The sequence below is a fragment of the Macrobrachium rosenbergii genome, chromosome 20 (assembly GCF_040412425.1).
Source record: "Macrobrachium rosenbergii isolate ZJJX-2024 chromosome 20, ASM4041242v1, whole genome shotgun sequence".
Classification (NCBI taxonomy): Eukaryota; Metazoa; Arthropoda; class Malacostraca; order Decapoda; family Palaemonidae; genus Macrobrachium; species Macrobrachium rosenbergii.
The window spans coordinates 24,689,508-24,750,455 of record NC_089760.1 but is presented as its reverse complement, the minus strand read 5'-3'; the positions used below and the strand labels follow the sequence as shown (position 1 = coordinate 24,750,455).

The window sequence follows — 60,948 nt, the reverse complement described above, 5'->3', positions numbered from 1 at the left end:
GGACCTGAACTACACTAAAGAAGTTTACAGGTCTGTAAATATTTTATGTTCATGATTATGGAAGATTACACTGAGACCCAAGCAATGAACTCTTCTATTAGAAAATTAATGGAAAGCTTTAATAATTACAAGCATGTGCTACATAAGATGTTTAACTTGTCAGTGGATGTGCCAACAAATTTCAAGATTTACAAGTACATCACTACTGTTCATAAAACCATCAGTTTTCATTTTAATAAATAAAGTTAATGCTTCATCATCCCAGTGTAAAATCAATAAAATACTAAAATGCTGCATGTCTGCAGAGTATAATAAATGGCTGTGACATCATGTTCAAACATACCTTGTGACTGATTGTGTTATACGTACTTGTATTTCCATTTCCCCTTAAAAATATATGTTTTCAATGCCTCTAATTATCACATTCTAAGCAGCCTATTATCACATGATATATGATTCTTCTTCATACACCATCATTCATTACCTTTACATCCTTTAGAAATACAAGACCTAAACTCTATGATTGAGTTAGATTATTTGGTTACACATTCTGTAAGATTAACAAAGCTACCATGAATATGGAATGCTACAAGATAAATTCTTATGGAGTATGATTATAAAGTTCTTATGGAGTAAGATTTTCTTCGGTAAAATTCATTCAGATTTATGACAATGCTGAAAGAACAGTATTGCATGCTACTTCAGCCAGTGTTCTCAAGTTCTTTTTATTACATACTGTATAAATATCATATGCTTATGAATCACAACTGAAATATAAATACCTAAATAGCTGACAGACAGACATTTCCCTTACAAGGCTCTACCTTCACAATTGCAATTTTTTCTGTTTCTTTTCTAGTTCATACACATCATTGCAATGACAATTACAAAAATAACTGGACATACCACAGACACTCACTACTTTATATGTGTTATAACTGCTACTTTTTTAAAAGATAATCACAACTAGAGTTCAAAGCATCAGCAAAATGATCCTAGGATATGTATCTTTTAACAGTTACACATAGAAAACAAAAGGAATATGCATGGAAAAATGATACTTATAATGAAGTACAAGGCAGCTGAAATACTAAGCATGAGTTTCACATATTGTTTCCAAACCTTATAACTGAAGGTATTAAACTTACATGATAAATATATAAATTTTGTATGCAGTCACCATAACACCCAAGGCTTCAAAATGTATGCACCATACATATACAATCGTTCTCAGAGTCACAATAAAATTCTTAATGATTATCTACCAAAAAATATTTTCATTTTTGATTATGGGTGCACATTTTTTTTACTGATTTGCAAGGCAAAATATATATGAAAATTTTGCTTTAAACTACACTCCTAAATATCTCAAATACAGCATGCTTCAAGTAATGAAAGGTTTTGTCTAAAGGATATTTACAATCTAATAACTGTAAGGTAATCCCTTCCTTTTGCTAAATCTACACTAAACATTCCATCGGCCAAACAATGAATACACCTTGCAGATTCAATACAATCGTGCTTAAGGAAACCTTTTCACAATCATATTACTGTTTTCTTTATAAATCTGCACCACTACATATATAAATTCAATAAATCTACCCCTTCTTTTTCATAAAAAAGTAATTATTTCAAGCTTAAAATCCAGCTCTAAAAGATAATTAAACCTAAAAATTGAGTGTTATTATGTAATGGATATGTCCTTAAAAAATACAGCATAAACATCTGATGCTTGCTATTCTATATAAAAAAAAAAAAAGAAACTGATGACTGCTATTCCAGTATATAAAACTAATTTACCATTTTTGGTGACTAAATTACTTTCCAGTTAAATAAATTGTATGAAACAAGCTGACAAGCAGCATTCAAGGCTTGGTTACTGAATAAATTGTTTCACGTACATGAAAACATGCTTTAAAAACTTCAAACTCTGTTGTGTTTCAGACAAAAAAAAGCAACTCTTATGTTTCATTTTATATCTCAGAAACTTGCAGCCCTAAATTTTTTATGTTGATGAAATACATAAAATAACAAGCAGTGGTCTGATTAAAATACCTAATGATAATGACAAAAAACATTAAGCTGACCTGGGCTAAATGTATTAATTCATGATAAATGATGTAAAAATTCACTGAATACTGATATATGACAGGAGATACTGATATACTTGGAATTAAAACTTGTGTTATGACAATGAATGACCAACTGACTTAAATTACTGTACTATGTCAAGAATATTTTTTATTTGATATCGATTACAAATGTTGGCATCCCAGTTAAGGTAAAACAATATAGACCTAGAATACAGTTCTTTGAGTAAAATTTTCTGAGCCCAAAATCTTGTAATTAGTCACTAACCCACATTTAGGTGATGTTCCACTTCATTGCTTCCCAAGTCCAGCTTAGAAAATTAATGTCATTACTGATTATTACTTTTCTTTCATTAAACACAACAGCTGCCACAGTGCATCAACTTTTTGGTTTACTTTTTCAACTTTGAATGATTCCTCTCTCTCCGAGGGGCATAGAATTACAAACAAACATTTTGCCATTTTTCCAAGAATGGCATAGTCACTAGACTGGTTGAGCAGGTAGTGCTGGATTAAGGATGTAGTTTTAAGAGTTTTTGGGGCCATTCAGCAGGTGGGGGGGTCATTGACCTTGATTGGTCAGTTGTTCATTGTTCTACGGCAGTCTTGCTCTATGAAAGTTACATTGCTGCAAACCAGAGGAGCTTCTCATCAGAACTATTATTAAGTGCTTCAACTAGACTACATTCAAGGGTGTACTGCTAATTATCCCTTCAGGAAGCAATTACCCAGTTGGCTTGGTTCTGAGGGCACTGGTGGTGACTGTAATAACTTAGGAATTTTGCACAAAAGGTATTCATATGTTATATTAGGAGGTATATTTCTTGGATGAAAGAAGGAAGTTTATATTTTTTAAATTTCTTAGATGATAGATGAAAGTAGGAAGTTTATATTTTTTATATAAAAAGCATCACTATGGTCTTGAGTTGTCAGCTGTTTGGATAGTAGTCCAGGATACTGATGGCAGAGATGAGGCAGTATTGTGGTTATTCAAGAAGTGCCTCAAGATGGCCCCGTCATGAACACGACATGGTATCCGCTTAGAAAGACTCATCTTAGTCTTTCCTCTGTAAGTACTTGAGCCTTCTTCAGAAGGTCTTTCACTGAATGGGCTGGGTAGATCCTCATCAACCTCACTTTTTCTTTTTATGAATGATAAAGTACAGCATTGAATTGACAGTTTTTCAGGTTAGATATATCCTTAAGGGACCATTCCATATCCTGGATCTTTGTATTCATTTTGGTACACTAACAATGTTAATTCCTTAATATGTTATATCTAAGGGAATGGGGGGAATCACTGTAACTTTTAACATATTGCCATTTATTTATCAGCATTTGTGGGGAGTGCTTTACTTTCTCATGGGCAGCCTACTATGTGAAAGAAACTGATAATGCCCTTCTGATATGTAAGCCAATGACTGACCATTTGTAAAGACTTGGCCATTAGGTATGGCCATTTAAGCAGAGCAATGCTGGTTTATGTCTGGTAATTACGATTTAGTGTACCCGAGTACACTACATTTACTGAACACAAAAATGAAGTCTTGCTTGGCACCTACACAAAGATGTTGATATATTATTCATACACAATGATACTTATGTGAAGAGGAAGAGGAAATACATATGTGGGGGAAAGTGAGAAGACTCGCTGGTTGACAAAGCTTACATAAAAACTGGCAAAGAGACAACTGAGAGGAGAGTACACTGCTACACTATCTGTGTATGTGTGCTCCATGTGAGTGATGTAATGGGTCTTCAAGGTACACATTTCTAGGTTTTGGGCACTAACAAAGAAGTGCATAACATAATCACAAAAAGCTTTAACAGAGGATACAAGGATGCAGTCCCACCCCACCTCTAGTGAGGATGACATGTCTAAAATATAAAATCTATAAACACATTGGGAAATTATGTTCACTCATGTCATCTAAGAACCTGAAAAGCTATTAACCTGTATATATATCATTCAAACGGAAAAATGGAAAGCCTCCTGATAAGGAGCAACCCACAGCCCTGGTGCACACCCCTCAGGGAAAAATAATATGGTCAAACACATCACATGCCCCATCCAGGGATGCCTTGCCTCCTTAAGGAGATACCCCAGTAGGATGCACAAGTGCCTAGCCATCCTTGAAAAGACCCTTCAGGTTGCAATTATGTAACTTTCATGAAGCAATACCACCTCAGAGCAATGGTCACTGATCAATCCAGGTAAATGACTCAGGCAGCACATGAAACTTGTTAACTGTATTCTTATGAGAACTTCAGGTTGCAATTATGTAACTTTCATGAAGCAATACCACCTCAGAGCAATGGTCAACTGAGCAATCCAGGTAAATGACTCAGGCAGCACATGAAACTTGTTTACTATATTCTTATGAGAACTCCAAGAACCACCTCCATATTACAGTATCTGCTAACCACGGTAGTGACGTCATTATGTTTTTTGTTCATTCTTTGTAATTTCACAAGAAAATACAACTGAAATATCCTTAACCTACAGAAGAAGTAACTGAACAGGACAAATATGCTGTAGGCTATGCCCCTCAGAGGGAAATCTTCAAATAAAGTGAAAGATAAAATATAAATTAGCCCCACTAAGGCATCAACTATATTCCGTGAAACCAGGCTGGAGAGTCTCATACCAAAAGCTTATTATCAATATATTATCAAGTACTTTAATCAGACCATATACTACTCATAATTCTTAGCTTTTACTGGGTGGCCTCTGTAAAAAGCAAATGATACACCAAAGTTGCTCACTCTACATGAAGATAAAATGACGTTTTTATTTTTTGGTTACCTTCAAAATATGAAAAATGCTTTCTCTGCAGCTCAAAAAATTTATATTTGTTGAGCTGATGAAATCCATTTCTTGTTGGTAATATTGTGGGTCAATAAATGTACAGTATATAAACACATTGATATCCTATTCATAAAATAGTAATGTACTGCAGTGTATACACACATTTTACTTGCCATCTACAGATATAATACATATTTATAAGCACACATAAAAATTTCACAATACGTAAAAAGTGTGTTTATATATCTATTAGTATAAAAAGCTGTAAGATGACAATAATACATATGATACTTTTGTCAAGGTAGTGAAGAGTTAACATTATTTCATGACATCCTTTCAATTACCATACGGTACAACTTTCATTTCTATTTTCAAATCTATAAGCATCTTAGCTTATCAATAGCACAATGGCAAAGAGTTAATGCTACTGTGTCTAAAATACAAGTGAGTACAAATACAAAGACACTATATATCTGAATCACAAAAGACAAGGTGGTGATAGTTCATGCCGTTTGAATCTGAATCATGTTTAATGTTTGGTACTCACCTTAAGTTGTCAGTGTAAATATCTGCATCATGAGTACGAAGAGGCAAAAGCTGTGACACTGAGACCCCTTTTTGACATAAATAGTCTGTTTGATACAATCACTGGGGTTCATCAACAAACATATAATATAGCACTAAGCATGACACTGATGGTGAAAGTTGCATCAGCTTTCACAGCCCTGGTGATGAAATGGAGCTGTCACTTCCCATGCCCCTTTTGCAAAAGTAAATAAATACATTACTAGTGTATGACCCCATACATAACTGTACATTAAAACACTAGTAAACACTGTAATAAAAAAAACACCATGAAAGAACGACATTTTACTTCTGCTCACTCTCATCACGCAGTAAAAAAAAATTAGAGCTAATATGTTCTTTGTATTTATTTACATCTTGTTACTGGAAAAATGCTATAAAGAATGGATGTATAAGCCAAAAAAAATATCATGAGATGTCACTACCCTACCATCTGAAGGAAACTGAAAGTCATTAAAATTACTGTAATGTTAGAAAAAGAGTTTATGCTATACAACAGCTCGCTGTAGTTGCAAACAAAGCACCAACGTATAGAATTACAACTTTGTATGTAGGTGTATTCCACTGGGAAACACATCTCATAAAATGGGTATATTACTTTCATGATGGAAGGATAGCTGTTACTCCCAATAACATAAATTTGTGACTACAAAAACACTTATTTACTGTTAATTAATTTGCAGTCATTGTCATAATTCACAATACAATTTCATATATTCCATTTCAAGATGGAAGAGTTGGTTAATAAACTGACACTGAGAAAACTATGCAAAACTAAGAAAATTCCAAATCCAAAATGCCAAAAAGTTCCTACACCTTGACATTATCTTTGGATAATATATAAAGCTCTGCAATATTTCAACCATTAGCAGCCTAAACAATGCTCAACATTAGATGTAAGAGAGAGACAATTTCTACAGAGAAAAACCTTAACCATCAAGACTTTGAGCATTAGATGCAATGCTTTTGTGAAATTCAAGGCCCTGAAGAAAATGCTATCTGTCTGAGATTTATGGAACATAAACATATCATTACCTATTTTCTAAAGAAGGAGAAAAGCACATACATATTAAGCTTCACTTTCAGGATCTTCTTCTTTACCAGGTTCTTGTGAGCTATGAACTGGTGTAGGTCCTCGACTACCTGACGATAGGGAAGGTGTTCTTGGAGCAGAACCAGGTATTTCTCCATCTAAGATCAAGAATTGCCCATCTGAGCTTACTTGTGGGGGTCCATCTTTATCTGGTAATTGCGCTATGTTATCCAGCAGTAGTTTCTGTAAATGACAACAGATTAACAAGAGAAACACATTATGAATTTCACATGCAACGGGGGTCTTGAAAGAAGAAAAAATAAAAAATTAATTTTTAAAGTAATTTGAATTTTTCCTAACATACAAACCTGAGGTCTTTAGATATGGGATTTACTTTCAGTGCAAGCTGGAGCCAGCCATTTAAGCCATTTAACTTAAAACATGGTGGATATTGACAGCTGGCTACTGACCGGAGGGGAGGAATCCCTCCCATCCAGATGGTACGCATTCACTTTACCTTTTGGCCCAAGAAGCAGAATGAAGGGTGGCTAGAGGTGGGCCATTTCTATAAAGACCTCAGGTTTTTATGTTAGGAAAAATATAAATTACTTTGAAAATTTGTCATTTCTTCCTACACATATATAAACCCTTGGTCTTTACACATGGGAGACTTACTCCTTGGTGGGAGTATTCTGAGCCTCTTTCCTGGTCATATAAGATCAAAGGAAGGAGACCCATGCCTCTGATCTATTGAACATGTGTGATGTTCAACTACCAGACTTCTGGGCCTTTCAAGCCTACAGACTTGGAAAAGGTAAAATATATGAACAATAATTTGTCAAACTAACATGTTAAGAAAATTATTAAGCTTAAGAAGTGCCATGTAATGCTATTTGCAAACCCCTCAAGATAAGAGCAGTATGCTGATTTTCTAGAGTAATATTTGTAGGCGCTGAAAAACAGTCACCCAGCCAATGACAAAATATCTTTGTTCAAAATCATTTTGCCACCAATGCTGAGCATTCATGCTGCACATCTTGAATTCTGATAGGTTAATGAAACCTGCTCATGTGTGATCACTTAAGTGTATGATTTTTTTTTAGGATATTTCCTCTATAAGATCAGACATCTAAGATGATTTTCAATGCAATACTTACTATGGTGTCAGTCAGTGTTCAGCAATTAAAGTGAGGATGCATATCATACTATCAATACCATTTTGAATAATTTCCTTGCATCTTTAGACAACTAAATGAGTTGTGAATCTTCAAGTAAATCTCAACAATTGTATTGTGATTTTTAGAGTAAATGAGTATAACTGCATGACTGTATTCAACTGTTTAAATGACGATCTTTGATAACACACCCACCAAGTATGGTGCACTTGTGTGTGAGATAAAGTTTCTGAGTCTAAAAAGGTGAGCTGAAGATGGACAGTGTGCCAAAGCAATGATGGAAAATGTGTAAAACTACGGTATCTTGTGGATGGTCAGAATGTCTCTTCTTTTACTGCTATAAGGAGTACCAAGACACTCAACCCAGCTACAGACAAGAAGACAGTGACATTCTGATTCATCAGGGTCCAGTCTGATAATGAAAAATGCCTTATCTTTGTTGACTGGTCTTAGAAATTGAACCAAAGGTCCTAATTACAATGGGACATCTGCTGAAAGTCATGGTAAGTACAAGGCCTTAAAGTAGAGAGGCAATATTTGCTTTTAAAAAACAACAAAAGAACTGCTAGTGCTAATGCAAAGGATGGCAAAATGTTACAAGATCCTCATGCAACAGTTGTAAGTCTTGAAAAGTCTGTACCAGTTTGATAGATTACTCAGAGATTCCAAGGGCATCTTTAAGAAATCTGGAAATCCTACTTTAAGACATGGAAGATAACAGATTTCAACATTAACTACAGAGCATGGATGGCTATGTTTTGCCACCCATTAGGCATAAGATACCAAAGAGGTTCCTCCTTGCAATAACACTCTTTGCCATCCCATGAACATGGACAACTACATGACAATATCATATCATTTTGCCTCCACCCCTACTAAAAGGTCAAGTTCTATACGTATAGAAAAATATTTGTTATATTTTCTGACTTTAAATAAGATTACAATTTTCTTTTGTTGCAATGTCCTGCTTCTATAATAACATGAAAAACTAAACTAAAGTTAAGTTTAAAATATCAATTATTATAGTGTCCTCCTTCAAATATAATTATTAAAAGTAAAATTTGTTGAGATAGCCAACTTCTGCAATAAATTGCAAAATATCTCTAAAGTTAAAAATTTACATTCTCTCCATGAACCTGGTGAAGCTGCAACTGCCATCCCCACCATACACCTCAGAAAGGAATTGGTCTCTCATACTTCATGAAAAAGGATTTGATGCAAGCCACCAGAAACATGCAGCGGAAGATCTGGTTTCCAAAGAAGGGGAAGAAGCTTTCAAGGTGTTGAACATCATGTCTTCAAGCCATTCTGGCAAATTTTTAGGATATCACTCATTTTATGAAGGAAGTCAATCCTAACAATTCACGAAGCAACAATACTGTAATTCTCGAGGCCTGTTACTATCTAGCATTTTTCCTAATCCACTTTCTCCTCTGCTGCACACAGAAATTTTTGTAAACCCTTGACATCGTAAAAACTGATGTCCATTGTCTCTACATAAATCACTACTAGGAGTAGCTGCCTCTCACCTACTATCCAACCAGTTAGAGTTGCCCACAAACCCTGGTAGTCTTCCCAGCAACTTCTTGTCACTGGAGCCAATAGCTCTAACTGATAATAACAAATAGTCTCATCACACTCAGGGGGAAAGGTAGAGGAAGAAACTGTTGATAGTCCCATCTGGATTGGGGCATTATTATGAAAAGTACTGGATATGTTTAATTATTATCACTTTATATCTAATTTTTTCGCATATATTTTGTTTGCTATTTCATGTGAGACAGAGGAAATTCCATCATGCTTGGGGCCTATAAAAAAAATTGGTGTAACATCTGTTTTTACCAAAGAAAAATAATTTTATGTTCAATATTTTCCTTCATGATTGATCCTCATGGGATTCAACCAAATTTTATAAACAAACCCAACTTTACCAGTTTTATTTTTTTTTTAATCAAAATGAAATGCTGCAGTAGGCTGGTAATACCTAGATCTTTCAAACATACACCCATCAAATCAGTGCATTTGACACTTGTCTCCTTCCTTAAATTTTTTGCATATGCATTTAACAATCTCTTTACTGTATCTGATAGCTCATTCATGGATGTGTAAAAGGAAAAAAAAATTTTGTAACAAAAACATTGTTTCTCTTGGACACACCAAGTTCACTTTACTTTTGCGTCCATGACAGACTTTCAAAGAAAAAAATATCTGACTTTACAAAACAAAATATAAAAAGAATACTTCTGTACATGAGAAATATATCTCATATTTTTATTTCAAGTATATAATACTTACCGTTTCCTGCTTTCTCTTTTTTTCCATGGTCTTTTTCTCTATTAGTTTATTGTATGCCATCTTTGCGGCAACACCAAGAGCTGTACATATGTCTGTTCCATTGCTGTCTGCTTCAAACACATAGCAAGAGTATCGGGGATTATCTGCACCTTCACTATCACTTTGACGAACAATGTAACCAACTAATCTGCAAACCAAATTGAATAAATATAATATCTGCCCAAAATCTAGTACAAGAATACCAACACATCATCCAGCACAATTAAGTTTAAAAATTAAATGTAAATCCTGATATGCATGAATAAAGGGACCTGGAAATACAGTTTACATCAAAATGCTATTATGTACAGGGGTTTTATTTTTTGAGATATTCCAACATCACAAGATCAAAATACAATACTTTACTCAAAAGACTAACCTACAAATTAAATCTTGAATTGGTAATAAACTGTGTTCTCCTTAGTAAACAGTCATATAAACCAAACATTCAAATGCAATAAAAATACTTAAAAGAAATATACTGTGCATCCACCTAAATTCTTGGTTTGCACTGAAATTTGCCTCACTAGCATTCAGCATCACACATGTATCTGTAATGAAGCTTAACTGCCATATATGGTGACTATTATAAAATCTTGATATGATGCAAAGACACATCCTTGGCATTTCTGAGTTGGACTGCATTTGATGTACAGTCACGTCATAACAGTCTCAGAGGGTTAATTGTTATTCATGTGAGGGATTAAGTTTCATCTTTTATAAATAGATAAAGCTGTCTTCTTCATATGTAACATTTTCTTCAATGCTTGCCATTTAATTTACAAAGCACAGAAATTTAATTGTACTTAAGATGAATATATCTGAAATTTATAAACTTTACTTCATATACTGCTGGCAAATTTGCTAAGAAGACAAGTGCACTGTATAGTGGTGTGAACTATGGAGACACGGCAGCCAGCTCTACTACAGTAAAAAGAAATTTAGAGCCACCAAAATATACTTAAAATAATGCTCCTGATGACATTATGTGATGTATGTATAGTATACACTAAGAGTGCAGATAAGTGGATACTTAGATGTTATATATCACCAAAAGAGGAAGGAATTCCAGAACTAAAAGGGTTAAAAAATACTCATAGGAGCATGAGTCTTGAAATGGGGAAACAAATCCACGTTATGTTTAAGTGCATATATTAAAAATAAATCTCTACAGACAGCTTTCGGGAATCTGTTTGATTCCCTTTTACAATCTCTTAATTTGATCTTTTAAATGAGACAAGCAATCCATTTCCTCACTAATTTCAAGTATTCACAAAGTTCCATGTGAGAGCTGTAAAGCAATGTTGTCCCCTCCATGTGTGTAAATGAGGATCCAAAAATTAAAAAATACTCCTAGTACCATGAGTCTTAAAACTGAAAAGGGGAATCAAATAGATTTCCAAAAGCTCTCTGTGCAGATTTATTTTCAAATAATATATATATAACCATACATAACTGTGCATTTGTTTCTCCCCTAAAAGGATTACTATTACTGATATGGAATGAATTAAAAGATCTAGGTTGGTCAAGAATAAGTTAGCTTGAGCTTCAAGAGTAAGGATTAATGCTAAAGATATAATGGATTTGAAAATTTTATGTGAGTATTTTACACTATTCTTCATTGTCATCAGTGACATTCTAAACCACATGATGTTAATACATGGTGTACAAGACAACCTTTGGTTTTTCAGGTGGTTTTCATAAGTTAATTCCATCTTATGCACCACCAAAAGCAATAAATAAGTTCTTCAGTTTCTTGTACAGAATCTGCTTTATGGTTTTCTTTAAAAAAAAAAAAAAAAAAAGATAAAGTATCATACCAAAACGTGCGGTTAAATATATGTATTGTGACATACTTTCTGTTTTCGTTATGCGTTGCCCAGTAAGCTACATCACTAAGACTGTGTCGAAGACGCATAGTATGAGTGGCTGCATCCGTGAGGATTAGATGGGCATCGGTGGTAGACAGTTTCAGTTCGTTTGTGGAGAAAACATTGTGGATGGCACGTGCTGCTAGGATTCTCCTCATTACCTCACAGATCACACTCTGACCTGTATAAAGAATAATAGATGATACAATACATGCATGACTGTGAAAAAATCAACAAATTTTTTCAATTAAAAATAATTAACCAACATTACCAAATATGAAAACAAGTACTGTACATGTCACTCTAAAAAATCAGAATGTTGTTGCCACATACAACAGCACTATAAATTTTAGACTCCAAAATTATTTATTCCCACGAATCAGAATGCTGATATTCACCAGATATTCCTATTTACATTACATCCCTTAAAAATATAAAATACCATGCACTGACATTCCTATACACAGTAAAAGAAGAAAACTTTTAAGCATCAAAAAGTTGATCTGAACTAAAGACATTGATATACTGTACATGGTGCTGTAAATTATCTGTACTTTTATTAGATAAAAAATACAGACAGAATTTCTAAACTACAGCATATAAAATGAGATAACACTTCTATTTCTACAAGTACATAAAACCATCTCATATGCAATGAATAGAAACTGAGTAAAAATAATAGTTACTGAATGGGAAAGGAGCATACAGAGTAAGACTTATAAATTAAGTGAAAGCTGTTCAACAAAAGAAGCTAAAAATGATTTAATTGATAATTACAAAAGATAAAATGTTTGGATACAAGATAAAATACAGGACACTTAACACATAAAACAATTTATTAACAAACAGCTAAAGATTGGGACATGAAAATATTTCCATGTGTGTATTAAGTGAAAACACTCAATATAATACAATTGTTCCCTCTTCTTAGCACATCAGAAATTATAACACACCTCCATTGTTCATACAGGAAATATTAAAGGCATCATAATAATAATTACCATGGATGATCTACCATGTGGGAAATTTATTCAAATCACTTGCCATTCAATCAACTTTATAAGGTAATATCGTTACAAATCTACGCATCATGTGTTCTATTATATATCATCCTCTCAACTAATTCATCAGGAAGTTAGCTATTATCTCAACGCTCATCAAAATAAACTGTAACATGTTAACCATATTACGAAACAGTTATACAGTACACAAATTAGCGAAGTAAAATACCTCATATCAATGTTCTGTGAAAAATTTTAATTTTACAGCTCTCGATGTGAAATGAATTCTCTCCTTTTCTTGTCTTGAGCACATTCTGCATTAATGCCCATTTGTTCTAGGTTCCCTTACAAGCCCCTCCCCATAACCCTTTAGGCCCTATGGTCACTGGTTTCATCCTGCATCCTCCACATCTATTACTAACAGTTCCTCCTCCCTTCCTACACAGAAAGAACACCTAAGAAACAAATCTTACTGCAAAGGCCATAATGCTTTTACATGGTACCTTGTAAAGACTGCAGTAAAGTTTACTGGTACATTACAGATTGGTCACTAACAACATACATAAAACATAAACAGTACAAGGTGTCAGATGTTTCTATTCCTTCAATGAACTCCTTTGCAAAACTGTTAACAATACCATAAAATGGCATAAAGCACAAAAAATTAGATGTTTACTGCAACTATCTCACGAATTTCTTATTTTCATAATTTCAACTGGTCCATAATAAAATTTAAATTGCATTAGTCCTTCAGAACTCTGTCTTGAATACACTGTGTTTCTTGGCTTCTGTTTCCTTTCGGTACACCAATTTACTGATGATGGCTTTCCTTTTGTCAGTTTAACTGATTTTAATATAATTAACTGAATCAAAATTCTTGTACCATTGCATAGTACTTAATTTCTTTGTTTTTGCGTTTACGTTTATTTATTAGAAAAAATAGCATCTTTTTTATGCAATTTGTATGAACAAACTACATTAGTGTTATCTACACCACAGAGATGAAAGTCTAAAACTGTCTATGACTACATACTAATGCCTTCTGAGCACTCACATCTGTGTGGCAGTTGTAGGTAGTGAAATACATTAGTGGTACTGTATCAAACTGTTTCTCTGTAATGGCTAATGTAAACTGACCTAACAATGATGAAGGTAATGAGGTCATAAGTCATATGGTAAGGAAGATATCAAAGGCATTTCCTGCTTAGCTGCAATACTAAGGCCTACTGTTAGGGTCTTGTGGTATAGCAAGCCTAGAGAGTATAAGGTCCAAATCCTTAACATATTATTCTAAATAATTACCAACAGAATCACATTCTTAGTTTTGCTTGTTTTACTACATAAAAAGTGATCTACAGTAATTGGCCCAAGAAGTGCTATTATATGAACCAAACTATCAGGGAAGATGTCTCTTCTTACAAAACTTTAAATATCTCTTATGAAAGTTCTGAACTTTTGGAACATTTCTGAATGTTCCAAAGAATTTTGTTCATCAGCAGAGCTACTCATTATATAAGATTTTATAATGCTAAAATTCATGCTTTCTACTTAATAGAATATGAAATTTACAAGCAAAATTAATTATACATGTACAAATTATTCTGCAATGAATACCATTTCTGAATTAATTTTTTTCCACGAACTTGAGAAACTAAACACCTTGCATTCAATAGTCAGGCAATCAAATGTTGAATGACTATAGCACTGACTGATGCCTCAGACCATGCTCATTGTTAATATTGATCACCTGAGAGCATGATAAAATTTGCTGATGCTATTTTCCTTTCCATTACTTATATCATTGTGAATATTCATTGTTCATGCTATTTTTTCTTTTCATAACGTACATCAATGCAGAAAACTTATAAAAGAAATAAGATTGTTATCAATTTTCTTGGCTTCAGTGTGAAATGTCAATTCATGGTTGTAACTATGCCTATAAAAAAATTCTCATTGACACTGACTTACTAAATTTTATATGAAACAAATTTCTGCCCTTTTGCCTATAAGGAATGTTAAGTGTAACTAGGCCAACGTGTTCTATTCAGATTCTTCTTATGCACTAGTGATCTCAAAATTTATTCTATATGTGAACACTACAATTCAAATCAAACCCTTCTAACTTGAACCATATCATTCTGTTTGTTGCCTGCTTGCCTATCCTGTTTATAGCCATGTAATCACTTTTTCTAAGAAAAATGATACGAAAAATGCAAATATTTCTGCAAGTCCTTAGATAAAAAGCAGAGCTATTTACATTATTTAGTATTTACTTTTCCTATATTAGTTTTATCCTCACCAAATTGAAAATAAATGTGACGTTTCATGAGTGACTGCATGGAATCATGTGCCTGCTTTTTTCTACAAATACCTGTATACCAGATTTACACACACAATTGCCAATGCTACTGTTTTTATTCTCTAGATCCAGATTTCCTCTTGGGATGGGGGAATCAGACCTGGCAGTATCCAGGAGCAAAAAACAATCAATCATTATAATGGAAAGAACCACAATCTGATTTTGTTGCTTGGTGCATGTGCAGGTGATGCCTTTGCATTAAAAAAAGGTGGCAGCTCAGAGCACCATCAAATAAGCTATGCTTGCACTATATTTAGTAAAACTTGAATTAAGCCACTATGCCAAGTACTCATACCTCTTGCAGTGAACAATCACAGCCAAGTCTTGCCCTCATCAATAATTAATCATATGGCCTCTGGATGACCTCATTCACTTAGGAGATGCTATTCCAAGATTGAAACATACAAACATTACAGACTTCCATCCTCCTCTAAAAATAGGCAGATAAACATGTCTTTACTGAACTCTTCAACAATGAGTGACAGGCTTAAAAAAAAAAAGGGCTCTGACCTCATCACTAATGCCTAGGATTTGCTTCAAGGCTATTACAATTAAAATGGAAAATAAACACTCAAAACCCACATGGAAATCTTGCTTTAAAGTGTGCCTTGCATGGTGCACTTTAAACACCTCTACATGCTTTTTACTGTGTTTCTTCAGCCCCAAATATTTTGCTTCTTGTCTTCTAATTTTCATCTGTTCCCTTTGGTCCCTAATCATTTAGCCGTCTAACTTCTTTAACTTTACCTCTTCAATTTTCAATTTTCTTTTAACCCACAAGGTGCTGCGCGCCACTATAATCAACGCTTTATATGTTGCGCTAGGACAATGACAATATTATCGACGCTTTATTTTCAAATATGGCGGTAAATTTATTCCCTCCTCCTATCTCTGTTTCAGTGACGTCAACAGTCTCCTCAGCCATTCAGCTCACTCTTGAACATAAAAGATGCCAGATTTCTCTTAATCATAGGCATAAAAATGGCAAAATTGCAAACCTTCTGTCAGCCCAGGGGGCGGGACCAGGAAGGCTTTTGTATCCTGAAGTTGAGCAACGGTTGAAGATTTTTACAAATGTTTATTTTGTAAATTTTGGAAATAATGGCCTTTGACGATGATGCTTATTCACCTTCATCAAATAGTGATATCGAGATAGATAATTACAATGACAGTGACAATAATAATATTGGTTTTAAAGTTAGTATGCATATATGACAGTTAATAAACACATATATACACCCCTTTAATCAATAATGTTGTATATTTTTTGTACTTTTCAGATGTTTCTTGAATAGCTAAAGAGTAATATTGCCATGAAAAAATTTGAAACTGTCTCATAAAATACTGCACTGAGCAAGAAAATATTGGTTCCATTACTGAAGTTGCAAATGCATAATATTGCTGTCGTCATTAAATGGCATCCCCTTAGCATCTCTTGGGTCAAGAACAAATCCTTTAGGTATGCCCTAAGCAAGTCTGGAAATGTGATTCCGTGATCCTATTTAATTACTTTATAGTAATAATAACCAACACAAGGCTAGACCTAAAAACAAATCTTAGGAATCTTGACCCCCATTACTATGTAATTTTCTGTCAGGGTTTGGAAAGAAATTTTGGAAGAAGACTAAGGATCACACCAATATAATCTCACTTCCTATAAGGAATATTCCCAAGACTCAGGAATTTATTATATGATTGGACCACATACAAAATGAAATTAAAAATCCACTGATGGAACAACTATTCTGTAAACATACAGATAAAAACAAAAATTAACTTAATGTGAAATAAAGAATGAAACAAGATTACCAACTCCTTGGCAGGTACAGAAAGCCAGGTGGGCTGAATAAACACAGGCCAAGCAGAAACTTATGGCACTACGTGTGTTTGTCTGCATGAGAAGCGATACCTCACTCAATTTGGCTGCTTCACTCCCCAGCTGACCACAAATAATCAAGTACATGCAGGGTGAGTTCTGGAACTTCTTTAAATATTTCATATGACTAAATGGATATTCAGTCAGAAAACTTAAACCAGGGAAATTCCACATATCTAACACAAACAGTAGCACCTATAATTCCAGGAATCAGAATAAGAAACAGCAAGCAATTAAGGATTGATAAGCCTTGATTTTTGGAAGTTGCTCTCATAGAGCAAGTAAATCACTAACAAATACCATATGCAAATATACTCCCCTAAACCATATATCTGAAGCAGTAGTTCTATCTAACCATTTTCTTTAAAAAAAATTTTATAACACCTAGTAGAAAGCTACAGAAAATCTGAGAAAAACCAAAAGCTAAAGCACTTCAACATTAATTTCTGTTACATTATATCTTTCATAAATATAACACACATTACCATTAAATTACTCTGATATAACTCAAAGTATAAAACACTTAAACACTTAACATGCTAACTACTTGGCAACATTTACAAATGCTGGGGTGGTTCTAGAATGTCAACATCAGGTACACTGGCAACACTACTGATTGCTGATTCAAATTCAGTAGAAAAGCTGCAAAGGCTTCTACAACAGGTGAAAAAGTCAGTGATAAAAGAGAACCAAGTATAAATGTGGGGTATGCTAGTGAAAAAACTGCCATGAACAAATTAGATGTCAAATGTTGGTAGGAAAAATAATGAAATGAGTGGATCAATTTTGCTTCCTAGTTAGGTGGGGAACACTGTATGTCCAATGTAACATGGAAATCAAGGGTGTGAACTGGAAGCTGAGAGCATGTAACTCACTGGAACAGAATGGAATAAAACTTACTCTATGGGAAAAGCACAAATTTGGTAAATTTTGTTGTGAGGATGTAAAACAGATAATTATGAAGATGATCAAAAAGACTGAAAGCTGCAGATATGTGGATAAAGTTCAGCTTACTTTGGGTGGAGAGTAACAAGTGAAAAAATTTTAGGATGAGTCAACAAAAAGGGAAATCCCGAAAACCTCAATAGTATAAAGTTTATACACAATATAAAGTTTATACACAAATGTTATGTCTGGCAGAAAAAAATTAAAGGGAGGAGGGTAAGAAGGAGACAGAAAAGTGCAAGGATAGAATACTGGAAGTGATAGAGAGAGAGAATTGCCTCAGAACTGATGCAGACAGCAAGATAGAATAAAATGGAAGAACAAGAAGAGCATCATTTCAATATCAGTCCTACAATATACACAATGCATGATCAAAATGGTGACTTTACCATCAGGCATATAGAAGTATGCTCTGTCAATATGCTACGCTGACAGCTTTCTATCTTCTGATAGTCCCAAGTCACATATTGTGATTTCATGGGTGTAATTCTTACATTCTGTTAAGACTACTTACAACAGTAGTGATTAATCTGTCAACCACTGCTGGCAAATTGAGTCCTTTGTAAAATAAATGCTTGTACTTGTGTATGACAAAGTAATATGTACATAAAATATATTAATTTACAAGAATTACAAGATTTCTTAGATAATTCTATCTTAAAATATATGCATTCTCCAACAACAATCACGAAGCATCTACATATACATGCGTTTTTAAAAATTTTTCATGAAATCATTCACCTACAGTATTCAAAAGCATAATTAAAAAATATACACACTAAATCATTAAATTTTTAGTACAGTACAAGAATTACAAAAATCAGTTTGATCAATTAGTTTTCATTCTTTTCTATCATTACACATCAGAAAGATGCACAATGACCTTTATCATATAAGTCAAACACTGCTGTAAAATGCAAAATACATGCATTCAGTGAGTTCAACATACAACTTCAATGCTTGTGTGAACATTCTACAGTATGGCATGTGAGATTCAATACCAGTTATGTAAGTAAACAGGCAGTAGCAATTGTTAAAGAAATGGTTAGATGAGGCTATTTAACAATTATTCTTATATCTTCTCTTTACCTTACCAAAATCTGTTTAAACATATTAACCTTTGGATTACTTATGACTCTTTGAAGTCATCCCAAAATCTACCCCGAGTCATTTATGATACTTTGATGGATTATTTTTGCAGATTTTCAACTCATCACCTTGACCTTTTTTTTAGCATACAACAATACTAATGTAGTAAAATTCTGTTTAAAATTACATGAGCATCAGTATCATAGCATGAACAGTAACATCATAAATAGCAAAGTAAAACATCAATTATCATAACTCTGCCTCTGGGATAGACAGGATTCACAAAAGCTTATTCAATGAAAAGGTTAACTCTAAGAACAATAAAATACAGTATTATCTAGTACTTCAACTTTCATCATATCTATTTCACTACAGAAATTCAAAACTAGTGTTTACATAAATATTCATTATATAAATAACAGAGAAAGTAGACCACTGAATTGACAAAACTACTTGTAAGGCACAAGCCATGAAGGCAAATTGGGGTTGACTACCTCTGAAAAGTGGAAGGAACTATGGCAGAGGAGTGTACACACTTATGCTGGTATAAGCTAGGATATTTTTATCAAAATGCAGTTTACTGTGACCATTGAGTCACAATACACCTGGATGGATCTCATCCAAAGGATTTTTTCTTGACAGGAGAAAATTGGAGCAAGGTAAAATTAATGAGATGAGCAGCTAGGTAAGAGAAGATCAGATGAAATAAAGAAAAGTGAGGACAACAGGGTCAAAGCCACAACCTCATTAACCCTTAAATGTCGAGCCTCTATTTACAAAAGTGTCTGCCGTATGCTGGCAGCGTTCGGGAGTTAGCGCCAAAGCGGAAAAAAAGTTTTTTTCAAAAAATCACAGCACGCTTAGTTTTCAAGATTAAGAGTTCGTTTTTGGCTCCTTTTTTGTCATTGCCTGAAGTTTACTATGCAACCATCAGAAATGAAAAAAATATCATTATCATATATAAATATTGAAATATATGACTGCAAAAAAAAAAATTTCATATATAATTGTATACAAATCGTGCTGTGAGCAAAACGGTTAAAGCTAATGAGTTATTTTTTTTCTTTGTATTGTACACTAAATTGCGATGATTTTGGTGTATAATGAATTGTAAAACGATCAAAGCAACACAGAGAAAATATTATCACAAAATGATGCATGAATTCGTAACGCGGGGGCGTAAAAAAAGTTTTTTTAAAAAATTCACCATAAATCGAAATATTGTGCTAGAGACTTCCTGTTTGTTGCAAAATGAAGGTAATTGATTGAATATTACTAGACTATACGTGTTTTAGCTTACAATTGCATTTTTTTACCATTTCGGTCGAGTTAAAGTTGACCGAAGGTCAAATTTTTTCTATTTATTTTGATTTATATGAAAATATTTCAAAACTGATAAAAGCTACAACCATGAGTTATTTTTTGTTGTATTCTACATGAAATTGTGCACATTTTCATATATAAAACTTTATGTAACGGCTATTAGAAAAACGGTGCAAATATTACGACAAAGTGACAAAGGAATTTCTGAGATTTTCGGCCAAGTTACCATGTGGATGTAAGAAAGAAGTTTTTTTCAAAAATTCACCATAAATCGAAATATTGTGCTAGTGACTTCCAATTTGTTGCAAAATGAAGGTAAATGAATGAATATTACTAGAATATAAGAGTTTTAGCTTACAATTGCGTTTTTCGATAATTTCGGTCAAGTCAAAGTTGACAGAAGGTTGAAATTTTGGCACATCGTGATTTATATGAAAATATTTCAAAACTGATAAAAGCTACAACCATGAGTTATTTTTTGTTGTATGCTACATGAAATTGTGCACATTTTCATATATGAAACTTTATGTAACGACTAATATAAAACGGTGCAAACATTACGTCAAAGTGACGAAAGAATTTCTGAGATGTTCGGCAGAGTTACCGCGCGCGGACGTAAGGAAAAAGTTTTTTCAAAAATTCACCATAAATCGAAATATTGTGCTAGAGACTTCCAATTTGTTGCAAAATGAAGGTAAATGATTGAATGTTACTAGAATGTACGAGTTTTAGCTTACAATTGTGTTTTTCGACCATTTTGGTTGAGTCAAAGTTGACCGAAGGTTGAAATTTTGGCACTTATCGTGATTTATATGAAAATATTTCCAAACTGATAAAAGCTACAACCATGGATTGTTTTTTTGTTGTATTTTACATGAAATTGCGCACATTTTCATATATAAAACTTTATGTAACGGCTAATATAAAACGGTGCAAAAATTACAACAAAATGACAAAAGAATTTCTGAAATTTTCGGCTGAGTTACCGCGCAGACGTAAGGAAAAAGTTTTTTCAAAAATTCACCATAAATTGAAATATTGTGCTAGAGACTTCCAATTTGTTGCAAAATGAAGGTAAATGATTGAATATTACTAGAATGTAAGAGTTTTAGCTTACAATTGCGTTTTTCGACCATTTCAGTCGAGTCAAAGTTGACCGAAGGTTTAAATTTTTTGTAGTCAACGTACGGTACGTTCACTTGTCACCCGACAGACAATTTTAATCGACTTACGAAACGTCCAGTCAGCGATTTAAGGGTTAAATAAGGCATCACTGCCTTTCTTTATTCTAACATGTTACTGTTTTCCTAATGACTGAACGCTTTATATTCAATTCAATTTTTACTCTGCAGGCATGGAGTATTTGATATTCTCAGCACAACCTCTTTTCACTTATGCTCTTTATGGTGAAGGGGAATACTTGCCAATAATTGTTGTAACTGTCATTTTATATGCCACAGTCACACTTTGCAAGGTGGGGACATTTTAACATTGTTCTAAGAAATCTTTGATTTTGATATATCCTCTAAACCATGGCCTTTTATAGTTCTATATGAGATTCTCTACAATTTTACCACTGAATTCAATGTCTTTTCTAGTGATGTCATGGCTTGAAAAGATTTATTTTTCTTGTATGGGATATAAGCTCCTCCAACTGTTTATCTCATGATATTTAAAGAATCTATAATCAACTTTAATGTTCATGCTGATATTGCAGTCTGCAATTTTCTATAATGGGCTTGCTTCTTGATATGTTCATGAGTAATAATTTTATCGCTTGTAGTTGTTCAAGCTTTCCAATCTTTAGTTAACCATAAATTACTTTAATGGAAAAATTCTACAACTCACTTTAATGACAAAACAGTTATATAATAATTAGATGCTCTTTTAGGGAACTAAGTTTTTTATGTTTAAGCTGTCAACCTTTTTACTTGTTCCATATGCTCTACTAGATTAACTTAACACAACCACATTTCAAAACTTAGGACCATCTGTGTGTTAATGATTCATTAATACTTACAAGCTGAGAATTGTAATAAGGATAAAAATGTACAATATATTTGGTATTTTCCAATATGAATAAAAAAATATGTAAAGAACAAATTATTTAATATATGCTGACAGACAAATGAGGCTGTACCAAGAAATAGAGACAAAGTATTTTTCAGTAGCAGTAGTATTTCAGTGAATGGTTGATGCCTTGGCCAACCTACTGCCTATACAAATAATAGAATAAGGGGAATTTTAGTTCCTGAAATGTATAAAGAGAGCATATGAGGAAGAAAATCAAGAGGAGCACCTTGTTGTTGTGGAAGGGCAAAATTAACAAGTAGAGCATTTATGTTACACCTGGATATATTGAACAATGAGGCAGATGTTAATAGAATAATGGAAAAAGATTATTATAAACAATATCTAAATGCTCACCATAGAATGATGTTATAAAATTAAATTATTAGGCTAGTGTCATCAAAGCAAAAGTAACAAAACATCAATTTCCACCAAATAAATTTCTGGATCATTTAAATGCTTGAAAACACAAATAATGCTGATTCAAAGGAAGGATAGTAGTATACTGTAGTGAGACTAACAGAAAGATCACAAACTACAGTACAGTGTGTCGACCAGTGGTTCTCCCAACTCTATAATGGTCCATCTTTACTCAAGCCTTCACTGCTGATACCCTACTGGTAGTTTTGCTATTCTGGAAGGTCTACCTCTCAGGCAACCATAGAAACAAGTTCAATAAAATGCTAAGATTTGCATGTTAATTAACAAATGAATGCAGTTTGTGCAAAGACAATACAATCATTATCAAATTAATCTGCGTCTAGTTAAAGCAAATTATATGCCATATAATGTATTTCTCTCTACATTAAGACCACAAGGAAGGACACCATATTAAGTAATAAGATCTCTTGGTTTCTAACTGAAATACATTCTGTGCTGATATTCAGCCATAATAATAAAAATTTTTTGAAAAGGAGAACTGTACTTAGAAAAATGACTAAAGCTAACTTTCAAGTTACAAGTTCATCTGCAGAAATTTGAGGCATTAACATCAAAAATTATATTTTGAAAACAAAATCATTTTTCTCTATAAGTCCATTACATACAATTTGCCGTTTTTGCCCATGAAATTGTTCTAGAAGCTTCAATTTCTCATAAAATGAAAAAAAAAAAAAAATTAAATAAAATGGCACTTAGCCTGTAGTACTGCATATGCATAAGGGAGAGCTATGAGTTTTTATATTTAACAGTAATTTTTTTTATCTTACGATTCATGAGTTAACAATAAATTAGCTACACTGAGATGCAGGAACTTTTATTAATAGCTATGGTTTTGTATAAACAAATTAATTTTGTTTCCAAGAAATCACATTTGTATCAACACAAAACCAATACTTATTAGCCTGTGCTCTCAATTTTGATACTCATTTCCACCAAGAAATCCACCAGGTTAACACAGTTAAAGACATGAGAAATTCACAGACCTAAAACCTTTTACTGTTAAACAGTCCCTCTGTTGTCTAAAAAGTCAACTACCTGTTGAAAAGTTGTAGTGACTAAATTAACGCCCTTTTCACTGAACCAACTGCAAAACAAGTTCCATCTCAGCAGAAGTCAAGGATAAAACTTAAACATGACTAGAACACAGCCCAGCTACTTCCCCTCCCTCTGCCTCTAAGGCTCTGCTTGATAGCCTTCAGGCAAGATGATTCAGAGTTTCCAGATCCTGGAGAAATTTATGAAGTGCTGGTGGAGCATGAGGAGATCTATCAGATGCTTTAGAAGGTGAGCAAATTACTTTTGCTATAGCCAAAATGGACCAACTAGGCTCATCAACAGATCTTTGGAACCAAAGGCCTTGTTTATTTCTGCTATGATCATGCCACATGGTGATAAGGCATACACTTCCAGGCATTCCATAAGATGCTTCAATGGATCTACCTTCGAGGCTGCTGCTGGATGAGTAAAGAATATGTTTGGAGCTCTTAATTTCAGGCTGGTCACAAACAGATCCACTAAGGAGATGCCCTGCTACTGCATGCTCAGAATACTTTGATATGAAGTTGCCACTCTTGGCCTCTGCTAAGATATAAGGCGTCACTACCAGAATACATGTACACAGGCTCTTAAACAGACTACTCCAGAATACTACTGGGCTCACATTGTAAATCATGGTTCCTGCTACCCTACAGATGCTTGTTACATCTTGGCAAGGGGATCCAGTCTCTTGAGAAACTTCTGATTCAAGGACAAAAAGATCTGGAGCCTCTTTTTTATGATATGAACATCTACTGTGTGTGTATCAACTGACCTGGAAAAGAGAAGATACTTCCTGAATGCTGGGTGTACAAGTGTGTAAAAGTAAATGTCCTTTAGGTCTAGGGAAACTAAGTTAGTCCACCTTATTTCATGGACCAGCATATCAAAGCAGTTGTCTTCACACTGAATATCTGCTGAAGATATAAATCAACTGAGTTGAAGCCTATGATGAGGTGGCAGACCCTATCCCCTAGTCAATAGAAACCAGCAACTGTACTACCACAGAGAGCTGTTTACAACCTACTCTTCTGTCTTCTTCTCAAAGATCAATCACATCTTGCTGTCCACAACCTCTGCCCTCTCTTCTTTCTGGGGTTCTTTTACTAATGCCAAGTCTTTCATCCCAAGTAGGCAAGTGTTAGGGTAATGTACTGGAGTACCTGGAACCATTTTCTGTTATCGCCTATATCTACAATGGGTAAACTGTGCAATCAACTGAGAATTCCTTCTACTTGTTCATTTCAAAGTCTGGTCTGAGCAGGATTGACACCCTCAGACTCATCACCAGTCTACTGATTGCAATATCGTTCTTATAAGTTAAACTGTTAAATCATTCCTCTCAAAATAAATTGGTAGCTGTAATTCATACAAGCAGAGTTCTTAGCAATCTGAAGAAGCCACCAAGTTAGGGAATTTCTCCAGATCCAAATCTTGACTAGCATGTATAGTCTTCTGCATAACAAAAACTGAGGATTGATCAAGGGAAGAGACACTCAGCCATGGAAGATTTCTCTATAAACCTTGAAGTGCTTAGAAAAAGTCAAGGTGTCACAATCTGAAGATGGGCATCTCACCTTCATGGAACATAAGTTATCTTGTAAATCCAGTCATCTTGTAACAATACTTCAGCCTACAGTAGGGTATGAGAACAACACAACTTACTGTGACCTTTCCAGAACACTTTAATGCCATACATTGATAAGTAGCACTGACAGTGGGAAGCTAAAAGCCCAAAAAGGGAATCTTTTTGCCTTTGTTGAAGCTGTCAATGTCTGGCTCCCAAGACCAACTTCCTTGGCTTCAGCTATCACCCAAAATTGATGATTACATGGATTCAGTTTAAGATATCACCACAGGCAGCCACGCTGCTCAGCCGCTGAGCTTCTGTAATCTTGTCATCTTTTCAGGTGGCCTCCAGAACATGGCATCCTTCAAAGTTCTTATAAAATCTTTTTTTCTCTTGTAATATAACATTCATTTTCTTCAACTTACATCTATGCATTCTGGTGACATGTCTATCCAAGATTGCAAGCTCCTCTCTAAATGCAGGAGAAGGGGCATGAATACTCTTCTCTTAAAGAGACTTCTTAGGCATTCAATGCTCATCTTAAAAGGAAATCATTCCAAGATGATCGAGGAGAGAATGATAAATGAGAAAAGCATCAGCAGTTAATGGCTTAAGGTCTATCTGTGAGTAACTGGCTTGTTAAAGACCACCTGCTCTGCCTACAAGTCTTAAAATCATTATGAGCATCAGAAGACATTTCACAGAGTGGGGAGCGAGAGGGAGAATTGGAACAGGTCAGCACTGGGTCCAAAGGCCCTTTACAGTAGCCACTACCTTTACTAATATATGTATTATGGTTTTTGATACTGCACTGGGGACACATACTTTCTCCAATCTGAAAAAAGCACCATGTGCTTCAAGACTTCTTACTGATATGTTACTTCCAAAGAAGTGGCAAGTACCACTTTTATTAACACAGCTCTAGATGCAAGAGTGCCTCTAGTCATTAAAATGGCACTGTTCATGAAAGATGAAGTGGCTCTGATTGCAATTATGGTCATCGGAGTGGTCCTGTTCATGGAAGCTTGAGTGGCTCTCGTCACAGGTCTAGTCTTCAGAGCAACTCTGGCCATGAAAGTTGGAAGGGTTCTGGTTGCAGCTCTAGTTATTGGAGTAGCATTGGTCTTGAAAATCAGTTCTGGTCATTACTGTGGTACTGGATGCAGCTCTGAAAATGACAGCTGGAGCAGTTCTGGTAGGATTCCAATCATCTCAGAACACAGGTCACAAAAGAGGTTCAGGAGGCATTGATGCTGCTCTGGTCATTAGAGCAATTCTGGTTGTGATTCCAGTCATCAAAACTGTTCTGTTCTGGGTGTGGCCACTGGAGCAATTCCCAACCTTTACGAAGAGGAATCAGGTCTTGTGGGGCACTCCTTCAATGGAGCGTTACCAAGTCTAGCTGAGAAGAAAGCCCCACTCTGTGTGCCTGTGCCTCAAATGTAACCAGCACTGATTCAGTGAGTGACAGCAAACAATTTCTCCTCTGTTCTGGGGCTACATCATGTGGCCTCAGTAGAACTACAGGTAGAGGAAGGAGTCAAGTCTCCTCTATCATGTCATGAGTACTCAAGACGAGAGCTCATCAAATGCTACTCATATTCCTCTCTTTATGCCTCTGCTTCTGCACAAGCACCATTGGCTATGACAGGGACAGCAGAAGGACCTGGAATGGCACCGGGGGGCAAGAACTTGTTGCAAAAGCCCGGACAAGAAAGTCACAGTAGGAGAACTAGGTTGCACTGGGCATGAACCTTCAACCCAACCAATGCCTCTTCCAATGAAGGAAAATCCTTAACAAAGATCGGAGGGCTTCTCATTGCAGTGCAGCTCCCACTGAAGAGTATGCAACATCAGCTGCAGTGCTCTTAGGGGGCCTCTTGTGAAACTTTTTTGTAACACAAACCTCAATGCTCTGCCAACCTCTCTCGAAAGGTAAGGCAGGTGAGATCAGAACAAACCTGAACCATACAACTACTGCATAACTGATAAGAGCTTCTTCCAAATTCACTTATGAAATTTACACTATCAACCCAAGCACTGAGGCACTGACTTGCAACATATATCTCTCTCTCTCTCCCTCAGTTATATAAATTTTTTTTTTACTGATTTCAAGTGCATTTCAACAACCAATAATTGAGATTAATTATTTTCCTTTTTTTCCATTAGCTTATTTCTCTGTTTACTGCTATTCAGCAATCAAGAAAATGCACATCTCTCTCTCGACATCACTTGCACGTAGCCTAGACCACTTCATCAGAATCTGATTTAGCTGAACCTTTCCTATCCTTCATTGTTTTCCTTTGTTGCATCTGTTTCTTGAGTCACTGTTAGCAAAGAACCCAGGTAATTTTTTTCTGCTTCTTTATGTCATAAACTGAGAAATGCTGCATAATTCACACAAGCTTCTAACAAATATACTGCTGTTGAGTTTTTTCACAAGTTAAATGTTATCTTTTATGGGTAATGTACTGTGTTTGCAATTTACATGAGAAGCATTTCCTTTATACAATGGAGCCATGCCTGGGCTAAAAGTGCAGGCAGGTGGAGAAAAACAAATTGGAATGGCTTTCCAGTGTTTGCATGTGACGCCAACAGTGCTTATATAGCATGTAGCACCAACAAACAGTAGCAGCAGGTTGGTGTGATGACCAAGGGAAATTTAAAATTATGCTAGCTGGAATTAGTGCTGATCTGTTGATGGAACCAGATTAGTGACTGCTGAATTAGTGATTAACTAGTACTATAATACATAAAGTATATAGTACACCTATTAGCAGAATACCACAGAGGAGCCATGCACTTTAAAAAGCAAAAGCATAAGGAACAGAGTACATTAAAAGAAATTAATAAACTACCATGCCTGGAACAGGTACATTAACCAATATGCAAGTAAGCAATTTGACAAAGAAAAAAGGAAAACTTTAACTTTTGGAATGCAATCACACATATTACTGTACTTGGCAACCCCATCCTACAACAATGAACAAAACCTATAGGTAACAATAAATCAAGAGACAAGTAAGTTTAACACTAACTAGTCTACCATTCCCTAAAACCAAAATGACCAAAATCTTCAAAAATATGCAAAGAATGCCACACTTGCAAGCCAAATTCTAAACTTCAAGCAAAACTAGCTACATTTCTTCTTTGAAAAAAAAAATCCAGTACGGGGTGATTTTCTTCCCTAATTACCATCCAAGAAGAGAGTGGGGGGAGGGGGAACCATTCAATCTGGCTGTCTCCCTTCTATCTTTAGAGAACCCACCAAAATTTTATGATTTGCTTAAATGCACAAGCAAAATACACACAAATCACAAAGACAATGAATGAAAAGTAAAGTATAATGAATAAAGCAAGTCTTCAAATGGATCACAATTTGCTGAAATATCTGGGAATTCAGTAGTTAATGGTCTCATAGATGCACAAATAATGAAAGAAACAATATTTCAGTATTATATATTCATGTATATCTATCATCATATCAAATATGCACAAACTCCTGTGTGTTATTTACAAATAAACATTAATGTATACAACCATGGATCTTTAAAACATTAAAAACGAGACTTATAGCTAAATTTGACCGTACGATTCATCTGTATTTGTGCAGTATTACTGGCTGAATGACATTTTTTCTTCTTAAGAGGAACTAAAGTGCCTGAGAAAATTTTTTGGGCACAGAGAGGGTTCACCATATGTAATGGGTTTGTGGTAAAACCATAATGATTTCTATTCTAAAAGATCACCTGAAGATGAAAAACTACATGGGCTGACTATAGTCTGAAGGAATTACAATGCTGTTTCCTTTACACATTATAAACTTTCATTACTACACAACCTTTAAAATTAGTAAACATTATGCAAACAGTAAACCATAAACATAGGTACAAGAACTATATAAGAGGAAAGTTACCAGTAAATAGATTAATGCTATTCTTTAAAATAAAAGTTAGACAAACATAATGCTGGACATCTCACTTTTAAAGGTCACTAAAAGCTACTGTACACGTATGTAGAAGTAAAATGAACAGTCTCAGTTTCTATTAGGTAACATCTGATACAAGGATGCACTTTGCATGCAGCAAACTACTTGAAACATATACTTACAATGTTAATCATAATAATTACAAATAAACACAACCACTCACCAGCTATGAAAGATACAACTGAAATAAAAGCAACAAAATTGAAGGTTAAATCAAATCTGTCCAAGCAAGATGGAGAATCCAGTGTCAAGGAATGCTAATGATATGGATTAGTGTTTAAAACCACAAAGAGTTAACAATACAAAAACATTACATAAGTAGAATTTATACATTAAAGGATAACACTCCACAGCAGCACCTAAAAGTAGTTAATATAACCATAAGACAAAAACTGATGTTAGTATAGTAAATGTATTTAATTCTAACAAAAAATTTGATAGTCCTGCAAAATCTTTAACATAGTGCTGCATGAAAATCATTACCGAATTGGACTGAACTTGTTTCACTTTTGCTCAGTTAAAATTAAAGAACCTCTTACTGCAATATTTTTTCAAAAAGGATGTAAATTATAAAATAAATACTATGTTACTTATGCTATCCTCAACAAAAAGTATAAATACTATGTAAGAACAGCAAATCTTCAACACTGTACAAAATTTGTTTAAAAAAGCACAGTCCTCACCCTATATAGATAAGTTAAAACTTAAAAGTATAAACTGTGTTAAGAAAAGACATTATGGACTTCCTATAATGTAAACTCTGTTTCAGTAACTTGCTATAATTCTAGTTCTTATGCACAGCATGAGCAGCGATAAGGTAAGTTAACACCTACCACATGTACATACTTGGCCATAAAAGCCCAGGACTATCATATTTTCTTGTACTGAATAACCATTAACCTAGTAATGTATAAAAAATACCCAAGTCATAACATGAAAAAATAACAAAGCAGTCCTTAGGTTCCAAGTAAACAAGTGTGCAAATGATAAATTGGTTCTATTACATTGTTAGCATGAAAGTCTTTGCCCTTGCTAATGTATTAATGATTGTCAATTTAACTCCAGATGAAGCGTTAGGTTTCAATTCTCAACTGAACTACTCAAAGCTGAACACAAATATATGGGATTCATTTCAATACCACCATTAATGTTTGAAATTCTAGCATCAATCTTCTACCAATCAAATCTTTTTACCTTATCAACCTGATAATTAAGACATACAATGAGAACATTGATCATGAAATTAAAAAGTTATTTCTTTCTTATATATTTTCTTCCACTGAATTTCTTTATACAGTGCAAGATGACATTACCACACTAAACGTGATCCACAAATGCAAAACATATTTTTATAATAAACAAAAACTATAAAATGAACAAAAAGCAAAAATGTGGCTTAGCCAAAGTAATAATAATGCTAAAACATTAGTATATCATGAAATTAAAACGTGTTTTGGGTAACTGCCATATATGCAACAAAAAAAGAAAGGTTAAAATAATATTAACTTATTTTCTTGCTTTCAACAGCTCAAAATCTACTGAAAACAGAAGGACATTGAAACTAATTAAGAAAGCAGAACACTGTGTAACATAGAACTGTTCCTATGTATAGTAAATAGTATTCTCCCTTACAAAGCATTCATCTTTTGCAAAAACCTGAACAATCTATCACCTAAGGTCTCATCTGGAATCTTATTCTGGTATAATCCTTTCGTTCCAGCTTTGTAATGAACACACCATATCTATTGTAAAATACACAGATGAAGGGACAAAAAAAAAAAAAAAAAAAAAATGGCTATTATCATTTGACCTTCAGTGGCCCATAAGGACAAAAAGAGTGAATTCTACTACTACAAGTAATTTAAGTTGTTCACTTTAAATCACAAGGACAACCATCACATGTCAACTACTATACATCACACGACACGACATACTAACAGTCACACAAACTCCACATAAATTATGGTCCATAATTGTAAATTTATAAGTTTATAAAGGGTTTTATTATTCCTCATTAGTAATTTTGTTTTATATTCTAAATTAACTACCTTAAAACTGCAGTACTACCAATGATAACACTCCATTTTATTTATATTTTGACTTTGTGACTGACTTTTAAAGAAATGAATGAAAAGCCTCAATCACCAAAACTACTTTTAAAACAGTTTGCTCAAATTTTGAAGATAAAGAACTTGTTTTTATTGTAAGAAAATTAAATTATCCATCAAGCAAGCTTAGGGCAGTGGATGTATTATCAATTTCTGCTAGGTTTACATCACCACAATATTACAATACTGTTATATTATGCAATATTCCATACTAGTATCTAAGCCATATTTCTCTGGAGTATGATTGAGTAAATTTTTTGAAATGAACTGCTAAAGGATACCAAAGACAAATAGTCTAGAAGAACTTTTCACTAATACAAATCCTTCCTTTATAAATCTTATTTGCCAGTTTCAGCGTTAGAAACAAATTCTGGAACCCAAAATGCCTTGGTTTTGCCAGTTAACTATCAAACTAAGCAGTTCCATTCACAGTGACAGGCTTCTCTAATTACTAATGTACTGAATTTTCTCCTGTGACTGCAAATTAGGAGTATTGCATCAGTTGATGGGGGGAGAAGGTACAGTAATAATAAGACAATGACCAGCAGGAAGGCCTATTAGGATAATGACCAATGGGAAGGCCTATAAAATCATGGAGAATGTGTATAGATGAAGACCTGCACCAAACAGGAATTCAAGCAGAAAACGGATGAGTTAAAAGTTAGATGAAATAACTTATATAAAAGCTTCTACTCAGTTTAATTCCCTTTTGTGGTTGCTGTTTTCAATGAGCCTTTTCCATAGGTTTCTATCTTGTGTCCTCCCTTTGTCAATTCATTTCTCTCTCCATCATCTCTTAGGCCCTCCTCTCCTAATGTCCCTGGCAATCCCAGTTCCATTTCAGTGACTTTTGCTCATCCCAGTTATATTAATTTCTTATCCTATCTCTTCTTGTCAACCAATCTGTCCAGCTGAGCATCTTCATTTCTGCGATATCTAGCTTCTGCGATATCTATCTTACTTGTTCCCACTTTTAGACCACAGAACATGGCAGGTCTTACCATCAACTTATATTTCTCATCAAAAGAGTATGCTTGATATCCCCATCCAATTGTCATCTAGCTTGAGTTTAGTGGTTAACCTCTTAGTAACCATATCATCCACTGCATCTGTTCTTGAGCCTAAATACGCATAGAGTACTTACAACACCCTCTTGATCATGGCTCACTGTCATCATCCATCCCATGTCTCCTTTTTCATAGGATTTTGATTCCACCTTCTTATTTCAGCAGATTGGACTTCCTCATCTTCTTGTACTATTCTAATCATAAATTACAAAAAGGCTAACCCACAGATGATGATGGTGACAGTACTTAGTCACATACTATACATACTATCTTGTTTGTACAGCAAGAGGTCATATCACTTACAAAGACTGTAAATAACAGGTTCCAGAGCACTATTCTGTAGACTATCTGACAGGATAAATGTATGGTCATGATACACTCAGCAATTACTATCTATTGCCTGTCACTAAAAAACCATACAAGATATTGTGCACATATCTTTCAATATCCTCACAGTTGCAGTGAGTTTTGAGCCTTGTAGCTTTTTTAGGCTCCACCATGAGTGGTTTTTAGACCTCAGGGAATCATCATGGACTACCTGAGGTCTCTTCCAGCTTGAAGGTTTCTTTTTCAGGCAACCTCAATTTCACAAATATCATCAACATCCTCAACCAACACATCTCCCCATGTGGTGGGTTATTAAGCAAAGGCTCAGAGAGAGAAGATTTTTGATGTCACAGCATCAGCTTTTACCACCCACTGTTGGTTCTCCATGACTTCCCTGGGTTTGTGGTTTGGTGTAAAAATACAGACTATTCTTTGAGGCCTTGTGAAGCCTCCAGTTATGATTTATCTTTGGTTTTGCACAGACTCACCACTCAGCCCCATGAGCCTTTATCAGAAGACTACCTAGATCCTGACACTCAAAATAGTGTTTTTGATCACCTTAACTTCCTCCATGCTCTTTCCAGCAATATCTCCCACTCCAGTCATTGGTCCTCTGCGTATTTTCCCTTTGCCCCAGATTCAGCCTTCTAGCAAGAACAGTTCCTTTTTTAGTCCCTTTTCTATCCCAGGTACCTTCTATGTCCTGTGGGATGTATTCATGCTTGCCAGCTAAGACATTCTATTCCCCTTCCCCTCATCTTTTCTTACATATGGGCTGCCAGCTCCATCTCATAAAGAACTCCAGCTCTTACTGATTTTGGCAAGTTATTACTAAGACTTATTCTGCAGTTTATAAAGACCTTTGCCACCCTCACAATCAATGCCAATGAAGCTCATGCCCAGCGTTCTCTTTGGCCTTGACTAAAACTTGGAGCTCCATGGCATCATCAGAGTGGGCATTTGGTGCTGATTTTGGATATTTATTTACCAAGATCCACTGTCTCTGCTGGCCATGTTCTCCTGGGTAAAGGGTTGGATCATTCATCATCATTCTCATCACTTCAGTCCTTGGTGCATATAAGTATATATTACCTGGGATAACCATATCTTCACCTTTGGTGCTTGGTGAAAAATAATGCTTAATCCTACAGTTGTACTGATAATCACTTAGGGAATAAGGAGCCACAGAGAAGGAATGAAAACGCATTTTAAGGAAAGCTAATGTTTTACTGACTGCCTGAAGAGAACTCCCTGTCCTTGAATCGGTCCTGTCTGCTGCTATCTTGGTTTCTTACTAGTGTATGTGCTGATTTTGTCCTCACATACACTTATAGCTCTGTTCCTCTCCTACCAAAGCTGTGATCCTTGCCCTGTCACTGGGCATTATTAAAAGCCTTGATCCTGTCCTCTAACTCAGCTACTGTCACAATAACCCTTGGGCAGTCACTAAAATGCTGCAATGCCTGCCGGGAGTCCTATGTAAAATCACAGTACAGGCAGTCCCCAGTTACTGGCAGGGGTTCCGTTCCAGACAGCGTAACGATAACCAAAAATAGGCGATAATAGAGCCGATCCCTGGTTATCTGCACCAATAACTGGGGATTATCAGCGCAGATAATTGGGAATCAGCACGTATTGGCACCGAAAATCCAGTTGTCATCACTAGACAAGCACCATAAAACCAGATTGCCAATAACCAAGGCCGCTGATGACTGGGGACTGCCTGTACATTTAAGGCCTAAATCTTGTCCTTGGCTAAGGAACGTTGATTATTTTGGGCAATGATGAAATAACCAAGTAATAATAATAAAAAACTAGCATTCCACTTATGATAAATGACTATGAAAATGTAGATACAAATGGCAAAATTACCAAAATCACGTTACAGAGACTATGTGTACAGTGAAGGAACATGAGAAGTGAACATTACCAACTCTAGTGAAGATTGAATACTGGAATAGTTTAACCTGCTGGGACTGGCAAAGAAAGACATTTATAAAGCAGGAGATTGAAATATACTAAATATGAACATATTACCAAACATTCTTACATGGATAGTGATATTATCACTTGGTTAATGTCTAAGCAAAAGAATGTTACATGGCATACACAGGATTTTTTTTATTTGTGCCATAATGAGTGTAAAATATTTAATATATATTGCAAAAGAACGCAATATACATAAAAAATATGTAAATAACTCAGATAATTCTCCTGTTATCTAATTAGTTCATAAACTGAATTAAATCAGTCTCCAGACATCTTATCTGTCTGAGGTTTCCTTAACTATACAAGACACTAAAAAACCCTTTCAAAAGATGATATAAAGAACTTTTGTCTTTTTGTATGTAAGAAACATTAACACACATCCACACATATGCACAAAGGCAACATAGTATATCCCTTAAAACGTTCCTGTGAAGGGATTATTATGGTTTTAATACTATAGGTAATAACAACTTAAAAATGTCTTAGTTTATTTTGGGAAAGTTTAATCAACAGATATTCTGGACACTGTTGGAGCAATTATTTTTCTTAGGAAATCTATACCAGTAACTCCATTGTATCATACATGTAAGGACTATATTATATCAAATTTCAGTCTTACTCTAGATGAGTTACTGTTTAAAATGAATACCATCAATCCCCTGTATTTGTTGGTTCTGCACCCTGGTTTGCTTTTTTGCTGAAGGACAAATTACAATCTATAACTTTTAATATGTAGATACACATAAGAAGACAGAAAAGGGCCGAAAGTTTTATGGAATGTGTTCACAGCCTTAGAATTTTTCATATATTAGTAAAATATACAACACTTTACTGTAATTTTGTAAGGCTATGTGAAAACAGTATTTGCGTTTGCTGGATGGCAACGCTGAATGCAACAGGTGTATCCACTTATTTGTGGATTTCAACTACTCCCAGGTATCAAGGAACTTCATCACAAATACTTGAGGGTTGACTGTAATGAACTACTTACATTACAGCTAAAACTTTTGTAATTTCTCTTCAGTACAGTACAGTATTTTAGAGCAAACTCAAGTACTTTATGAACATAATCAGTGTACCTAAACCCATTCACCAAATTCAAGAAAGTATAAGTTTAAATCAACCAACAGAAGGGCACTATCCCAAACAAGCATTTATGTGACAGTTGTGATCAGATAAATTACAATGAACACAAAAGGCGAATAAACTTTGTACTGCTAAAGGAAGTAAACTGCTTAATCATGATATGACTTTCAAGTACTGTAATCTAGTCAATAGACATGAAATTCAATAGCATATGCCTCCTGACTAAAGGTTCTCCATCTAAAGCATGACAGCCAAAGTTAAATACAGAGGCATTCAATGCTCATGTAATACAAATTTGAGTTCTTGTAAAAGTTACTTGCAATGCCCATAAATCAGTCATATTTTCATGCTTTACTGAAGAGAAAAACCTAATCTAGACCATTAGTTTATATTACAAAAACTATTTAAATGCTAAAATATCTGCTTCCCATAAATTTACATGCACAAAGAAAAAAAAGCATCACCTCTTGTAACTTACCTTTATCAACGTTGATACCCATACATCCAAGAAACCGGACAATATAAAAATGGCTATCTTTCCCCTCGTTATTTGCTGCACTTTCACCAGTTTCATCATTAGTTTCTGTTTTCCTGAAAATTAAGATACCAGTTTCATCACTAATTTCTGCTTCCCCGAAGATTAATATTAGATAAAAAATCTAAGAAGTTGAAAAACATGAGCCATATATAGTTTCAAGCAAAGTTTTTGTCCATGCTGTTGCTACTTGTTTCCATACTGCATTCTAATTACTGCTTGATAATCTAGAATTTGACAATATAACAACCACAGTAAGGTCTACCAGCCACTTTTCATCATCAGTTCTTTTTTTACATATTCTGGGCACCAAAATTCCTTTACTCTAACTGTATTTTGTACATATCACATTCACCTTTACTGCAACATCCTCTTTCTTATATTTTCTTTAAAGTCTCAAGGGTTGGTTTTGCTCAACATGACTTTCAATCCTCTTTTTTCCATTTCATTCTAACATCTTCAAGACCTCTTCCACTGATTCTCCTATTAACATCAAGTCATCTACATACAGCAGCTCCAAACGACCTACTTTCTCCATTTCTATTTAGCCTCTTCCATTAATATGAAAAAGCAATGAAGGACAAACCACCACCAAGATCCTGAGTGGAAACCTACCTCTATCTCAAATTCTTCTAATACACCTCCCACTGTCTTCACTAAACATCTTTCACTGTGATATAATCCATCACTTATTCAAAGTGTCTTTCTAGGTATGACTGTTTTTGTAACGCCCATCAAACTGTCTTCATAAGGTCCACAAAAATTATATAAATTTTTTACTTTTATTTATAAAAGATTGCTGCTGTTCTTAACTTCTCTGGCATAAAGTCAAACAGACTACTGCAAAGTTTATCATTTTTCTCAACATTTTTTCCAGCAACTTCTCTAATACTGTCCCAGTATTTTCAATTACCTCATGCCTCAGTACATTTTCCACTTACCTTCGTATGTCATCATTGTAATATCCTATCCAAATTCTTCTAATCCAACTCATTCAAACTGTATTGCATTCTGGTCAGTTCATGAAAGACTGGTTCTCCACCTGCTTCTACCAATGTGCTTCTTATTCTCAAGATTTTTTTATATTCATATGAAGCATTCTTTTTTATCTTTATCATGTCACCATTCTCTATTTTGCATTCATTAGATTTTCAAAGTGAACACTTTTACCTACTTTTTTTTTTTATTCATCACCCACTTTACAATTCCAAATATTGCTTCCCTCCTCTGCTACACTAAGATTTGGATTCTATCTCCCCTAGACTTCCCCTTTGATCATGCCACCAGCCACTTGGCCTTCCCTGCATACCTTTCCATTATCTTCCCTATCCGTCTTCCGTCAGAATTTAAAGACAATCTCTCTCTCTCTCTCTCTCTCTCTGTTAAATTTTTCCCTTACTTAATAGCAGTGCCCACAGTCTGTGTTACTTTTTGTATGCCTCACCTAGTGTAACAGGGTAGTACTATTCTTTAATGTGACCTTTACTTCCAATCACAATAAAATCTACCTCAGTTTGCCCACCCTTATTTGCTCTAAAGTTCTGAGCTTCATAAACATTTCAGTATCTTTAATCTTTGATTCTGGCAGAATTTCAGTACAATTATTCTTTTATCATTGCTCTCTCCAAAGCTTTAACCTCACATCATATCCCCTAAACCAATTCTGTTTGTTCATGAACATTTAGGTATATTCCATATATCTACGACCACCATGTCTGATATACTGGATGAACTGTTGACCGCAAGTTCTCAGGTATGATAATGATACCTTTAGCATTCATAGCAACAGCTATAGAACACCCTCTACCTAGGGCACTTCTGTTAGTGTATTTGATAACTTTTCCCAAAACTTGGTTTTCTTACAGCCTCCACAATTGATAATGTTCAAAATTATGAAGGCCAAAAATTAATGTAACCTGCCTGTATGTTTTTTCTGCTCATAATACCACTCTCTATGGCTGAAAGAAACTAAAAAGAATTATACCTCCTCTGCACTTACCCTTCTTCATCATCAAGATTTAGGGTAACAGTCTCCTCTGGGGACGTTAGCAGGTCAAAAACAATAGGTGCATCATCTGGAATAGCACCTTCCTGGGGAACACTTGCTGCTGTTGATGCATTTGAAGATGCTGAAGTAGAGGTTGTGACTCCAGTTGGGGTAGATGGTGTAGACCCCATCGAATGGAATTTATCAGCCTGTCATATAGTGGTAATTATCAGTGGGCTCCTTGTTGTCCATTATAAATATAGAGTACATCATAATATTGAAATCTCTATTTTACTTTTAATGCAGACTTTTATAATATTTAGAACCTCAGGTAACTTTTATAATATTTAGTGTCTCAGGTAATTAAAAGTTTATTTGCACTAAATCTCTTAGCATTTAATGCCAAGGTTTAAAGATATGGCAGTATCATAGTGGAAAATTTAACCAATTACAAAAACATCTGTAATAATTCTCCTCTTAGATGTTAAGTTCATCTAAGTTTATTCGTTACCAAACCGTCTTACATATTTATGTACCAATCAAAATTAAACTTACAAAAAATTGGCCTACTCCAGAAAACAAAGATGGCTGAGCATTCTTCTCCTCTTTGACGTATCCTCCATCTTTTGCACAATTGTGAATGGTCAGCATCCACTCATCTCTCTCTCGGTCATTAAGAGCTTGCAGGGTAACTGACCTGAAATATTATATTGGACTTATTTAGTTTAGTCTTTCACCTCAAGACAAATCTGGGTGACAAAAACCAAAAGGATCATCTGAAAAGTAAACAACTGTGTGTGATTACCATATAATACTATATTCACATAAAGGAACAAATGTAAACCATACAGAAGCAGGCACAGAATTTAAATAATTCTTCTGGTATAGTTATCCATTCCCTACATGAACATGCTGTAGGGATGCTTATAACCCAGCTAACTAGCAACCTTCTAAAATATTGTAGCCCTGCCTATGCAGCCAAACATCAAATACTGTATGGTTTGCAGGCTACTTACCTTCAAGCTTAATTAAGTTATACATACAAGACTCAACTATTCTTCCTAATTTAGGTTACTGGGCGAATACAAAAAATCTGTAGCATTGTAAATTAATGTCTAAGTACATAGCATTATAAATTAAAGTCAAACACTTAACAGTATACAATTTCAATAAAGTTCTCACTTTTTGCTTGTTGCAACTTGGAAGACATGTCGACGGTCATCTGTATCTGTAGCATGAACAAGTGTAGAGCTGTCTATTTCCAGCAATAAGGAACCTGCCGCTTCTCCTTTCAGCACCCCCATTAGATTTCCGCCTTCTAAAAACACAAACTGCCGCTCCCATGAACTCATTACACCCATGTACTTCCTAGCAACAAAAAATCAATATAAGGTATCATATTCTCATTACCCACAGATAAGGTTTCATTCTTCCTGACAAAATAAAATTTCTGCAGTTACATTATGTACCATAAGGTACTGCCATTATATTGTATATATCTTTAAATTATGTATTTCTACAAATGAAAAAAACTACAGTATAAACCAAATTTCCACACAAAATATATGGTCCTTATATCATGAAACTAAGAAATTTCACAACAAATATGCAGTGTGATCTGGCAATTATACATACTGCACTTACTTTTGGACATTAAGATAGCCTCCTTTGTTTGTTAGTGTTGTGTCTGGAGGCATACAAGCGAGATCTGGAGGAGGCTGGGCATAGTACATTAGCTGAGATTGAGTGATGATAGAATCTATCAGTTCCAAAGTTTCTTCTCTCTCTTTGCTTTGATCTTCTTGTACACTGGGAAGAAAACAGTACTTTACTTGCTAAGGTTATATAAAGTTCATAAACCTTAAATACATTATTAATGGTTTCTAGCGTGAAACTATAACTTCTAACACTGGCAACAGCAACCAATCTACATATGATATAAATTACAATAACTTCATAAAGGGAAAATGATGAACAATTTGGCTAAGATATGCATTTCAAGTGATGCCAGCATTAAGAAGAAATGCTACAGATCTATTAAATTCTAAATACTCCAACTGGTACGAACCCTTACAAAAACCCATTAGAACAAGCTTAAGACCATTTGGTCATATTTACAATCAAATATACAGTAAACTCCCGTATTTGCGGAGGATGCGTACCACACTGCCACCCCCCCAAATAGCTAAAACCCGCGAATACCTAGAACCCTTCAAAAAACTCTTACAACTGCCTATTTTGATAGTTCAAACACACACAAAACATCTTAGAACTGCCTATTTTGATAGCTCAAACACACACAAAACAAACTAAAAATGCTTATACAAGTATTATCCTACTTACATTGGGGTTGATTCCAAAAAAAAAAAACCATCGCCTACACTAGGGTATTCGGTACCATGTATACATATATGGTAGCTAGCCTACACTATAAAATATACTCTTTACATACAAGGTATAGTACAGTAATTATTAATATCAGCTAATTCTGGAGGTTCCTGCAAAGTGACTTATGATAATTCAATACAAAGAGAAACTGAATAACAAGCAAGAATTAGCTTAGCCTACACTATGGTACATTGTACACATACACGGTAGCGTAGCCTACATTATACTCTACTCTATATTCACATATCATATTATACAAACATCAACATAACGAATATACATCTTTTCCATGGATCTTTTAAAATGTTATGCCTTAATTCACTGTATCCAATAATATTGTATATATTCTTATATTGCTTTTGTATCCTAACTGCAATCATAGTGATCAATGTTTTGGTTTGGAAATGTTTATGCGGTGTTTATTTCGCTGCATTTAACTCAGTTCAGAGCGCTTTTCTTGCTTCTAGTTAGCGTAAATGAATCTCTAGAGTTTAGATATTTTATTTATAAAGGGCAAGGTTATTTTTTTGTTATATGAAGTGTTTTTAAGTCGAAATACAACTAAAATATGTCTTGTTGTGAAATCAATTTATCTATTATTTTCGTTAACAGATGATGATGGCCGTTTGGGGGCGCTTGTTTTGTGTAAAAAAATTCAAGATTCCGTTCGCTATTTTCACTTGATTTCATCATAATATGAGCTTTAAGTATTTATCATTTATCAGCATAAAAATAGCAGTACTGTAATGTGTTCTTTCACGCCCAGTAGTTTTGATGAAAATACTTTCTCTCCCATTTTAATTACGATCAAGTTTCATCCATGTTGCCAATGCACAATAATTTACAGTAAAGTCATTAGCAACTTGAACATTGTTTTCTCAGCTTCAGCTACAACTCAGCTTAAATTTAGCAGTATATTTCCTTGGCAATCTTTTATCCATACCGAATAAGGGTATAATGGAAAAATATATCAGTCCTATTCTACTTAACGTCATTTGTGCCATAACCTATGGTAATTGTTTATTATTGTACGATGGTTTAAATACCAGGTCAACGGCTGTTGTTATCCGATTCGGTTATAAGCAAAACAAGTTTCTTGGTCGGTTGTTTATGACTGTACACATTTACGCAGGAGTGTAATGTTACTAACATCACTTTTATCATTCTCTTTTACTTTTTTAACTAGAAGATGGGATAAAGAGATGGAGGAAAAGTTGTCTATTGTAATTTGGTCTCTCTCACTGCCTGGTTATGCTGCTGCCTGCGCCTGCGCAAAATTTAAAAATATTTTATAAATAATATTGTTGTATCGGTATTAATTGCTTACCCCATTGCAAAATCGAATTATCGTAAGGTGAATTATCGTAACTTGAGCATTACTTGAGTATTTTAATAGTTTTATCACAAAAAGTGAAAATGAGATGAAAATACAGTATTTAGTGAATATTTCTCAGTGAAAAATACCGTGAATAATGGGTAGATACATTCCAAAGAGAAATCCGTGAATACATGAGTCCGCAAATTGTGAGACCGCGAATACTGGGGGTTTACTGTATAAAAGGTTGTAATGCTGAAAGAGAATATTTAACCAAACCTCTTTAAACATACACATGAACCTCAGAAAACTCACCTCTTAACACATACAGATATATTTGCAAGAAACTCCTCTACCTCAGGAACCACAAGTGTGTCATGACCCATATTGTAATGTGCTCTGGTAGCCACCAAAAGACCCAACATGGGTTCAAGTAAAGCAGACTTTTGTGTGTATTGTAGAAGGTTAAGTTTTGAGTAATAGTGAAGAGCCATCTGTTGATCAACAGAAATGTCATTATAAGAGACAGAATAAGCATTTTCATTATAAAAGACAAAATACACATTTTGAAATCTACAAAATAAAATAATTATTTCTGAGAAAATGTACATGGGAAATGCTGAGCTTCAATAGCATTTTCTTAATCTTAATACTGTATATTATTGTGTGGTTGGTGCTAAACTAAAGCCCTCTTTTTCTAAATGCATAAAAGGTTCTTTGCTTCATCCCTTTGGCCCATAGCTCCATCACTTTCAGCCATTTCCTTTGCTAGGACACAGCATTTCCACACACTGTACTTTCAACAGCATTTAACCAAACAGCAAATTTTTCACTTGCAAAGATTCACTTTTTAAACAAACTAGTGAGTATTTCATATAAAAACTTATACCAGCTTTTAACAAACTATCAACTACACTCTCTTTAAAGACTTGGCAAAGAAACATATAAAGATCTGTCAACCTGCAGTAACCTTTACCTTAGGAATTTCCATACACAAAGTCAGTGCTCTAAAGTGAGCAGTCATAAAGGAAGCGCATGCACCCTACAAAACAAAAGTGGTAGCACCAAACCCCTTCCCTATTAGAAAAGCCTACAAGAGCTGGAAGGTTGTGTTAAATGTAAAATTGGACATCATTAAGTGCTTCAATCATGTCAAAATAAAATAAAGACCTTGTGTGTGTCTATGCTGAATATGGCCACATTTCCCATTCAAAGTTGCCAAAATTATTAGTTGTTCTGCTCGTAACAAACGTCTCTTTTAATTTACATACACTTATGGATAAAATGAAAAATCTGTTCCTTAAGTGGACTAATGAGTGTATAAAGCATGGCTTCACTCAAGTTATCTTATACTTGCTAAAGAGATATCAAGTCAGTCTTTGCGATAGGCCAAAGCAGAAAGTACTTGGCAAAGGTGATGAAAGAGTTTGATAAGTTTTTAAGGCAAGGGCAGCTTCACAAGCTGAAGGTTCCAGAGTATTCCAGCTGATCTTGAAGCTTCCACAGAGTTCGCAGAAATTTAAGAAAATAATTACAGAAGGTGGTTATTTACATAAACAAGTGTTTAATTCTGACAACACTTAATTTTGCTGAGACGCAGCAGCTCCCTTTCATCTCTTGCCCAAAGGCTGCTTTATGTCAAAATTTGGTACCTACAGTTATTAATATTAGGTCATTGAGAATTCACCATCTTCAAGCTATCCACCATAGGAGGTAATGCTTAGGTCATTGAGAATTCACCATCTTCAAGCTATCCACCATAGGAGGTAATGCAAATTATGTTCTATGTTCCCAATAAACTGCACTCTCAATATTTTCCCACTCCCTTAACAATAAGTCTGATTCAGCAACAGGTTCTGTGTCTAAATATCATGGTGAACTGCTATTAAATAGTATTCAATTTCAAGCACAAGTCATCTCTTCATAACATGCATGAAATTCACAAATGAATATAACAACTACCTGCTACCCAGTTCCATACGATCTGGACAAAAGTTTACTCTGCTTCCTAATGATATTGTTAAAAATTAGTTTAGCGAGATCATTGAATCAAATTTCTGCACTCTTCTAGGTGTTACTGAAAGGCTTTTATCTCAAAAGAGAAGTAAAAAATGGAGCAAAATGGAGCAAAGTTTAACTTACAAGTGATGGTTAAAAGTACTTGGACAGTTAGTACATTAATGTGGATAGTTGGAAGGGAAGACACCAAAATGAACAGATGAGAAGTAAAAGATAGAAAGCAATGCAGATGGTGCCAGTGGGATGCTGCAAAGAACCTTGAGTGCCATTCATCTTAAGTCATGCAAAGTACACGGTAAATGGTAGGCCCCCCCCCGGAAGCTGACATCCTATGTAGGTGTGTTTGTTTAGGGTTAAGAAATACATAAAATATGCTCTCAAGCTTTCATTGCTAGAATACAACTCTCTCAGTCTTAAAGCTAGCCAGCACTAGGTGACCTATATATAGATAATAGCAGCTTACACTCATGGAGAAAAACAAATTGCATTTACATCGAGATATAGCCCTCAACAATATTACTCGAGAAATTACTGTTTGATGCTCAATCTCTAGCTTGTACTATTAGTATTTACAGGTTGATTGATTTGGAGACAACTATCATGCTGTCATCAAGTAATTTATGATAAAATTAATGGTGCACAATTAACTTCATACCTGATGGAATTTCTTTTTGGAGACATAGACATCCTCATTTGATTCACGATATTCTAGTTCAGGATCTTTACGACGACATTTGCTATATCGAGCCACAGCCCTTTCCAAGTCCAATCCTGCATTCTGAAATGAAGAAAACCCAATTTATTCCTGCTTAGTTCACCAAGTACATTGTTACTGAATTTCTTACAGGAAGAACAAAATGCTTATATAAACAATTTGAGACATTAGGCTAATTAGCCCCAATGTTTTGTACTATAATACAAAATTTTCATTTTACATCTCGCCAATCAATGTTTTATAAACGTATTTTTCACTGATCTTTGTATATGAAGCTATCCCCTGATTTCAACTTCATAAATGATAGAACAACATACATCTCAACTGCATTGTATTTTCTATATGTACTAGCAAAGCAAGTTGACCTTTACCAGTTACTCTGTAGGACTGGAGAAGAAAAATTCCTAGTGAAAAAACTTATTTGTATGGTGTCCACCATATTAATTTTGTCTAATATACTGTATTAACTTTACTTTTTTCTAGATATTTATATATGTTTGTTTCCTGATCAGTATTACAAATTTCTAAGAAGTCATTAGAGAGAGAGAGAGAGAGAGAGAGAGAGAGAGAGAGAGAGAGAGAGAGAGAGAGAGAGAGAGAGAGAGAGAGAGAGAGAGAGAGAGAGAGAGAGAGAGAGAGAGAGTGTTTTATCATTAAAAGTCCCAGATCCAGTTATAAGCTTGGAAAATTTTTCCAAAACAGCTACCCATCTCAGTACGTACAAAAAATTTATCGATACTTCTTCCAAAACAGATCACATTTCAGCTTAAACTATATTCAATAGCAAATCAGATCCAAAGATATGCCCAACACTTAAAACTTTTAAATACAGTAGCTTCTATCCTTCTGAGATGCATTGGGATCTGGTCTTTTGACAAGCAGAAATGTGTGATAAGTAACAAAACCTATACTACAGACTACACTTGAATGAAAATTATGGGTATCCACAGCCAACAATAACTCAATACAATATACATACTGTAACTCAAGTCCTATGCTAACCTAAACTTTATTGTTCAATTCATGAGTTTGTCAACAAAATGTATAACTTCTAAAGTAACTAAGCATAAAACCCCTATAAAAATATGGCAGATAAGTAAAGCACTCAAACATCTGAGATCTGATAAGCTGAGGGCTACTGTGCATGCCAATTATTTACATTTATTACAATTCATATACTTTCGTTTCAGTATCATAGTTTCCAAATTCTGTCTAAATAACTGGCAGGTTCACGTTCACATAACAAGTGTTTGCATAATCAAAGGTATACTATTCTTTATTGTAATGTACTGTACAGTTATGCATACTGTACATATCACACTGTAACTGAAAACTTACAACAAAATTTTAAAAACTAATCAAAGATTAGTGTACAAGACATAGAGGCCACACTAATTTTGGACAACAAATCCATTCTGTTCTCTTTCATTTTCTTCACCCTATATAAATAAAATATATGCCTATTCCATCTATATTAACCCTTGAATACCGAGCCTCTATTTACAAAAACGTCTCCCATATGCTGGCGGCATTCGGTGAGTTAGCGCCAAAGCGGAAAAAAGTTTTTAAAAAATCACAGCACGCTTAGTTTTTAAGATTAAGAGTTCATTTTTGGCTCATTTTTTTGGCATTGCCTGAAGTTTAGTATGCAACCATCAGAAATGGAAAAATATCATTATCATATATAAATATTGAAATATATGACAGCGCAAAAAAATTTTTTTCATATATAATTTTATACAAATCGCTGTGAGAAAAAACAGTTAAAGCTAACGGGTTATTTTGTTTTTTCTTTGTATTGTACACTAAATTGCGATGATTTTGGTATATAACAAATTGTAAAACGATCAAAGCAACACAGAGAAAATATTATCACAAAATGATGCATGAATTTAACGCTGGACGTAAAAAATGTTTTTTTCAAAAATTCACCATAAATCGAAATATTGTGCTAAAGACTTCCCGTTTGTTGAAAAATGAAGCTAATTGATTAAATATTACTAGACTGTAAGTGTTTTAGCTTACAATTGCAGTTTTCGACCATTTCGGTCGAGTTAAAGTTGACCGAAAGTCGAATTTTTTCTATTTATCGTGATTTATATGAAAATATTTCAAAACTGATAAAAGCTACAACCATGAGTTATTTTCTTTTGTATTGTACATGAAATTGCGCACATTTTCATATATAAAACTTTATGTAACGACTAATATAAAACTGTGCAAATATTACGACAACATGATGAAAGAGTTTCTGAGATGTTCGGCCGAGTTACCGCGCAGACGTAAGGAAAATGTTTTTTTCAAAAATTCACCATAAATCGAAATATTGTGCTAGAGACTTCCAATTTATTGCAAAATGAAGGTAAACGATTGAATATTACTAGAATGTAAGAGTTTTAGCTTACAATTGCGTTTTTTTTACCATTTCGGTCGAGTTAAAGTTGACCGAAGGTTGAAATTTTGGCAGTTATCGTGATTTATGTGAAAATATTTCAAAACTGATAAAGCTACAACCATGAGCTATTTTCTGTTGTATTCTACATGAAATTGCACACATTTTCATATATAAAAGTTTATGTAACGACTAATGTAAAACGATGCAAACATTACGACAACATGACAAAAGAATTTCTGAGATGTTCGGCTGAGTTACGCGGCGCAGACGTAAGGAAAAAGTTTTTTCTCAGAAATTCACCATAAATCGAAATATTGTGCTATAGACTTCCAGTTTGTTGCAAAATGAAGGTACATGATTGAATATTACTAGAATGTAAGAGTTTTAGCTTATAATTGCGTTTTTACCATTTCGGTCGAGTCAAAGTTGACCGAAGGTTGAAATTTTTGTAGTCGACGACGTGGTACGTCCACTTGGCACCCAACAGACAATTTTAGTCGACGTATGATACGTCCAGTAGGCGTTTAAGGGTTAACTGCTCTACACACAAACGAAATATGAAACAAAAAATCCATCCTGTGACCTCTTCAGTTTTCCCTATATTAATTGCTCTACATGAATGAAATTAGTGCTATAAATGTATTGTTCTTATAACAAATACAGAAAATGAAAGGCGAAATGAAAAGTAGAATAATCCTCTAAAAATCCCTCCAGTCATCTTAAGGATAAGGGGATTTAAAAAGAGTAGTTATCTTTTTTACAGACAACAAAAATAAGGAGGTGGATTGCTTCTCAAGAGCCCAAGACCAACCCATAAAAGCCATTTTCTTCCTCTCTTTTGTAAGGGAAGGGCTAACTATAAGTAATGGGTCTGTGATGAAATACATAAAGCCAAATAAATAAAAATTTTAGAAAGACTAACCTGATAAAGGGATGCCATCGTATCCATCTCATGAAGTTCAGTGTCAATAAACCTTGAAAGAGGATATACTGCTCCATCTGCAATCTGTGTTGCTACAATGTGTTCCCATGAACTCATCTGCAAATATAAAATTAATGCAAAGTAGAATATTTCCAATTTAGGCAGTTAATCAGTCAACTTCCAATAAGACAAATAGACCGAGACTTCCAACTTAAGATAAGAAATTTTGAAATGGTACCATATATCCAAAAATCAAGCTACACCCGTCAGGCAGCAACCTCACCCTAAAAACAGTTGGCAATTGGGCTGCAACATCAAATCCGAGCAGTCGAGAGTCACCCTGGATACTGACTGCTGAACCATCTGATATTTGACTGTCAATCTGTACATAATCTGATTTAAATTTTTTACCTCTTAAGTTTTCTCATCAGAGCTACTTTTCCAGCTTATTTAATTTTTTGCTTAAAGCAACTAATTTACTGTCATTAATTAAACAACATCCTCGAGCAAACCCTCAAATTAGCTTGGTCTAATGATTTTGCATATGTACTCATGTCCCCTAAATCAATGGTACAAAGTAAACTACAACAAAACATAAACAGTAACATCAGATACTTTCTAATTGTTCTCACTGGTTCATTTTTGAAGGAGAGAGCACTTTCCTTTATTGACAGTATACTTCAATGGATTTTTGGTAATCTCTATATCAATGTCTCATGGCTAGAATTGTTTTGATATATATTTTTCTTCTGCAACTAGTCTGATAAGGATGTGGTCTTTAACATCAGATTTATTTCTATGGATCTGTCTCTCTTCTAATTTTCCTACCTTCAAGGTAATGAAGGTATCTAAGTAATTGGTTTTCTGAGGATGTACAACATGTGCTACCAAATCCTTTCACAGTTTCCAGTTTGTTTTTAAAATTATTCAAATGTTGACAGGAGCAAAAACAATTGTATTCATCTCTTTCTCTATCGCAAGACTAATGGGAAATAAAAAAAAAGACATCATAGGAACTGAAATAAAATAGAAGTAAAGACTGTTTAACACAAGTACAGTATCGTATTTAATTTGCTGAGAGAGAGAGAGAGAGAGAGAGAGAGAGAGAGAGAGAGAGAGAGAGAGAGAGAGAGAGAGAGAGAGAGAGAGAGAGAGAGAGAGAGAGTGTGTGTGTGTGTGTGTGTGTGTGTGTGTTTCCTTCTCCTGCCATTTTAGTGAAAAACAGTATCTCTGACTACCCTTGAGTTATAAAAAGTATCAAGTTACTAACATTAATCTACCTACCCAAGATACAATAATCACTTGGTGGATATTCATGTGCTTTTACTCTCACAGCATTTCTCAATGAGTACCCTCTGACACTGAAGGCAGTCACAATGTCACAGATATTGAAGGTCAAATAAACTATGCATCTTACAAGATGCAGTGCCAGTCACACATCAGTGTTGGAGACAGATGCTACCAGAGACCATAGTACACCTTCATTTTTTGGTAACTAAGATAAAAATCTGTAATAATTACTGATATCTAGATGGGAGTCTAGACCCAGTTATTGTCTACTTAGTGGAACTTAAGATTCAAAATGACAACAATGTTCAACATGAAATGTGATGTATAAAGAAATTTCAATGATTCAGTTTTCATGTACTAATAACTGGCTCACCTCTGACACATAAGAAGCAAACTGCTGCAGAGTTGTTGAAATAACTCCCTCGGGATCATTGTCAACTGGAAATTTCTGTGGAGAACAAAGCATGTCCATTAATAACAACATTACAGTTTGATGATAATAATAATCACTATTTAAACAAAAATTCAAAAGACTACTTTCTTAATATATTGCTTTACAAATCTGTGATAGCACATTCACTGAGGTGGAGATACCACAACCTGAATTACTACCTAATAATCAAAAGTAGTTGGTAGGTGATAAAGGCATTCCTTAGCAGCATGGCTGGGTTGTATACATACAAAATAATGGTAGCATATAGAGGAGCACACTGCATGTTCAAAAATGGGTTTATAGTATCTCTACAACTAAAACATATGGTTCTAAATGTATTCACATCAACTGAAAACTAATAGATTTTAAAAATGTGATCTGCTTCTTTGGATGGAGGCAGCATATCCCCTTGCATACTTCAGCATACATAAACCGGTTACTATTACCATCAAGACAGGGCTTGATAACAAGAGATTTCAGTCAGATGTAATGTCCATATTTGGATTACTTCTCATATAATAATGAGCAGGTATGTTTATTTATGTGCCTGCTTGAGGGGTAGATTAAGTGAATAAAAAAAATATTTTAGTCATTCATTGTCAAAGTACAGTAAACCCTTACTGTATTCCCATAGGGCATGTCACTGAGATTATTTCAGCAAACACAATAAAAACCTTAGATCTATGATGGCAACTGGGTGTTGGTGCAATGAACTACAATTAGAGAAATAACTTAAAAATACAGAAAATTCCCCAAATAAAATGTGATATTTACTATATATTATGGAAAAAATAAATAAGAGTGAATGTATATACATGAATGCATTAAATGAGTCAAGCAAAGATAAGATATAAGGATAAATAAAAGAGAGGGAGGGTTTTGGTGACTAAGAGAGGGAGCTCTGCATGAGAGATTGCTCTAATCACCTACTCAGTTATCATAATCTGCTAATCAGTAATCCACGGCATGCTCCTTCTGCCTCTACAGTACTGGAATAGCAGGCATTTTGAAGTATATTTTTAAGTATACTAGTCATCTCCTACACAGAATGATGCAACAGCACTTCAAATTACTCCTGTACTTATCATTGAAAAAGAAGTCCTTGAAAATACTTGCAACTTATTACTTCTTAAAAAAAAAAAGTCAAAGGAAATGGTAATGTTCAGAACATGAAATTTAACTTGAAAGTCACTTTATAAGTAAGTGAAAATGTTACTTACCAGTGTACTATATGACTTCAAATGTTTGGCTAATTCCTGATACACTGAAGTTAGCTGGTTATGGGCAGCTACCAACTTTGATGAGAGCTGATGCAGACTTGTGACATAGTCCCGAAGCATTCGTGCATCTTCACTGAACACCCCCACAAGGGAACGAACCTGTAAATATTGAAAGTTAGACCCTGCAAGCATATTTTAGCTCTCCCTATCTCTCTCTATACCCATTTCTCTCTCTCTCTCTCTCTCTCTCTCTCTCTCTCTCTCTCTCTCTCTCTCTCTCTCTCTCTCTCTCTCCACCAAATCAAACAGGTTCAAACAGAGAAAAAAAGTATTCTTTAAGTATCCTGCAACCACATATCCTGAACTAATTAACTGCTGCCCATGTACATAAAATACAACTATAAAAATCTAACAAATTTACTATTATATAGCCTATGATACTTAAACCATGGCACAAACTCTTTACTGACCTTTGAACTCTATGACTAAATTACAATTTATAAAATAAAAGCCCACTTAACATGAAAATGATGAGTTCAACATGTTAACAAACAAGGGTTCTCAGTAGGCAGCTACAATTTATGTAAGGACAAGAATACAGTATCAGATGTTATAAAGACGTGAAGGATATAGGAAGTCCTTCATTATTGCAAAGCACTCTTGTACTCAGGAAGCTTTTACTGCATCTAATTTCTTTACCTGAGGATATCAAGGCAAAAAGGATGTTAAGAATATTTCTGATCTCAACATCACAAAGTACTTTCACAGACCTCTTTACTAGGGACTTGAAAATCCTAGCATACATTTTTTTACAGTGAATAGGATGACAGTATTGTTGCTTAGCATAACTGAAGGATATATAAAAACCACATATACTTCTAAAGATATCAGCACTAAATTAAAAGTTACTTAAATTATAGAAATGGATGAAAAATAATAAGCATAAAGGTCACTCTAAATGAAGGGGATATATCAATCTTACATATTTCTCAAACCATTAGCAGTGGTAATCATAACAAAATCATAAAATTCTATGGAACAAGTCAAAAGACATAGCATACACAAGAAGTCATTGTAAGTTAGCTGTTAACCACTCAGAATCTTGTCATGTGAAAGGGTTACAATATTCATGATGAACACTCAGCTTATAATCATTATGATAGAAACTAAAAACTGCCCAAGTTTTAATATTCAGTACCAGTAAGCTATGCACTAGAAGAAAATGGCAACTAGCTTAAAAATACCTACCCTGAACCTATTTACAGCTTAGACCTACTCAGGAAATTATTTTCTTAAGCCTAGTCTAAGCAAACACAAGTAGCCTGACAGCAAGCATATTTTTTATTAACATCCCTGAAATTATCTTACATCTAGGTTACAATAGCTGATAATGTAGCTTATAATCAAATGATATTTAACCACCCAACCTAGGAGGTCACATATTAAACGGTTGCAAAGCTAAGTGCACCAGTATTATTAATACTCTGAAAAAAATACTACAATATTTGAATTTAATCTCACATAGGAACTGAACAATCAAAAAATCTTATATTGCATTTTTTTCAATGCTTACTTGTTTTCATCTGTTATCTAAGCATTTGACCAAAAAAATTACCAGCACTGCCAAGCCTTAATTTCTATGATCTCAAGTCAATTCATGAGGAAAGGTAGCCATTCCCAATACAGTAATCTGTAGTATTGTAGAAGTCTGCATGGGATGACAATATGTTCGGATTTGACACAAACTGACCAGAAATTTCTAACACTTTCAAAAATTTCTATTTGAAATAGAAATTGACAATGCCAAAGCAGTTTCTTGTATTGCTGATGTACAGTAACAAAATTACGGTTTAGTTTCTATCAAATTTATAAGCAACCTACAATTCGTAATACTGTACCAGTATTTTTATCAAAACATAAGATCTTTATCTTGAAAAATACACAATACTGTTCACTAGTGAACCTAGTTGAAAAAAATTGTCCACTTAAATAAGTACCAGACAAGCTAATCATGCCCATGGGGAATTAGTAGTTTGAGATTATATAAACTGCATGGAAAACTGGCAATGCCCCAAAGGCCTAATAAACAGAATAGCCTATTTAGTAGGAAGAACTATTTGCTGCAGTATTATAGAAATATTTTCCAAAGCACAACTGGATGGCCTAGGTAACCATAGCATATTTAAGTTTATACAGTATTATATTCAATTACAAAGCATCAAAGCTGACTAGATATGAAAGCCACAAAACTTGTGTTAAATATGAAAACAGTGTAACCTAGGCTTAGCCTATCATACAATTTTACCTGGCAGATAAACAGAGCTAATCCTACACTAATTAGCAGAGAAATCAAGCATATCTGGGGAAATAATGGCAAAAAAGGAACACTTTATTAAGCAAAAGTCACATTTAAGTTGATTTTTGTATTATTACAATGATTTCATAACACTGCAATGTTTTCCAAGCTAGAAAAAACAGTTCCTATCGTGTACAACATCGTGGAGGGTGTGGTTAGGTTGTATAAAAAAAAATAATCTTTAATAATATTGTACTGACAAAAACATTTTACTTGACATCATACACATTTATACCATTATGAAGACCATGAAAACTGAATTTGTTTTGCCAGTCACGAGTAGGTTTAGACTAACTTGGCTTGATGCCAGCAATGATCATTGCCCTAAGATGCCCCTGTGCCATTCACTTCATTTCATCTCATCATCTACACACTGTGACTTCATCCTAAATTTTTAAAACATGAAATAAGGATGAAGAGGGGGATGACAGGAGTGCCCAGTAAATTTTCTAGTTTTTTTATGAGAGAGAGAGTTAGCTATTAGCCTATTCATTTTATTTTGGCTATACTGTATAATTTTTTTTTAATGCTGAGCGTGTCGTGTTGACCACAGCTTTTGTTTTTTCCATGTCTTTATATTAATAGTTAAAAAACAAATAGTATCATATATCATATGCTGTACTTCAATATATGAGTTTACCATCTTGCAAAATTCTCGCCAAGGCACGTAAGAAAGGACTTGCAACCATTTCTTCCATACTAAATTCTCGCCAAGGCTCGTTAAAAAGGACTTGCAACCAACTCTTCCATATTGAGTAGGCTCTAGATGAATGATAAGTACAGTACATACATTATATACAAAACAACTTCAAAAATACATTTTCAACCAAGTGTCTCCTAGTTATGATCAGGAACTAATTACTAGCCTGCAAGGGAGAGGTTACGCTAGACAAAGCTATATTTTGAGGGTGACCACAGAAATAGGCCAGACTGAAAAGTTGAATTGAATACAGAATTTAGGCCAAAGCACTGGGACCTGTGAGAACATTCAGTGCTGAAATCGAAACTGACAGTAAAGGTTTGAAAGTGTAACAGGAGGAAATCCTCGCAGTTCCACACGAATCAATAATTAGGAGAGGGTGGAAAGTTAAGATGGAAGAGAGAATGTGAAAAGAGGTACAGTACAGGAAGGAAAAGGGTTGCAGCTAGGGCTGAAGGGACGCTGCAAAGAACCTCAAGTAATGCCTACAGTGCACTGTGTGAGGTGCACTGAAGGTAATACCCCCCCCCCTAAGGAGCAAAGGAGTTAGTCCACTGATTGAAGAGACACAGCTTATGCTAGCATAAAACTACTTTGCATGTATTCTAAGCCAACTCCAAAAAGCAGCTGCCCAGACCAGAATAACCTAAGACTAGAAACATGACCTAACCTACCCACTTAACCTTACCTACCCAAAACTAGCCTAGCCTATTCCACGGTAGGTTAGTCCATACCCTATCGTCAACGATAGGGTATGGACTTATGAAATTTACCATCTCGAAGGGCTAATGTCTATCAGAAAAATTGTATAAAATCATTCAAGACTTAAAACCTGTCCACGGGATATACGAGATGACTGGCATCTGGCATCACGCTACAAACAAAAACAAAGGATGCTTCCATATTACCTGGGGCGAATCCTCCAATGCATTTTCCAAGGGCAACTTGTCATATGTCGGCACTGCCATTTATGAGCCTTTCTTTCGAGTTTGCAACCGAGCAACGATTGCAAAGGGCGTCGCGAACGTTCAAATCGAAGGAAAACTGAATGCGATCTCGTTTGTTGTTGATCCAATCAGCTGACAGAAGCTACAGCGTTACCGCAGACTACTACTACTACTATTGACAGCAGTGATTTCCAGAGATGAGTCAGATCGCGTATATTGTATATTTTATATCGTATATAATTGTATATTTGGCATGGCACCAGGTGCTTGCGTTAGTATCTCCAAGGTGACTTATTCACATAATTACAGGAAATGGAAATTGCGGGGGGAACTCGTTACTTGTAAGACAGGAACTGATGAGCAATGGGGAAACGGTTGCTTCAGTTGATTGAAGAAAAAATTCTTATTTACAGAACAAATATAGTCTTATTTTGCTTATTTTGATATTAATTTATATATTAAACCTTTTAAAAATAAAATTCGCCTCGATAATTAAAAAGTATAAAAAATAATTGAATGATTCTGTCAGGATAACAATTCGGATGCAAGGAACAACCCCGCCCATACATGACAACCACGAAGACCCTGCCCTAAAAGGTCATTACTGGACGGATAGGACCCGGCTGTCAACATACAGACATTCAGACTTGCAACGACAGGAAAAAAATTGAAGTGCGAGATTTTAAAACGACCAACTTTTTGTTCGTATTTATTCCATACAACGACGTAGCTATTTGTGAAACCTTTTTTTCGAATTATATAAAAGTGTGAAAACATGTTGAGATAGATATACGCAACATTTTACTACACTTTCAAAATGTCCCATCACAGCACCATTTAGGCTACAATAGACTAAAGTGGAAGTGTAAATACAGTTATGACTCTCTCTCTCCACTACCATTCTTCCTAGAGTGAGCAAGAAAACTTAGAACAAACTGAGTACGTGATTTAAAGAATGTTTAAGAATAATGATTATCATACAACAATGTACGACCAAAAAGGTTTTTTTTTTATTACCAAGCACTTTCAAGAGGTTACTTTCTGTTGAGTCATTGTTGACCAATTTGCTTCTTCGTCTTCTTCTTCTTCGTCTTCTTCTTCTTCTTCTTCTTCTTCTTCTTCTTATTATTATTATTATTATTATTATTATTATTATTATTATTATTATTATTATTATTATTCATTCCTTGCAGGTTTGTTCAATAATTTATTGTCAGTTTTGGGATGTGGAAAATGGTCCGAATTTCCCCCCTCCCCTCGCCCACTCGGCTATGCCCAAGCTTCACGCCCACTCACAGTTTTCCTTGGAATTTCATCATAACTGCTTAGCTCAACAGCATGTGATAGAGTGTACGTTACTTCTCTCCTCTTCCAAGTATCTATACTCCTAGTTGGTCATTTGGTAGCCCACATTTATGCACTCAAAACATTATAATGACTTTTCAATCTTACTCCGCTGCATTACTAATAAACTAAGTTTTACAATGAATATAGACGAAACTTAGATCGTAGACCAACTTTGCATACCAGCCTTTAAAGCGACCGCTTCACATCTGGCCACTCTGGTCACTACTTGGATGGGTGGCTAACAGTAAATGCCACACTCGGTTGCCATAGTGGATGTTGTGATTATAAGGGCATTACCACTAAAGGCATAGGATACTCGGTAGTCCAAACGGCTAAATATCGACTTTGCTGAGCTCAAGTACAACTATATATATTCATAGCAAGAGTATTTTGTGTGACGAAAAATTAGCCACGTAAAATTATTCAAGTTTGTATCCCTTGAAATTTTTACTTGACAAAAAAAAAGTGAACAGTAGGAAAACTTGCACCGAGTCTTATAAGCCTTGTGCAGTCGGATCAAATGAGACGAGAAAACCTCTTGGCAGAGAAGATATCATTCATGGTAACAGTATCAACGTTTTTACACAAACCTACAATACCAGTGAGATCAACAACGACTTATAAAGACATGCCTCCTTGTTATCTAGATTAATAACAACAAGAAAGCATGACTTAGGAGACAAACAGAGGGCGAGAAAGGGCGTGACGGGAATTAGGGTGGGGGAGGATTGTGGTGTGGTGTTGGGGATGGTAGGGTTGCGAATTCTATAAGATATGTTCCGTAGGTTTTAAAGGCATATAACATTCTGATAGAGAAATCGCCTGGGAACATTTTCTTATGTAGTGTTATTTTTACTATGCATTGATGCAGAATCTAACTGTATCTTTCGTATTTAAACGTGTCTCTTATTTTATATTAACTCCACCAAATTCTGTTTGCTGAATGAACATTATTATTATTATTATTATTATTTATTATTATTATTATTATTATTATTATTATTATTATTATTATTATTATGAATCAGGAAATGCCATGAAGTAGCAAAGCCAACTTCAACAGAATAAAATACCAATATGTACAGAAAGAGGAAACTGATGGAGAAAATAAAAAATAAAACATGAATATGAATATAAATAGCAACAAGGTAAAATTGCAGTGTTGAAAAGAAGTACAAGTCTCTACTGTATTATAATAAAAACTGTATATCATTTTGAGTTTTATTAAAAAAGAAGAATGAAGGAAAGTTTGCAATGCAATTTTGTCAATCTGTTATTTCTCGTTGTTAGAGCTCCCAAGCCATTTTCTCTTACTTTAAGGAAATTGAAGGAGCACTTTGGGGCTCATAATTAGTAAGGTGAATTAATGGTATACCTTAATGATAACTTTTCATGGATTTCTCATCGTAATGCATACTGCATTATACTTTTCATGCGATTCCTCTTTAATACAGCTTTTGGCTAATAGGTGCTAACAGCTTTTGGCTAATAGGTGCTAATAGAAAAATAAAACTATCTTTTCAATCATTTCCAAAAGAGTGTCTTTTCTTCCTCTCTTCTTTAGAAATACTGTATACGCAGTCCAGCAGTCTTTAATTCTTACATTACTCCTGAAACCTCTAACGTAATACCATCCGGATTTGTGACCAACTTCCTTAAAGAATATGGGAGAAGAATCCGTCGCTAGCGTGGGAATGCTGCGTAGAAGACAGACTCATCGGTTCTGATTAAACGCCATTTAACATCTTAACTCCGTTACCATGAGAGTTAGCCGTAAGGATAACTTCTCTACCAAGTAAAACTTCCATTGACACTGGAACTAACTACAGACATTTTACACAGTAACAAAATCCATATTTGGAAAAGACTAGGGCTTGGGTATAACATAGGCAAGAAACACCTTGTGGGTGCCATTATGTCTCATCTGTTCGCGTAGCTGGGCTAGTCCCCTTCCAGAGTTACATAATCAAAAGGACACAGTGAAATGTTCTTTGCCTCAGAAAAATATCATGAGGAATTTTTTCTGCGTTAGAAGGTTAACTAGCTTACATCATTTGTATTTCCTACGCTGTGGGGACAGAGTATATTGCCCAAGATCATTACTCAAAATTATACGTCAATGTAACGTCCCTCGTGATGGTGAAAAAAAACCTTTCTGAAGTATGTTTTTTGTCTTAGAAGGTTAGATAACTTGTATTTTTTATTCGCTTCGATGTGGAGATAAAGTACATAAGCCAATAACACAAACCATAATTATACGTCAGTGCATCATCCCTCAAGTTGGAAAAAAAAAACGAAGACAAATGTCAAGGGTTGTCCAAATGCTAGAAATAAGATTACATAAAGATGTCTCTGAGAGTAACCAGTAGAATTAATAAGTCTTAATGTCAGATGCTGATTGCTGTAAAGCTATCCGTCCTTGTCTGCTGATTTTGCAAAATTGGAGATAAGATTCTAAAATGACTTAGAGAAGGCTGCCATTTCTCTAATGAATTCTGTAGATAATGGCTGAGACGTGAGACCTTTTCTTTACTTATTTCATGTAGTGTCCTCCTCAAAAATATTTAGCAAGTTGGTCACGTTCTCGGGGGGGGAGAGAGAGAGAGAGAGAGAGAGAGAGAGAGAGAGAGAGAGAGAGAGAGAGAGAGAGAGAGAGAGAGAGAGAGAGAGAGAGAGAGAGAGATGAGCCTACTGTTATCAAAATGAGGCCGAACTGGCTTTGTCTTTTAGGTTTGTTTTCAATATAAAAATAGGTTTTTGCTTCATACAGTATTAACCTGAAGAAGTAATTCTTTTTTTTTCAGATTTAGTTTCCTTAATCAGTATTCATTCATGTGGTTTTGAGGTACACACAACTCAAGCACACGGTATACAGTATACATATATACAGTATATATATTTGTATATGTGTGTGTGTGTACAGTACATACATATATACACATATATATGTGTGTATCCAGTACATACATACACACATATATATGTGTATACAGCACATACATACACACATATATATATATATATATGTATACAGTACATACATACACATATATACATGTGTGTGTGTACGCGTATATACATGCATAAGATATAAAAAAATAAGCTTAAATAAGTGGTAGCGATGTTACAATTCGGTGGCTGCTATTTTACTCAAGCATAAACATCTCGCTTTGGTATTCGAATGCTTGGAAGTGTGTCACCAGCAAGATGAGGGAAGGGTGTCTCCAGTTTTTCCGCACTGGATAACACGGTATTACTTCTTGGCCCTCATCAAGATCTTATTCGTTAGGATATGAGAGGATTTGCCAAAGAAGGAAGGTCGATTACTGCGCTCCCACCGCAACGGAAACGCCACTACAGGTATTCTATCAAAGGAACCTCCCTCAGGTTTACGTAAAATATTCCGGAGTTTTGTAAAATTGTTTCGAAGTACGGTATCCCTTTGAATGCACGTTGTGTATTCGTGTATTTTTCTTTTTCCTTCCCTAGAACTTGCTCAAACTTATTAGATTTAATATGATTTGATTTGATGGCACGTGTTTTAATTAAGCCAGGAAATGGATTTTCTTGAACCTTCAATCTTATAATGTTCACAAAGGTGTCATATTGCCTGGTGATTGTTGGTATATGGTCAAGGATAGAAATCTGCTTTCTGTAGAGGCTGTAATTTTTACTGTTATTTAATAAAACAAATATTGGTATTTTGCATTCTTATAAGTTAGTGAAACAGTTAACACTGCCTGACTGTGGCGATGATCATTGTAATTTCTTTTTCGGGGAACTAATTTCTTACAGGATATCTGTACGTTTGTGACAAATCGCATCTTCAGATAGCGCATACAGGAGAATACGAAAAGAAATTAGGAACATCGAAATTCGTAGAAATGAACGATAATGATGTTGTAGATAAACAATTAAAAAAAAAGATTGTCCTTTTGGTAAAACGCAGAGCAGGAATGAAGAGTAACATTTAGCTTTATATAAATGAAAGCTTAAATCAGTTCACAGCCAAATGATATGGAATGACAAGGGAGTCAGATGAAAAGAATAAAATTCTCAGCAAAACAAGAATTTTTGTATGTCATAGTATCCACCTATTCCGGACTATCTGGGATGAAGTGACCGTAAGTGTTGAATTGAGTACAAAAACCCCATTTATGTTGTTATATCCTTATGTAAGTGACTTCCTCAAGGTCAACTTTTAGTAT

At 34.7% G+C, this 60,948-nt stretch overlaps 1 protein-coding gene across 3 annotated transcripts; it reads right to left on the bottom strand.

The window, feature by feature from the left end:
- Positions 1 to 2,959: 2,959 nt before the first annotated feature.
- LOC136849152 (DCC-interacting protein 13-alpha-like) lies at positions 2,960 to 56,245 on the bottom strand. Of its 3 annotated transcripts, XM_067122231.1 has the most exons (16): positions 55,355 to 56,245; positions 51,391 to 51,549; positions 50,111 to 50,185; positions 48,448 to 48,564; positions 45,071 to 45,193; positions 42,712 to 42,890; positions 40,338 to 40,502; positions 39,876 to 40,061; positions 39,249 to 39,390; positions 38,706 to 38,902; positions 36,650 to 36,762; positions 29,758 to 29,775; positions 11,883 to 12,078; positions 9,988 to 10,174; positions 6,520 to 6,760; positions 5,449 to 5,659 (listed from the first exon to the last, which is right to left on the bottom strand). In XM_067122231.1, exons 1-15 carry the CDS (start codon positions 55,412 to 55,414, stop codon positions 6,554 to 6,556), a joined length of 2,124 nt encoding a protein of 707 aa, XP_066978332.1. In that variant the 5' UTR covers positions 55,415 to 56,245; the 3' UTR covers positions 5,449 to 5,659; positions 6,520 to 6,553. The 3 variants fall into 3 exon arrangements, with proteins under 3 accessions (XP_066978331.1, XP_066978333.1, XP_066978332.1); XM_067122230.1 differs by having other exon boundaries at positions 2,960 to 6,760; XM_067122232.1 differs by lacking the exon at positions 29,758 to 29,775 and having other exon boundaries at positions 2,960 to 6,760.
- Positions 56,246 to 60,948: the final 4,703 nt, after the last annotated feature.

What these genes read in the sequence shown, in the direction of transcription:
- LOC136849152 (XM_067122230.1), bottom strand. Translation starts at nt 55,414, where the DNA reads ATGGCAGTGCCGACATATGACAAGTTGCCCTTGGAAAATGCATTGGAG. An exon ending in TTGCTTCTTATGTGTCAGAG is followed by an intron (nt 48,565 to 50,110) that starts GTGAGCCAGTTA and finishes TTATATTTGCAG; the next exon opens with ATGAGTTCATGGGAACACAT. An exon ending in CTGGAGTAGGCCAATTTTTT is followed by an intron (nt 38,903 to 39,248) that starts GTAAGTTTAATT and finishes ACTATATGACAG; the next exon opens with GCTGATAAATTCCATTCGAT.